Raw genomic sequence first — 71,511 nt, forward strand, 5'->3', positions numbered from 1 at the left:
CAGATGTGAGGATCCAGCATATCTGTTCACTGTTCAATCTCAACCACAATTTTTGTTAGCAACTAAGATGGCTTGAAAAAAGTTTCATGAAAAATATCAACTGGTAAAAACACATAGCTTTCAGTAGATACTGTGTCAACTATGAGAGGGATTTCTATGAAATATCAGGTGCAGAAAGCCATGGTGTTTGTATCTGGTTTTACATAACACAACAAAAACAGCTAATTTAGACTGTTTATCTGATAAAAGTTAATGGTAGGGCGTGGAACAATCACACATAAAAAGTGGATGTTTTTCTTGTTCTTCCCACTCTGATGATATTACATGAATCTAGCGTTAGTGCTACTGTGGAAATGCTAGCATGCTAACACTCTAAACCATTCTATGTGCTAAACGGATGGTAGAAATGGTGAATATAACATCTGCTAAGGATCAGCAAGTTAGCAACATCACTCTGAGCATGTTAGCATACTGAGATTAGCATTTAGCTCAAAACACCAGTGCCTGACAGAACTGCTAGCATTTTGCTGTGAACTGAAAAGTTTTGGTGCTGGAAATTCCCTTTATTTTATTTTGGGGTACTTCTCAAAGAGAAGGAGCATCAGCGTTAGTGTACAATTTCACTGACAAACTTTTCACGCAGATTATAGTATCTAAAATGTATATTTCCTTTTCAAAGTTGAAAATCAGTGTGAAGTCATGCTAAGCTGATATATAGGCTGTTTTTCTTTAGAGTATCACTCATGATGGTCATGGTAAACAAAAAAAACCCTAGCACATAAACTGCAGAAAACAGATTACTGCAGTGCATGTCTAACAGTATGCAATGTTTTTGTTTTGGCGGCCTGTCTCTTTAAAGACAGAGACAGGTACAGAGACAGAGACAGACGACATAAGGGACAGAGATAGAAGAAGGAAGAGGGAGATCATTAGTCCATCCCCAAATTATACATAGTCTTCACTTTAAACTGAAGGAGCTCCACATGGTGTTGTTTACACTGTGAAACTCCTTATTTAACTAATGACAGCTCCATGAATTCCAGGCAACAACACTCACTGCTATAAACTGCACATCATCACAACAGTCACCCAGCGCTGTAAATAACTGTTAAGAGCTGAGTAACATTGCCTATTTCTCATATTTGCTGGCAGCCATAGAAACAAAATCCCTCAAAGGTATTGCCCATTATGTTATCTTTATGAACACAGTACCAACAGCACCACACAGAGGCATGCCCCAACAAAGACTCTAAAGGTGTGTTTGAGGTGTCTTCCATTGCTCTAGTAACTTATCCCTTAAAGCCAAACCTCTTCTTGTCTCCCACAACGATGGCTAAAACTGATAATGTCTTATCTGATGTATTGACCAGCAGCACCTGCACAGCCAGAGACTAAATCAATAACTTCTTAAATTCCATTGTTCTGGCCTTGGACAAAATGTCCAAGTGCCCGGCACGCTGTCGTTGCATGTCCAGTCTCCGGTGAGGCAGTTATCATCAACACATCACTGATAGGGCTGGGAACAAGCTTTAATAGCTGACCTATTAGATCACAGCTTCCGGCATAAGATCTACCACACATCCATAACTAAGGTTGAATCTCCCTGCTTTTATATGCACAGCCTTCAGAGTTTTTCTCCGTCAGTTATAACAGCCCTACATGATTGAAAATGACTGATATCACTATGAATAAACTAAAATGACTAATGACTGATATATGCAGCTTAGTAATATTTTTATTGGACTTACACATTGCTTAACAGACACTTCACTCTTCTGCATAACAGACACTTAACTCTTCTTTCTTGGCACCTCATCCCCAAGACAATGGAAGCTGCTGTTTGGATTCAACACTAATTAAATGAACTGCATGATAATTATTTTATTTTCCACAAACAAAACATTTGAAAATGGTTACTAAGGAAACATTGTCAAAACTCTGATAAAGCAGCAAACTCTTGTCCTGATGAGCACTGCTCTCCTTCCTGTCTTAAAATGAGTCACATACCTCCGACACACAAATATGTCACATGAGTACTGCTTTAACTCATCTGCTAAATGTATGCTTTTACAGTATGTACTGTCTGGGGCTTTTACTGTGGCTATTGGATCACTCTGCTGGTATTGTATGTCATAGGAGATGATAGAGGAATGTGGTCCAGAAAGCAAACAGGCACACACCCGACAGTGTCACAGCCAAATCGCTGGTCTGCCTGAGCCACCGCTCGCCATTCAGTATAGTAAGCCATAGATTCCCTGCCACTCTGTAGGTTCGTCCCATGATGCCATCTTGCTGTCTATTCAAGTTGACAGCATCTTGGCTGACAAATGACGTCCTTGCCCTCACTTCAACCGCACGGCGTCTGGGAGCCCTTTGTTCTGTGTTCATTTGCAGATAAGAAGGATGGAAATAGGTAAGGACACTTTTCATGGTAAACAAACACAATTACATTATATATTTTCTTTTGATGCATAAGTCAGTACCAGAGGTAGGAAACCAATATGTGGGGAAATTGTACCATCTTGTGGCAAATACATGTATGTGGGTGCAGTTTTGAGAAGCACTCATTACTTACCAAGACAGCTCTGAAATGGCACAGTGACAATAAGGACACAGACAGAAAGAAGAGATGCATATACCTATAGAGAAATAAGAACCATGATTTAAATAATTTGTGTATTTTCCTTCTCAAAATAGCAGCCTATAGTGGCTTTAATGTCTTATTCATGATGAAAGTCCGATTTGCATTTTCAGATATTTCAATAATTAAAGGAAGATCAAATTATCAAAGGAGGACAATATATTGTAGGAGGACAGCTTGCAGTGTATTGAATTTTTCCCTTATACAGTAGGAGCTGATTGTCTTGTGCTTACCAAGAGGAGCTGTGCACCGTTCTGAGTCATCCTCCTCAAGGCTTTTCCCATCTGGACTCCGAGCAGAGCTAAAGAACAGGGTGTTACTGCGTCTTCAGACTCAGTCTCCACACATCTGAGGAGAAGAAATAATGGAAAAAATGAAAAATGTGTTGCATATGATGCTGAAATAACAGTGGAAGCATTTTACTGAGAGGTTAATGAGAAAGCGCAAGAGCAGACTTCAGGGTCCAGAATACATGTATTTAGCAATAAAAACAGCTAACGTTAGCTAGAACTGACGTTTCCTTGAAGGACTGTGACATTTTGAGTTGAAGACAAGACTTACATCATGTCTGTACCTACAGTAAATAAGAAGCTACAGCTAGCAGCCGGCTAGCTTAGCTTAGCAAAGAACAGGTAGCTGGCTCTCTCCAAAAGGTAACAAAGTACTGCTATCAGTATCTCTAAATCTCACAAATAACACATTATGTATTGGTTACTTGGTTTATTCTATACAAAGGCCAAAACAGCAGGCTAGCATTTTCCACCTTTCTAGTCTTTGTACAAAGCTAAGCTAACCAGCTGCTGGTTGTGCCTTAATGGATAACCATGAGAGTGGTATCAATCTTCTCATCTAACTCTCAGACAGAAAGCAAATAAGTGAAAGGATGATTTCAATGAGCAGACTTGGGCCTTGATGTATTTAGCAATAACATTAGCTAGAACTGACTGTCACTTGAAGGACTATGATATGATTTGCTTTCTTGCCAGGAGTTAGCAGAGAAGACTTACTTTGTAGTGTACTGTAAATATGAAGCTAGAGCCAGCAGCCAGTTAGCTTAGCTTAGGACAAAAACTGGAAACAGGGGCAAACAGGTAGCCTGGCTCTGCCCAAAACGCAAACAACGTCCAGCTACCAGCATTTGTAAATCTTTCAAATAACACATTTTGCCTTTTTTTCCCATTATGCCAGGCTAGCTTTTTCCACCTGCTAGTATTTTCCCAAAATGTCAAACTATTCCTTGAAAACAAAGCTTCCTAAAGCATCTACATTGTATCAAATATCAAACCATCACACTGTTAAAATAAAAGAAGCACATCATATGATATCATATGAAAGAGCCTTGGATTGCTGCATATGTTCCAACATTTATCACAAGTAATATTGTGGCAGTTTATGAACTTAACAAAGCACCTTTTTAGCATCTTCTCCACCACAGCGTCCTTCTGATCATGATGTGACACGTTAAACAGTCCACGGACACTCAGTGGAAGAACGTGCCCCTGTTGAACCAAAACGACCAGGTTGTACATTCCCTGTGGATCGGTGTGAAAATAAAATAATAACAGGAGGCTGGTGGGTTATTCACCGAGAAAGACTTAGAAATAATAACACTGTATTATTCTGTTTGTTGTTTTTATTGCGGTGGGCCTGAGCCTGTGGAAGTTTAATTAAGTTTATCATTGGGTGATGAGATTACAGCCCAAGTAAATCTGTCACCTGAGGACTGCCCGCTAGAGCTGCTCTGCTATACATCGATACAGCCTGACCAACCAAGGATAATGAGTCTTCTTGCATGCTGGAGGAATAGTAGTAGTAGTCTCCCATTTTCAGCAGAGCTATAAAAGAAGATAAATACTTTCTGTTTATTGATCAGAGTGACAGGGGGAGGAAGAGGTTAAAGTGAAATGAAATGAAGGGAACTCACCGGACTGATGGGGATCATAGTTTAATATAGAGTAGTTATGATATCTCCACTGACAATCATAACTGAGATTCAGCTCCTGCATTGGAAAATGATTGCAGTGTGTGAGAGAGAGCGCAGCAATGTTATGTTATCTGCTGCTAATAATTTCCCTGCGGCTTCGTTTTCTTCTTTTAGTGTGTGACTGGAATAATGCTCTTCAGACCTTCAATTATATGACATTGATTTCAGAGTTGTGCTTAAATTCCCAGTTGAAAGAACAGGCAGCATTTTTTGCTTAAGGGGAACACACAAAGGGTTAACACCAGAAAACAACATACATGTACTTCACACAGGTGCGCAGCATTGCTCTGGGCCAAACCCAGACCGGTTTCAGCTGCCAAAACATACTTCACAAACGCTTCCTGCCTGTTGGCAACACAATAAAACACGTGTGGACAAATAGTAAAGAGCAGTGAAAATGATTAAATGAGGACAATTGAAAAGTAATTGAAATTAATGTCCCTACCAAGAACCCTGGAGGTAGGCCTGGAGAGCCTCTCTGATCATAAATCCAAGGTGTCCGTTCTGTTCACAGACCTTTTTTAGCATTCTGCACGGAGGGTAAAGGATGGGTGATGAATTATAGAATATAATTTACACCACATAAACAGAAAATATTTCAATATGATCTAAAAATAGTTTCTGATTTGTTGAGGTCATTCTAAAAAAAGCCTCCACAGCTGCAGCAGGAGCTTCTTTAAATTCATAAGATACCAGGGGAGCACTGGTAAGCAGAATCACTCCATGCCAGACAATAACGTGGTGACAGTTGCTCTTATTTTTAGATATGCAAATACTAGGTGCTGACCTTGAATTAGCCACTGTCATTGAAATTAGTTGCCACTGAGCTGCAGGCTACAGTGCAACAGCCCATAACAAAGCTTTCTTCACCAAGCTAATGAAAGCCTCTTACATCACAGCCCTCTCCACATCCTGAGACACCCCTTTCAGGCTTCCTGTCGAAAGGTACCAGGCTGCCTCCACTGATGCAGCCACATGACCGAAGCGAGATGCGTTCAGAAACTGCTGGAATGCAGCCATCTGTGGGTCATATAGAAAATATATCAACTTATAGATCAATCAATCAAAACATATTAGACATGAAACTAGATTATGATAAGGTGTCAGACTCAGACCTCGTTCCGCTGTGGGTTGTGTGGGTTTTTCCCGCCGAGATGATAAACTCCCAGATTAAACATGCCATCATCGCTCCCATTTAGCGCAGCTTGCTCAAAGTATTTCACTGCATTTCTGTGGTCGTTCAGTACAATCCCATGGTACCAGCCCAAACCATTCAAGGCATTAATTGAGCCCTAAAGCGAGGAAAGAGACACTGGTATTCATAGTGAGGGCTCATCCTGTAAACACATAGATTGATTACTACACACGTACCATCGCTGCAGCTTTCTTCAGCAGCTGAAAACCTCGGGTGAAGTTTCTTTTCACTCCCTCACCCTGAAGGAATCAACATCAGTCAGTGAATCAATAACTGTCATAACACAGACACAGACACACACACAAACACACACACACACAAAGCCTTCAATCCAATCATAGAGTAAAATTTTATAATGTTATAGCACCTTCATCAGTAGGATGGAGTAGTCGTACATCGCTGAGGGATCCTTCATTTGCATAGCACTTCTCTCAAACCACTTCAGTGCACTCACTATGTCTTTTGAGACTCCATTTTGTCCCCAGTAAAGCATTAATCCCAGGCGTCTCTAAAGATAATAGAGTTTTTGTTCATCTTAAAACAGACACTGTCTACAGACCACAAAGGAGAAATAACAGTTGGCTTTCCTTGGTTTCTATACAAACACATTCATATACTCTTTATTTGTGTGTTTCATCTTTACAGAAAGTGAAAATATACCACACATACCTGAGATTCTGCGTCTCCCCTCTCTGCTTGGAGTTTCAGATAGTGAAAGACGTCACTGCTCTCATGTGTCAGGCTGTTTAAATCCTCCTGGTTGCTTAGATAGATGTGTTCAGGTGTGTATTGCTGCAGAAAAGACAAACAGAAGCACCGCTGCTGTTAAACTGTATGTAACACTGCTCCTTCTACTGCTCCACTAATACAACTGCTGCTGGTATCACTAGTGCTATTACAACCAAGCAACTGTTCCATCTCCAGCCTCTCTCTCCAGTCTCACAAAAACTTGCTTGACCCTTTCCATCTGTCACTGATGCAGAAACATTGTTTTCTTTAAACCCCTGAAAACTTGGTATACAGAGTTTCTCAATAAATATTCATGGCTTTAGAGAGTTAGGTTTTATCTATTCAAACTTTAAAACTCAAAATCTCAACTAACCCTGCTTCATCAGGACTGTGTGGGTGTGGTATGTAAACATCAACAACACCATGATTGTCATCAGACTGTGATTCAATTTAACTAAATCCTGTTATTTCAACTGAGTCCAGCCCAGATCAGACCAGCTCAGATACTCAACAGAGGCAGAAATCTCTCATGTGAAACAACCAAAACCGTTCTCACTTTGGCAGAACATTCTGTGGTCTTGTAGGACTCCGGTGCTTATAGAAAGAAGATGATAAAATGGCTTTTCAGGGCCTTAACTTCAGATTGGCTCCAGATGGATCGTTCTGCTGTCATCTACTCTAGCCGTCAGAAAGTTTCCAAGTTGGTCAAAATGCCACAGCGAGAATTTCCAGGAATAAACTTGACCACAACTGTTTTCTCGGTGCATTGGCTGCATATTGAAGCTGGAACAAAGAGGTCTGTCTGTTGTCCTCATGACCGGCTATTCATTAGGTGCAGCTTATTCGAATATTCTAAGAATAAATATGAAGTAGAATTTTTATAGCGGGGTTTTTATCTTTAGAGTGCTCTCCCTCTTTACATCAGGGCAGCTTCCTCATTCACATTTCTAAATTGAGATGTAAGACCCAATTATTCTCACTGTACGACTCTGATCCAACTGGCTAACAAACACTATTCATCACATTTTGGAGACGGCCACCTTTGTATCACTGTTGTAACGTGTGTGCAGTGTGTGTTTGTATGTGTGCCTATGTGCATCTTGAAGTCTATGTGTTACCCTTATGTCTGTTTATGCTGTTTGTGCTCTACACTAGTGTATATATTTTGACCATCTGATAAACAGGAAACTCACCTTCTAGACCAAGAATTAAAAGAGAGAATGTTTAATTCAACTACCAGCACCTTGAAAACTCAATAATTAACATACTGCATCCTGTTTCCTTTTACTGAACATGATTAATGCTGCATTCACTCGGATGGTCCCATTTCCCATCCCTGGTGTGTTCATGTGCTTTTAAGTCAGAAGGTGTGCTCTGTTTTATTGCTCAGAGCATTAAATCAACATGTTGACAGTTGTTTCCAGTATTTGTGTTGCTGCTAATAATTCTAACTGATGTAGCTCACTCTATGTGGACATCAACTAACAGGTACAACATGGAGATAGAGCTCCCAGAGCTAATCAGAAGGTCAGTGATTTGATTCCTATAGCTCCTCCAGTCCGCATGTTGGAGTGTCCTTGGGCAAGATACTCAACCCCAAATTGGCCCTCACATATTGTTAGTGTGTGAGTGTGTGTGATAGGAATGTAGAAAGTGTGCTGTGTGAATGTGGCTTTGACTGTAAAGCACTTTGAGTGGTCAACAAGGCTAGAAAAGCGCTTTATAAGTGCAGTCCACTTACCATTTTATTCATTTCTTTACAAATGAAATGTTAGCAAAACTTGATATGCAATACAAAAATTTGCACCATTAATCTAAAGTTTGTCATCATCAACCAAACATTTACTTTCATCTGCCATGTTTCTGCGTATATGACGTCAACAACGCTGCAAGTCGTCTACCAAAATTTTCAAGCTAGTTTTCCCGATTATTCCAATGCCGCATGAACACATCGTCAGTCTAACCATGCTAGCAGCTCTGTGAGGCTGCACTTTGACACAGCAGTAGAGCGAAGTGCTACTTTGGCATGCTAATGTACCCACACTGACAAAGCTAACATGCTAATGCTAATCTCAGTTTAGTGTGTTAGCATGGTATTTTGCTAATTAGCACAAAACACAAAGTACAGCTAAGGCCGATGATGATGATGTCATTAGTCTTGCAGGTATCTGGTTATAAACTACAGTATAGAGACAAACAGAATTTTTTTTTCTGTACAGACACTTGGACCACAGTGGTGGACTGACCATGCTGCTAGCATGGCTAAAAATCATAAAACATTTTTCAGTGAGTTCAGTCATTTAAACATACCTCAGTGTCATGTATGTTGGAACTGTCAGTGCTGCTCTGGGCCGCAGCATTAGAATAGTAGCTGTAAGCCATGTCCAGGTCTTTAGGGAAGCCATCAATTCCTTGTGTGTGTTTGTACCCTGCATGCATCAGGGCAAAACGGTCATCGCCTGATGCACCAATCAAACTATAGACATGGGCCTGAAGCACACAGGAGTCAGTATCATCAGCCGTGGTTACAGAAACAACATTCATGTAGAGACTGTAGAGATAAAGCAGCAGTTACGTTCAGAGGAAAGTGTTGACTACCTGCTGCTGATCGACTGTGTGTCCCAGGCCAGAGAGGAGGACAGAGGCCAGCAACAGAGACGCTTTGTGATTTCCAAAGCAGGAGGACACTTGTAGCAGAGACATTGATTGGGATGTGACTTTAATTTGCTCCTGATCCACAGGGAACATTGTAGCAACTGCCTCCTGAAACAAAGCAGTCCTGAGCTGCTTGATGCCCAAAGATCCTACAGAGAAGGAGATGTATCAATCATCCCTTGTACATACAGAAAGAGCTGATAAGCACGGCAAACTATTTAAAACACCTGCCTCCTACCTCCTTCCTCTTCTTTTTTTTGCAGGAGATGGAAGAGGGAGCTGTGTTTAAGTGGTGTCTCCCAGCTCCATGTTTGTGTGCAGATTTTTTCACCAAACTGACCCCACAGTCTTATGAAGTGAGGCTTACAGACATCTGGAATATATCACAACAGACAGTCTGTCAACATTGATCTTCCATACTGAATAAGTGTGCAGTCATTTTATTGACACCCCATATATTAGATCTATATGAGGTTGCTGCCTGTAGAGCAGGCTTTAAAGGACTTGTCAGAATAATGTTTCACCTTTGCTGATTGTTGACGAGAGGTGACGCTCAGTTACTTCTCTCAGAAAAGCTTTTGTAAACCTTTTTATTTCCTGACACTCGCGATGAGTCTTATCCAGTTCCTGTAATGTTGCCTCGGGGTTGAGGTGAGTTTTTATCTGTAATATGAATAACATTTCATTTCACACTGGGGTTGACAGCAATAAATCCAAACAATGGTGTCTGACCTGTGTCTTGTTAGAGAGCAGGAACTTCACCTCTTCAGTTCCTAAACGATAGTATTTGATAGGCCCATAATACCCGTGGATCCCTGGCATGTATTTGCTTCCTCCAATCACAAAGTATCCATCAGTGTCATCATAATAGATGCTGTCCTGAAATCTGTAAGATATTCATCATGACTCCGTGCACGTATCAGTCATCCCTGTTCTATTTGTGCTTTGTTTTGCTTATTTCACAGATAAATGGCATGAATCTTAAAACAGAATCCATGACATGTCTTACTCGTATTCATATCTGCGGGTTTCATCATCCCACGTTGTATACAACAGCACCTGAAAATCAGACATAATAATGCATGAGCGCTCCACGCTCAGAAAAAAACCTGCTCAGCTGTGAACCACTCCAAATTGCGGTACATGCCGAAATTGCCTGGAGTTTCCCAGCTGGAGAGGCACCACAGTTCAGGATCTTACAGCTGTTCAAAAAGGAAATCAAACACTGCAAAGCCACAGCACCAAATGAAACTCAGAAGAGAGAGGATGACTATAAGACGTTGCCCCGAGCCACATTTTAATTTCTGCTCCTTATCCCCCCACACAGAGGTGCACACTGAGGTTCCATACCTTTGAGTCTCGTATGTAGCAGTCTAATCTAATCCATTTCCACAGAGGCAACGCTACGCGGGCTTGGAAAGCTTCATCTTCTCCTGTTGTCACACGTGCCTGAATTATGACGTCCCCTACACAGGAGATATGACAGTCATATATTTCACCACAGGAGATCCAAAGCTCTTTATTAATACATAACAAGTCTGTTCCACCGTCTCACAAAACACACATCATCACTTACAATCACCCCGTGATACCTCAATCCAATCCCCTGAACCGGTATCAGGTGTGCTCACAAGCTGCTGTGACCCACCTGTGTCTGTGAGCTGCATCAGAACAGAGTCGAATGCATTTTTCCTATCGAGGTGATGGATGATCCCACAGAGCTTCCTCTGACAGCGTTCCAGTAGGTAGATCCACACAGATAAGGCGACGCTGAAAACACAGCAACCAAACACGATTTGACAAATCATTTCCTTGGTCACTGAAGCGTAGGGTTTGAGTTTAAAACGCTAAAAATGACTGACCTCACTGTTTTTCATTGACCGTAAATAAAAAGCTTATATGCTCTAGTGAAGAGGCTTCATGATGCTTGTCAAGCCATTTAAATTGACAGTGAAAGTTAAACTAAAAGTGGAGTGTGATGTGACAGCTGCCAGTGCTGGAAAGGAAACAATCGCTGACCTGTGGCCTTTCAATCTGCTGATACCAACACAAAGCACTGACATTATATACTGTACATTTCAGGCAGTAAAATCACATGTAACATCTAAAAATCCTGCTTTTCTGAACTATTTGACACATTTGGAAAACCCTGCCGGAGATTTTTGCATGCTGTGTGGTTGAAACTAAATGAGAAGTCAGTGTGTGAAGTGTGAAGTCCAACCTGGGCTGTGTCACAGCATGAAGACGGACTCTCTCCAGGCCTCTGTCCATGAAAGGCTGGAACCTGCGCACAACTCCAAAGTGCTCACCAGTACTTGCCAAAGGGAACTTCAGTACATCTATTACATCTGTGAACAAGCAAAACATTACACACACAAACATTTCCATGTTTCCTTCAAAAGTTTTGGTGATGAAAATAGACCAAATAAGAAAGATGTGATTAAAGGTCTGACCTGACTCATGTGGACACTGACTGATTCTGTCTTTGGATACCTGCCACACCAGGTGGGCAGACCATGAAGGGCACTCAGTGTGAGGCTTAGTTGGACGCTGTGAGGGTGGTGTTACCTGCAGCACTTTATAAATCTTCAACATGGAGCCATGGTATGTCCCGGGTTCGCGGATGTCTTTAAGATGGTGCAGCCAAGCACGAACTGTCACATTTTCAGCCTCCAAATCATTCCTGTTGAAAAAGTCGTGTTGATATAAAATGGACGGAGGCAATCTGAGCATCACCTGGTGGATCCTGAGGACTCGGGGTGTGCTGCTGATCCATTTCCTCCTGAAGACCAATAAATCTGTCTTCCTTAATGTGGATGCCACCACTTCCACTGCGAGCTGACATGGCCGGGAGCACTGATACCGCACACGGACCGCTGAGCCATCTACCACTTTGTCAGGGGCTGAGTCAAACCCTATGAAATTGTCATGCAGGCTCTCAGCACTCTGGGAGGAACTGGCTTGTAACACACACTCTCCCTGGGTGGAGTAAAAGATATGTGAATAAAATGAAGTGCATATATAAATAAACAGGCAGCAGTCTTTACATTGAAACTAATGAGAGAGGAAACATGAAGATGTTTGACAGAGAACAGATTTTTAATCTGATGTTCACTTGCTTAAACCTGCACGGGCCTGCTGGAGGACTGATGTGTGTTTGTTACAAATCCTATTAGCTGCTGCCATAAAATTAATTACAAGTAGGTGGTTGAAACCCGACTCTCCAACATACAACATTTGGATCCAAAAAGTATCTAACTGCTCAAGATGGAGGATATAACATATGCATTAAGGCTTAATAAAACATATAAAAGGATGGAGTCCTGTAATTCACTATTAATGCAGTGAAGTTATTCATTCTATGCTGTATTCTATGTAATCCATCAGTATCCTCTCCCCACTATACACCTGCCCTACCCCACCTTTCTTTTTTTGTTGTCTTATGCACACAACATTGACATTTCATCACCTTTTTTAATTGAAATTGTGAACGCCTTAGCAACGGTTGCCATTTTGTTGCAAATAAAGAACAATGTTAGCAACATTAGCCACCTCATACATTACTCTCCCCTATGCTCTCGTTGGTTTCCAGTATCCGTCTCTTTAGCAGCTAAACTCGAAACTCTTAACTCTGTGTTCACCAGCTAACTGCTAACTCTGTGTGTGTGCTGGTTGGTGCTGTGCAGGCAGTGTGCAATCGGTTTATAAGGCTTTCTTCACAATAAAGTTGCTGTGCGAGCAGCTTTATGAGCTGAAACCCACCATACAGCTCCATAGAGCTGGAAGCTGTAGATCCCAGTGATATCTGAGAGGGGCATGTGAGCCCCCTTTCACATTGTTGTAAAAATATAGATTATAGCTGCTTTAAACAATAAATAAGAATAATAATATAAATGAATGGGCAAGTTACACATTCAACAATGGACACAGTAAGTTAAGTTTTTCCTTTATTAGTCCCACAGTGGGGAAATTTGCAATGTCACAGCAGCAAAATGACAGTACAAAGAAAGAAAAACTGCAAAATGACAGTATCAAGTACTTCGAAAAGATAAATAATACAATAATATAACATGTACAATTAGATATTTAAATATAACAAAAAATTGCAGCAGATAAGTGATATCGCAGGTGTAATAGTAAGTGTAATAGAGTTCTCTTACCATTATAACAGCAGCAGTGAGGACATATCCAAAAATGATGGCGTGGGACACAGTCATTCTGAGATTTGAAACATAAAAACAAATGTGCAATCCCCAAGTTTACCTCTAATCCAGCAGATGAATAAATAAAGTTATGTGTGAAACAGTATTGGCTCTCTCAGTGTTGGACTCCTCGTAGCACCGTGTCAAAACAGGTGGCGGCTGTGTGAGCATACACCCTGTGAGACGCAGGATTACCTGATATTCCGGTGCTGCAGGTTAGACTATTTATTGCCATTAAAGGGCCACCTACGGCACAGCACCTGAACGGCTCGGTTAAATGTTCTCTGCTGTTTGACCAAAATGTTGTTTGAATCATTTTTATGTCTGATTTTGTTGGGGAACTTTCCATGGGAGTGATGCATCAAAGCGCAGAGTCTAACTTCATTTGATGTGCTCTACCCAAGGCTTTGCTGTTACCCTGCGTCCTCTTTGGCCTATGCCCACACAAGACTTTGAAGAAATCTGATCTGAAAAACAACCTGATAGCGCAGTCAAAATTAATTACCCAAGCGCTGCTGAAAGTTTATGCTTCAAAGTCATGGGAGTGAGGCATCAGTAAGTGATGCTGATGGGCTGTTTTAGATGACCACATGTAGATGAACGTGGTCTCCTCTATATAAAGGGTGACTGCTGCTTTAATACACATGAACTACAACTCCAGATGAGATACTAAGCTTTGGAAGATAATTAATAAGAATATTTTTGAACTTGAACTTGATTCAAGAGATTTTCTTTGGAAAAAATAATAATAATTTCAATGGCTTTACAAGACCTTTGCAATTTCCAGGACATCTGTCTGGATGATGTAACCACAGAAAGTTCTTCAGTGCCTTTTAAAAAAACGGGATGTAACTATGTGAGAGCTTTGCCCTTTAGAAATAGCACAAGTCTGTTTAATTTTTATGTACCTGTAGCAGAGTACCTTGATGAAAGTCCGATACAGTTTGGACAAATCAGCACCATCCAGAGCTCCAGCGCTCTCTCATTTGGGGACTCCTTCCTGCCATGCCTCTCTTTACCCATAAGTCCTCCTCACGCTTCCTCCCAGCCTGTCCCTCTACCTTTTCCCCTTTCTCATGGAACCACCACCCTGGCTTTCATGTTTCAGGGCGGCGTGTTGGCTGCAGCGGACACTCGCTCCAGTTGCTCCGGACTTGTGGCATGCCCAGCCTCCCAGAAGATCCTGCCCATTCACAGTCACCTGGTGGGCACCACCTCGGGTACCTCAGCCGACTGCGCCCTCTGGAAACGGATTCTGTCTCGAGAACTGCGGCTTTACCAGCTCCGCCACGGCCGAAGGTTGTCCACAAGTGGAGCCGCCAAACTGCTTTCACACATGCTTCACCCGTTTAAAGGCACTGAGCTGTGTGTGGCTGCCACCTTGTGCGGGTGGGATGGAGGAGAGGTAGATGGAGGCCGTGACGATGGAGGAACAAAGTCTGATCCTGGTGGTTGCACAGAAACAACAAAGAAACTGGGGAAATCCACTAGTGTTGAAAAGGTTCCTCTGACAAAGCCAAAGACTCAGAGCTCTGCCTCAACTCTTGGTCAACAGCGATCCACCAGGAAGAGAATCAGTCCGTGTGGACCCAGCCTGTTTTATGTGTGCAGTGACGGCACCCGCCTGCAGGGGACGCTCTTCTCCGTGGGCTCGGGATCCCCTTATGCTTACTCAATTTTGGACCAAGGAGTTAAATGGGAACTGACAGTGGATGAGGCCACATCAATAGCCAGAGAGGCAGTGTACAGAGCCACACGCAGGGACGCATACTCAGGAAACCATGTGGACGTCTATCACGTCTCCTCAAAGGGATGGACTCGCAGGAACAGAGAGGATCTGAAGGAGGAATATTACAGAGAGAAGGAAAGACAAGAGAGGAGGATGAGACAGGACGTGACTTAGACTGAGTAAAGACATGAAACAAACAGAAATGGCATGAGAAAAGAAAGGCAAACATCAGGGAGTATTTTGAAGAGACGTGATGGCATCTTTGCAGCAGATACTAAATTAATGAACAGGACAGGCAGTTGCATCCTCCAGGCTATTTCTCAAATGATTTGGGCATGCATCTCGTTCCCTCTAATAAACAGCTGATGTTTTGTTTGTGCTGATGATAAAATGTATTCTAACAACGCGCTTCTGGCTGGCATTTTGATTTAGACGTCAAAAACCTTATGAATCATTTCCAGTATAATAGACAGTGTCTAGCTGGTCCTGCTTGTGTTTGAACCACACAAGCAGAAGGGAGCAGTTAAAAAGGAGCACAGTGAGTAGTCCAGAAAATCTAACTGTCTTGAGGCTCAAGGTCATAATGTATTGCTGTATATAAGTGAACACATTTAGCCGCGGCAAACTGATTTGTGTCTGCTGTCAGGACACCTCTGAAGTTTCTCGGACACGTCAGTAAATTAATGAACACATGAAATTTTTGCTGAACTTGCTTGTTCATTCTGTTTGAGCGGTGAGGTCGTAAATTAAGCATACGAGTAATTATTCAAGTGACAATGACTCTGCAAAGGAATTTAGGGCGAAAGGTCCGGAGCTGCTCACCCTCATCCAGCTCTGCACCGTTCGGCCCTGACTTCTCATATCTGAGTGAAGGGGGACACAATTGTTGGTTAAAGGTTTCACACTCAATGCAGTCCATAATATGGGAGCAGTTAAATAGCATATGGATTATGCTACATGTCAAAATGTTGGAGCAGTGCTTAATGTTGTGTTTTTACATGCTGATTTAATGAGCTTATTTTTGCAGTATACTCTATGTGACTGAGTTTGTAATGGCTAATGTGTGGGTGTGTGCAGTGAGCTTGTCTATGTGTTAATAACTGCAAGAAATAAATTACAGGCAGGGTTGCATGACGACGCTCAGCACGTCTCCAGTGCAACATCAGAGTGTCTTCTCAAACCTAAACTAGTAGCTACTGTAGTGAGCTGAGTGTCTGCAGCCGGGAGAGGAAGAGGGGAAAGCCTCCCTCAATCCCCGACCTCATCCATAATTCCCATCGTCAGAAGTTCATTAATGACAGAATTACTGAGCGAGCGAAAAAACAAAAAGTGGAAACCAATTTACTGGTCCAGATTTTAAAGCTAGCAGGGCCAGAGTTCTGAGAGAAACAAGGACAGAATCGTAATCAAAGGTTTGAGCCTGCAAGACAAACTGTGACTCAAGATTTGAGCAAGCAGTGGGGCTTCGTTGCCCTTTTCAAAGCTTCTTGTTCAGTTTTGGCTGTTTCCACTCCTCACATGCAAACTGCAGCTGAGAACAGAGAGGACTCCACTGGGTTTGACCAAGAAGTGAAACGTCATACACCCTGGCTTCTAAGTTGCATCAGTACATCTGTTTTTCTTTTTCTTTCACATTCATCTCAAACAGCTTAAAGAACATCTGACCGTAGCAGCCAGAAATTTTTCCCAAAATTCTTTGACATCTCTGTGACACAGTCTGAGCTCAGAACGAGTTTTGCACTCAAAAATCTGCCCCTGTGTGCTCTCAAGTCCTGACTCACAGACTGATCACTGCTTGGCTTTGTGCTGTGCTTGCACAGTGGTTTTTGCATTAATAAACCTCCATACACAGCTGGGTACGAAGATCTGAGCTGTGACATTAGGGTTGCAAGTTTGCTTTCAAATCATAGGACTAACACTTTTACTTGTTTCTTGGTCAGAAATAGAACTCAAGAAAAATCCAGAGACACCAATCTGCAACAGCCAGGCTGCACTCCATATGAATGATCGCTTCTGACAGGACTGAGAGACTCAAAGCTCCTGTGTTACAGTCCTACTACCTGCCATCACTGTCTGTCAACACATTCAATATTCAACACATTCAGGTGAGAAAACAAACATATTACATATGGGATAAAATATGTCAAAGTGTAAAAATGCTCCAATATTGAGGGAAGAAATGGAGGGATTTTACATTTACATCTTGCACATCTATAAGATTTTGCAAATAGATGAAGTCAGTTTGTCCTGAAATCCTTGAAATGTGGAAACAAATGCAAAAAACTGACAGTATTCACAAATCTGAAGACTTAATGGGAGACTGAATTACAGCAATGGCATTTATGTAATTTATTTTTCAAAGAAAACACGTGATGAACAATCTTTTCAACTCACTGTACCAACAAATCACAGTCATTCTTAGACATGAAATTTCATCTTTTAACGCAGCACTGAGTGGAAATTTTGTGGTCGAGCTTCTGGGTGGAAGAATGCAAAGTTGAAGATGGTTGTGCAGCCTGGCTTCATTTAAGCAGATTACAAAACACTGCGTGACTTCAAGGAAACGATGAAAAAACCTAACCACAAAATAGAGAAGGGGCTTACACGGTTTAAATGTCATTGAGGGAACTATGATATTAAATATGATAGATCTCATTTATTAAAATGGGTGAGCACCACATATACTGGTTCACAATAATAGGCTTTTAGGGTGAGTAAACTAAAGGAGACAGGGAGGTAAACGGAGAGGGAGGAGGGGGAGAGAGAGCGAGATGTAGAGAGAGAGAGAGAGAGAGCGAGAGAGAGAGAGAGAGAGATGTAGAGAGAGCGAGACGGAGAGAGAGAGAAAGACTGGACTAAGTGGACAGACCTCACGTTGAGCTCAGATGAACCTCCATCCTTTCCCACGTTGGATCATTTCAGCTCCGTTAAACCACAGAGCCTCCGGAGCGGCGCGCGAGGACACACGGTAAGACCCATCCTCCGCCACTTTCCTCTCATCTGCACGGTTCACCCGTTTATTGAAGTCAAGCCTCTTTACACACACACACACACACACACACACAGAGACACAGACTCGACAAGTTCCTACTAGTCCTCCTTCCACTTTACCGCTCAGCTTTTCTATCCAACTGTGTCGCTGTCAGGTTGGCGCGGTTAGCGGCCGGTAGCTGCTGTGACCATGTGCGAGCTGTTGATGTGTCAGAGCGGCGGCTGAGCACGCGCTTCTCACGGGGCTGTAGGTGAGTGAACCGGGAGCCGAGCTCTGACAGATGGCGCGGATAACGCTGAGCTTCCTTGCTCATTTTCCGGAGAGGTAGCGTTTGTTTGTTTGTGTATGTTAGTGCGTGTGTGTATGTGTGTGTGTATGCTTACCTGCCGCGTGCACTTTCACGCGGGAGGGGGGGTTCTCGCATGCTAAAATGAGGGGGTCGCTGGACCTCGGTTACAAGCCCACAGCAGTATTTTGGGACGCTGCGTTCATTATAATAGTTAGGCCAAGTGTGTAAATCACATTAACATGCATCAACTAGGTCATTTTCCTGGCTGCCTCTAACAAGACAAGGTCACGCTCCGGGCTGTTTAGAGTATCTCTACTAGATATGCTAATAAGCGGGCCAGATGTGAGTGTGCGCGCGCGTGCGTGTCAGAGACAGAGAGGAAGCAACGAGCCTTCATTGCAATGGAGAAATGTTATATTGTCCTTTTGTGTTTACAATGTAATGTCAATGAAATGATCATGTACAACTCTCACACACTGACAGAAGCGTTCAACCACAGAGGCTTTTTGTCATGACACATGACTGCGAGGCTGAACACTTGCTCAGCAGCACACTGCTTTTGCAGTGGTGGGCCATCACTTAAGGTTAAGCTGTCTGAGTGTCAAAGCTTCACAATAATGAGGTGACTGATGTGCTGAGTACAGTGGGCCTCTCCTCTCCTCACCAGTGTGATTTGGAAAGACTTAAGAGATTTGTGTGTGTGTGTGTGTGTGTGCGCGCGTGTGTGTGCACTGAGCAGGAGAGAGGCAGCGAGGCAGGATGAGAGGTCTGTGTGTGAGCATTAAGACGAATGGCAGCAGCAGAGGAAGCCAGAGATGTTCAAATGGAACAGAATCTGTCCACGTCCTGGTCGTTTAAGCCTGGGCAGCCCCCCCCCCACCCCCTCCTTTCCTCTGCTCCTAGTGTACTTCCACCACCACCACCCACCCACCCCCACCTCCTTCTCCCATTTCTCCCTATGTAAAAGGCCTGACATGCACAGGCTATTTTTAATAAAAATGAAATAGCCTTGTTGCAGTGAAGCGACTCGATGCAGAGTGAAGTGAGACTGAAACAGCGATTTGCAATTTAGAGCTATGTCACCACTCATCATTCCATTCTGAGCCAGCAACAGCAAATCGTCCTCACGCTTTCATCCTCTATCCCTGCCTTACATTTCACACATATCTCATACGCACTTACACTCTTAAAGACTTCAAACAACAGTGAATGGCATGTACTGCTGGCAACGTGTTTTTGGAGCAAAGCTGGCAGAGGGAATGTAAGCCGTGAGCTCAGTCTATGCTAATACACAATAGCTGAGGAAGACAAAAGTGTTCTGGAGGAACCTCTTGTATTTTGCTAGATTTAAGATGATGGTAAACAGATGCAGATGCTGAACATGGAGTATTACACATGGATGACTTGATATAATTGGTGTGCAAAATGAGAAAAAAAAATCAAGGGGGAATTTTTTGAAGGAAAAAAAAAGATGTAAAGGAGGAGAAATGACTTAATGTTTTCTATGATCAAATTCTCAAATTGATTCTGTTCTCCGTCCTGCTTTTGAGAAACTAGGTCATTATCTGGAGTGAAGAAGAAAGTTGGTTTCATTTTCATGTGTCCGTCCTTTCATATGTAGCATATCAGAAAATGTTATGGTTCATATTATACATGGCCATCAAAGGCTTGTGCATTACTATAGGCCCTCTCTGTGCTTATTTGCATCTAAATGAATCAAAGCCTGTGTTTGACTGTACATTTATTTAGTCCAATAAGGGCCGGAGGATTTAGGTTTATCAGTGTGCACAATGTCATTTATGTTCACGGTATTGAGCATCTGCAGAGCGTAGCAGGTCGCGCAGAGATCTCCTTAGCTTTTTAACACGGAACTCTTTCACTGTAAATCTGTTTAACACAAGTGCATTCATGAAAACCACACAACCACGCACACCCATGACTCACAGTGTGTGTGTGTGTATGTGTATTCATGTGTGTGTGATATTGCACGCCTCCATGCGTGTATAAAAGTGAAAACAGACATCAGAAAATTTACATTCATTTGAGGAAATAGTGAAGCAGAGTGATGGTTGCAGGTGGACCACGGATGGAAAAACTGCAATTACACACTTTGAGTAGTTAAGCCGCCGACACTTCTCAGTACATCAAGTTTCAAAGATCAATGGCCGCGATCTGACTCAAATACTAACGAAACTCACATCATTAAACTTTTGGAAAATGAGGACGAGTCATTGATTAAATTATTTATGAGTCTAATTAATCTCTCGAGGGGAGCTTCTTTCTGTAGCGGGCACTGAGGCATGGGGTGACCATCTTTGGGGATGACATAAATCACCCCATGTCCAGGCAGTTGTGTGTGACAGGGAACAGTAAAGTACCTGAGCTCCACCTCATCTCCACAACCTCAGGCTGCAAATTAATTGAAATTTTTTAAGACCACACTTAACACTCTGAGAAGGCCTGAGTGATCAATAACAGGATTCAAACACAGCAGCAGAATAATGCGACCACCAGCATCTGGTCCGAAGTGAATTCTCCGTTTTAAATAATTTCTTATCAGACCGTAACGCTCAGTGTCTGTGTGAATCTCACTGCTATTTTTACAGCAGCTGGCAGAGAGCGCTCAGATTAGCAAACAGAGCTGCTCAACAAGCAGCAGCAAAACGTTTTACCACACACTTGTCTCAATATCTCCTCTTCTTTATAAGATAATGATTAAGATGTCGCATCTCTTTGTCTTTTCACTTGAGGGACTTGTTTCCCTTTTTAATTAAAACAGTGATGATCACACTAATTATGTGTCCTCTCAGGTGAACCTGTGCAGCATGTGCGCATCGTGGGAGAACGTGACAGAAGAGGGTGAAAGGAAGACATCATCATGACAACCTGCCTCCGGTCAGCCATTCGTCAGTTCCTCTCTGAAACAGACTGATCAGTGAACCTCAGCTATGGCAGCACACATTGTGCTTCTTCTGCTTTTATTCTGTAAAGGGGAAAGAAACTGCATCTCAGTGGCCGTCGGTCTTTCAGAGAAAGAGCAGGATTTGAAAGTGACATTAAGCAAAAGACAACAAGTTTCAGCACAACCAGAGTCCACGGAGAAGTTCTTTATGAGAATCAGAGACGAGGAAAACCAGCGTCAGAGTAAAACGGATGATATAAGACTGCTGCTAAACGTGGATTTTCAGCTGAATGACAGAGAACCTGAAGATTTTGACTTTAAGAACAACGCAGCGAGGAAAACAGTCACACTTACACATCCCGAATCTGCTGCCACATCCCTCATACCTAAACATAGCCCTGAACTCACCGTGAACCACAAGAAAAGGAGCAATTTGACTAATGGAGAGTTTGAAGGTGTAATTAATGATCAGAGTCTAGTGCCGAGTTCAGAGGAGAAGGACTCTCTCCAGCCCGAGCGCCATTTAGAGACAGGTGTCGGTGACGTTCCGCCTGAGAGGACGCGGGGCCGCTCTAACTGGGTCAGAGAGTCTGAGGGCGGCGGGTCGGGGCCTCGCTCTCGCCGCCGGAGGAGCTGGCTCTGGAACCAGTTCTTTGTGATCGAGGAGTATCGAGGGCCCGAGCCTGTGCTCATTGGACGGGTAAGCAGGAAGTCGTATCTGTGCTTCATTTCAGATTTTTTGCAAGAACATTAATTATATTTTATATTCTGTCCTCAATACATGTATTTACCTGTTTGCCATCACCATGTTTGCCAAAACAGCACAATTATGTGTGTGTGTCTGCTTTCCTCTTCCAGTTCCCTCTTTCCATAGTAACCAGTAACACTGCGAATCCAATTGGAGACAAACCAGCCATTTAAAAATGACCTACTCCAATTTGGCTCAGTGTCACAGTGTGTCAGGTTGAGTGAGCCAGTAAACAACCCTGAGAGTGTGCACGGCAGATATGTAAAGAGCAAGAGCGACGCTGTGGGTGAGCGTCCATGGGTCAGAGAAACCGGGAGGCCGAACCGAGGCCAAATGAGCAAACATTCATTTGAATATTAGCAAACACAAATAGATTCAATTAGGACAAGAACAGATTGTTATTTTCTCAAATTAAATATTTCCGTGTATGTAATAATGTGTCTACAAATTGTAATTAGTCTTTTTTTCTGTGCTTTAAATGCTCCGTCATGCGCTCAGGCATTAGGCACAAACACACCAGGGAATAATTGCAATGTTTGTGCACCACTTGTCGTGTCACATCCTTGAGCCTTACGTCGCCACACCAGCATCCCCTCGACCGCTGTCGGTGTCGCAACATGAGAAAGTGTCTGAGATGATTTAATCCACGGCAGCACACCTGAACCATTCAGATCCCAGGGGTTCACTTGTAGCATTTCACAGTCAGGTGCTCCTCACTAATGCAGCTGCTGGCAGCCACAGTATACTCAGAGTGGGATTATATCAGCTGTAACACTAACAGGGAATGTTGCCAGCCACTTTGCAGCCAGCAGTATACTTTATAGTGACAGTCTAGATTGGATTCTTACCAGTGCAGTATACACCTCATAAATGTTTAATCGCCCTCTCTGGTTGTTATTGATACAGTCAGGGAGGGGTGGTAAAGCAATCAGTAGACGCACGAAGCCACTCATTCCTCTGCAGGCACAGTCTTTATGTTGATATTCATGTAATAAAGTGCCCCTGCACTACAAGGGGATCATAGGCGCAGTGTTTTCTCTCAGACAAAAATAGAGGGGTGATTGCATCAAACCCGCTAATGGCGCGAGGTTTGATCAACAGTTCAAATCGCAGGTGACTCAACTCGTGCAAAAAGAGGGAGAGTTTGGCTGCCAGAGAAAGCAGCGTGAAGCAGATACAAAGCAGTGGGTGAATGAAGCGCATGAGTGAGAGGAGGGGAAAATTCAGATTACTGTGTGGGACAGAGAGCGACAAAGGAATTGGAAAAGAGAATTTCCTCTTTTTCCGGCTTTGTTTGTTTCAGGGCGGATACATTTCCTCCCCTCAGCGAGAGTGTTTTTCCACGCTGACTGAAGCACAGCGGGACTGAGCCAGCAATTAGACAGTGAGGAGAGGAGGGCCTGGTAGAAAGAGAGAGGATGGAGTAGGGGGGTGAGGCAAAGAGCAGGGGAGCGAGATAGGCACAGACTCTGACAAAGATGTCTCTGGCGGTGAAGTGTGGGATCAAAATCAAAGCTAGCTTTAAGGAAGAAAGAGTGAGTGGGATGTGGGTGTGTAGGGATGAATAAAAAAGCCTGAGTCCCTTATCTAGCAATTTGTAGGGTATGCTATCATGAGTTTCTATAATCCCTAACTTTATCCCCTCAGCACACACACACACACACACACACACACACACACACACACACACACACACACACACACACACACAGGATGTACACTAATCTTATATATTCTCCTGGACTGCCTGCATACTGTGCAGTGTGTGAGAATTGCACTAGCAGGAACATATGTTGGTAACATACATTATGTTGGAATGTAAAGACACTCTCAAGGGTGCAGCTCTCTGAAGCACATAAATGCACTAATTCAGCACGTGTCATTGTGTAGGCAATTAAATTCCTCAGTTTCTCCGTTGCACAAACATCTTTCACGTCACAGGATGAAAATGTCTCGCAAAAGATCATTTGAAATCGCTCTGCAAATTTTGCAAACAGTCATTGTTGTAGCTGAATTTTTAAATCCAAGGCTTTAGTTCTCATGAGTATCTACAGTCCACAGCAGAGGTTATGGGAAAGCCTTGTGGATTATGAACATGTGCAGATGCGCCTTAAGGGTGGAGGGATGTGAAGGCTCCTGGTCAGAAAGCTCAGTGTCATGAGGGCTGAATAATCTCTTTAGCTTTCTATTTCTGTGTGTTTGGACTTTTACCTATGAAGCTCACACTAATATCCTCTCTGCTATTAAATTCCCAACCAGCATTCTGCACCAGAGAGTCCAAGGGAGAGCGAGAGAGAGAGAGAGATTGAAATGAGAAATGTGAGCAGATGGGCATCCTGTGTAACTGAGGTAACTTGATGAAAAGAGAGAGACGCAAGAACTGGAAAAAGAGGTGGTTTAATAGGTGCAGGGAAGTGAGGCAGATGGATTTACAAGGAGAGGAAGAAAGGGACAGATGGATAGAAGAGACAGAGAGATTTACAGATGGATACTGCCTGTGTTAGCAGGATGCATCTGTGAACATACATGTGGGACATTTACACGGCCTCCGTCCACACTGATGTGATTTTGCCCCCAACAAGCCCCCAGTGGCGTGTTTGGTCCAATGAGCTGATTAGCTGCATGCATCAGTACTCATCCTGGTCCCATATGTATCTTCCACACCTGGTGCCGTTCATTTCAGATTCACTGAGCACATCCTGTCTGCACACAAATCACCCATTTTACACAGTCATGTTTGCAGCACTTGCAGTCGTGTTAATGAGTTATACCTGCATCAGCAGTCTGTGATGAGGGTGAGGCCTGGAGGTGTCACAGTAACTGACTCTGTGTGCTTTTGTTTTCCAGCTGCACACAGACATGGACAAAGGAGACGGCCTCACCAAGTACATGTTGGAGGGAGAGGGTGTGGGCTCTGTGTTTGTTATCGATAGCAACACAGGAAACATACATGTCACCAAGTCTCTGGACCGCGAGGAGAAGGACCAGTACCGCCTCATCGCGACAGCCACAGACCGTCAGACTGGCCGAGCCCTGGAGCCGTCGTCCGAGTTCATCATCAGAGTGCAGGACATCAATGACAACCCGCCCGTCTTCCCCGACGAAGCCTACGTCGCCATGGTGCCAGAGATGGCCAACATCGGTACGGCACAAAAACAACAATAATGGGATACTTCAACCAAAATCTAAAAATGTTAAAAGGGATGTCCTTCATGGAGAGCAGCCTCAGTGCTCAGGTTCCCGCTGCAAAACTGCGTCTGAAATCTGTTTGTTGTTCACTCATTCACCACCGATTCACTGCACTTGAAATTGGAGTGGCAATCCGTCTGATAGTTGAGGTATTTTAGTCATCTCTAAATAAAGAATAATATGACAAAGAAACATCTAAACCAACCCAAACGACTAATATCCGTATGTCTGACTTATGTCTGTAACATGTCAGTCACATCTCCCCAAAGCCCAGAGACGTGTGTTCAGTGTACAAATCCCAAAGGCTGTTGCGTACGATACAGCAAAGCATCACATCTTTGCTTTACACAATTAATCAATTATTAAAATATTTTCAGATGAATCTTCTTTCAATCAATTAATCTGCCAATCAGTGTACTTCCAAAGCTGCTACTTCATCATATACACTTCCCCACTGTCCAGAAAGATCTAGTATATTTTACACGATCATATTGTTGTCAGAATGTGGCTTAATTCACTCTCTCACAGCAGCAGAGCTTCAAGCAGGGTAACATATTTGTTTTTAAGATAATGTTTTGAACATGCGGATAGACAGCAGAGAACTGGATAATCCCTATAATCCCACAGATGTAAGTATTTGATATTCAGAAGATAGATTTTCAGTGGAGTATCACTTTAAAATGGTTTATGAACCATCCACCAGCTTTATGCTTTAACCTGTCACCTACATTCATTCAGTATCTATCTATCTATCTATCTATCTATCTATCTATCTATCTATCTATTTTTCTCTATCTATCTACATGTGCTGTCTCCTCTCTTTCACAGGCACTTCCATAATCCAAGTCACGGCCAGAGATGCCGACGACCCCACATATGGAAACAGTGCCCGGCTGGTGTATGCCATCACTCACGGTCAGGACTATTTCTCTGTGGATCCTCAGACAGGTCTGGTCACAGCCTCACATGTACCGCTCATCCCCTTAAAGCTGTTTACTGCTACACTTCACACATAAATCCCAGCAGCGCTGTTAGATGTCACATGTCTTTTGTACCGTACGTCCCGTCCCATGTGGATAAGAACATTTTAAGTAACGTTTCATATGATTGTTCAGAAACAGAAGCGGCCCAGAGTCACATGTTTTCCAATGTCCTGATTCTAAAATATATTCATCTGACTCGCTTTGATGCTGATTTCTGGAGACGCTGTGTCACTGTGAAATCTGTTGCTGTTGTGATTTTTGCTTCCATGTCCTGCCTCCCGCTCCCCGCTCCACCAGGCGTCCTGCGGACAGCTGTACCTGATATGGACAGAGAGACTCAGGATGAATATCTGGTCGTCCTCCAGGCCAAAGACATGGGGGGGCATCTGGGCGGATTATCAGGGACCACAACCGTCACTGTGAAGCTGAGCGATGTCAATGACAACCCTCCTCACTTCAGACGGAGTAAGCACTGCTGTTATCAGATCACCACTTAACTGTTGGTCGCTTTCAATCTCTATAGATTTAGAGCATTTGTGTGTGTTCTTGTGTGTGTGTGTGGATGTGTGTGCGTGTGTGTGTGTGCGTGTGTGTGAGTAAAGATTAAAATGATGAAACATGTTGTAATGGCATTTGTGACAGCAGTCTGGTATTTTTTGCCTCCTTCGTGTCCTGGCTGCCCCGACAGGTGCAGGATGATATATAAGCTCTTGTAGTAACTAGACAGCCTGTCAGTCCAGCGGCTTCCTCTTTTATTTCATCCACTCTTCCTAATCATTGTTTTTAACATCAGTTTCAATAACACAACCTTTGCCATGATGACTGGCATTAACATTCATATAAACACTCCGGCGTGGTCACTGAGGTTCAAATGGACTGTGGCTTGATGATGAAGAGTGAAAGATCATGTCCACTTTTTCTTATCCCAGCTTTTCCCTGTTCCATGCTATTAATATTTCATCTTAAAGTTCAGTGCTTTCTGCTTCAATAGACAGTAAAATCACTGCAGACTGTGTCTAACACTTTGAGACATATACTGCATTTCTCTATATACTACCCCTCCTCTGCTGCTTTTCCCCCTCTCCCCTACTTCTTCTTCCTGAAAGTCTCTGCTTACTGCTGCTCATCTTAATGTTTAAAGCCCCCTTTTCTCATGTTGATATATTGTTCCGCAACACAGCGCTTTATAAAAGCAATTTAATATTTCAAATACCAGCAGTGTGTTATTTATTTACTGATATCTGACTATATCTTCCCTCCCTCACCACCTCACCCTGGCTCATTATTTTCCATTTGACAATAATGCCACAATTTAAGCAAACAGCTCATTTACCATGCTCTTTGAGTGCGAGGGGTGTGATTTTCAAATGCTTTAAGGATTTGAATAATTAACAATCAGCAAGGTAGAGGCGCTCTGATTTGAAGGCGTTTCTCTGAATTTCCTGCTTGTTGCTCTGCAGCATCACAGTAGAGGTCATTTTGTTTCTCCAAAGAATGAATGACCTTCCACACACCACTGGCTTCATTTTCATGCTTGCTTTGTGGACAGACTGTAACAGTAGCAGCTCATATTCTCCGTTCAGTGAAGGCGACTGTTGATTCATAAATAACGCAATGGGACAAATTACTATCAATTAATTTGAAGTTTTACAAAGGTTTATTTAGTGTATGTTTTTAACATTAGTGAATGGATTATTAGACGACGCTACGGCCACAACTAACGATTGCTTTCATTACTTATCCAGTTTTTTTTTTTTTTTTTTTTAAATGAGCATCACAAGTTCCCAGAACTCAAAATAATTTCCAATTTCCAATTGCTTTATTTGTTCGGAAACCCAAGATATTCCATTTATGATGATGTAAAACAGACTGAATCAACAAATCTTCACGTTGTGAGCTGTATGAGCTAGAAAACATTTGATGTTGTTTAAGCACAAAAAATTGAAATTGTCTACAGTGCTAAGCCTTGTTTATCCATGCCAATGAAGAGTGTAAAGCCATGCTAGCAGCTGTGGGAGACAGTATTTACACACAGTGGTACTTTGAGCTAAATGCTAACATGCTAAAACCAGAATGGCACCATATACCCACACTGACAATGTTAACATGCCGATACTTAGCAGATATATTGTTAACCATGTCCACCATCTTAGGTTAGCATGCAGACACTTGGTAATTAGCATCAAACAAAAAGTACAGCTGAAATAAACAGCTAGATTAAGAAGTCATGGGATCATCAAAGCATTATTTATCCTGAGGGAAACGTGTGCACAAAATGTACAAAACTTTATTAATATTTATCTAATATTTTTAGATGTTTGGTGTTGTGGGCCAGCAGGCAAACATTGCCAGATGCTAGCTGAGAGCTATGATGTTAGTATGGCTAAAAACCAGTACTGCAACCAACATCTGTTTTCATTATCAGTTTCATTTTCAGTTGTAGCAAAGTGAATAGTGAATGAACATAACTTCCCACAGACCAAAGTGTCAGTTTCTAATAGCTTGGTTTGTCTGACAAACAGTTACAACAAAAGCCATGGATTTTCAGTTTACATAGAGGTGAAAGCTGACAACTACACTCTGCTCAAAATGTACACTTCTAAATGTACATTATGTGGTCAAAATATCACAAATTATGGCTTTAATATTGTACATGGGTTAGTACCATACAATTTAGTCATAGAGTGAGGCACTAAGGAAAAGTCTTAAAAGATGGATTCATATTTCTGAGTTAAAACATGCCCATGCCTACAGTGTGTACATTGAAAAGAGCACTAAAGAGATCCTTTCCTAACACAATTCAGATGTAAGAGATGGGAGACAAACACACAGTCCAGTCTGAACAAAAACACATTCAGAATTTCAAAGCTAATATGAGTTTGTGTTGCTGCAGCTCTGTAGAGAAAAACTGCATGGAAACAGAAGGAGAGGATTTCATTGTAAAATGACTTTGGATGATACCTTGTTGTTTGGACTAATTCAGTAATCTGAAGCCTCACATCAGCTTTAACGTCCCTACACAAACCAAGGACTGTGGATTATGATGCACATCATTTAGATTATATAGACAGGAGAAATTATTACTTACAAGGCACATATGGGCATGTGAGTACTGCATGACATATTCTTTAAACCTGGTCATGAAACTTTCCTATAATAAAAGCCAAAACACTGACAGGGATTATGTGAATAACCACTGTCTTTTGACTCATAATGTCCTGCTGTAACTTGTGTACTTACTTTACTTCCTAACATGGAGATGAATCATCATTCGGTGCCAGTCCTCCAAACCATTATATTCATTGTTTTCCTCTCTGCAGGTGCGTGGTCATTTTCTGTGTCTGAGCTGGCAGCACCAGGTGTGGAGGTGGGCCGTCTCACTGCCACTGATCCTGATCTGGGAGAAAATGCACAGCTGGAGTTTACCATTCTGGACGCAGAGGAGGCTGAAATATTCAATATAACTGGAAGAGACCAAGAGGCTGTCATTGTGCTGAACAAGGTGGGTGCACACACACAGTGACTGTTTGTAAAGCAACTTTATTTCAACAAAAGTTTTCATAATTGCAGAGGATTGAAGCTACATGCAGCTTAAATGGCCTCATAATGAGAACAATAATATGCAAGATTCCAGGAGAATTTACTCTGGTCTGGTATTGCAAATTCATTTTATTTATTCAATTAAACATTCAGTATTCCACTCAAACACCCTCTGCTGCTGACAGGTTCAGATTCCCAAGGCTCTACGCTCTACAGTGGGCAATTAATGAGTAACAATGAACCAATAAGCAGCTGGTTAAAAAACTGTAGCTCAATTCAAGTGAGTAGACCATGTTCAAGACAGGCTTTGTCTTTTTACTTTTGCAGGTTTTAACAGCGTGGGACATTCAAGGCTAATTATCGTGCAGTGAAATCTTAGGAGAGGAGAGAGCCTGTTGAGTAATTACCCAAAAAATTATTAGAGTAATCCAAATGGAAGCGAGATGAGGAAAAAAGAGAAAAGTATCTTACTGTATATTAATTATGAAGCACTAGTATATGAGAATATACAACACATATATTTATAAATCATAAATGAAAACCTTCAATAAAGTATAGCCCACAGACTGAGGCTGCCTTTTTCTTCACCCAACAGCTGCTGGATTATGAGACCCGCAATTCATACACTTTCACCGTGGAGGTTGCGAACCCCATAGTGGACGCCCGCTACCTAAGGAAAGGTCCCTTTAAGGACCAGGCAACAGTCCGGATCATGGTCCTCAATGCTGATGAGCCGCCACGATTCTCCCAAGCTCGGTACCACCTGGACGTGTCTGAGAACTGCCCCCCTGTCTGCTCTGTCGGCCGGGTATACGCCGTGGACCCAGACACAGGACAGAGCACCAACATCAGGTGGTTATCACACCATTGCACATTTAATCACTCACTCACTGACTCACTCACTCACTCCCTCACTCACTCACTCACTCAGGGCTCACTATCTTTTCCTTTCCTATTTTTGCCAATGCCCTATTTCTGTATCCCAGGTACTCCGTCGATCCCCAGTCAGACCCCGAGGCTCTGTTCCGCATCACCTCTGACACAGGCTTTATCAGCACAGTGATGGAGTTGGACCGAGAGCAGGAGCAGTGGCATAATATTACTGTCATCGCCACACAGAGGGGTATGTCAGCCCCTCTGCCCTCGGGCACCATTAGCAGCAGAGCTTACTAGAGTCATATTTCACCAAAAGCACCGCCTGGAGTTGGGAATACAAGTGTGGCGCATAAATGATAGACATTCAGTGATAATTTCAACATTAGTGTCGGTTCCCTTTTTCTTTCAGACAATCCCAATCTTGTGTCAAGGGTTGTGGTTGCCATAGAGACACTAGACCAGAATGACAATGCGCCGGAGTTGGACAGGCAGTACACAACGTCTGTATGTGACTCCAGTGCCCCCGGTCAGGTCCGTTCTTGTTTTTGTTTTTGCCTGATATTGAATTAAACTACAGACTGTGTTCTTGTTTTTATCCACTCTGTCTCAGCTTCTTGTGACTCTTTTAAAGCATGTGTGGCTTTTTTTTTCTCATTTTTTACTCAATTTTTTTTTCCTCCTTTTTTAAAAACAGTTGCGATAAACAGGTGAAGTGGAGGCAAAGTTACCTCCTGTTTATTTACTCAGCTATAGAATAGAAAGCTAATATAATCAGTCATGGTGGATATTAATAACATACTGTAAGGAGTCTTCAAAAATATAACTGAACTGAAATAAACTAGTCACTACTATTCATGTTACACTTATCCTTAAGATTTCAGTCCTGGCTGATTTGGTTACCTCGGTAACAGCAAGTGCGATTTAACAGTCATAGGCTGAGACAATGCAGCCAAACAAACTCAAATTGTCTTAACAAAGAAGTCAGACAGAAATAATTACAACCATGTTCTAATTTTACTGCTTCTTTTACTCTCTGCAAAACTAAATAATCCAAAGGCAAAAATGACGGTTTGCTCTTCTGATAAACAGACAGTCAGTGCCAAACCACGCTGTGTTTGACCAGGCTGAATGCTTTTATTGTGAAGCAGCAGCAGCACTACGAAATGTTGGGTTTGCATTAGCAACAATTAAATACAGCTGTGATCCAGTATTAGGAGAGTGAACCATAAACAGTGAAATTAAAAACAGTAACGCTGGTTTAAACCATTTATTGTTCCCTGCAAATCCACTGAAGTGGTCTCCATCCCTGACAGTGACAGCTGCTATACAGAGGTAATCATTACATGGCAATGCTTTGAATGATTGTCACAGAAAAAATATCACAACAGGGTTTGTAGACGCGTTTATGCCAACTTTGTCTCGTCACATGTTGCAGTTCTACCAGTTCTACCTTTCATTTTTATATGCTCCAAAAAAGTCAAATAGAGAGACAAGTTAAAAAATATCTGTAATTCATCACAAACCCTGAGATGTATCTTGAGGACCATTAAAACAACTTCCTGTTCTGTGTTCTGCAGGTAGTTCAGGTTCTGCGAGCCATCGACCGGGACCAGGGAGGGCAGGACACCCCGGTCCACTTCAGCATCCCTCCGGAGTCCAGCTCTGCACTCAACCTCACTATCAGGGAAACCGGAGGTAGCGCCGCTTTGACATTTAATACATGACACCAAGCAAAACTGGTGCATGTTTGTTGTGGCGTGACCGTGTCTGATGTGTGTTTCTTGCCACGGTGTTAGGTGTGACAGCCAGCCTGGTGCTCCAGTCTGCCTTGGAGCCCCTCCCTGGCTTCTCCTCATCCTTGTTCACCCTCTACGTGCCAGTTGTGCTACGTGACGGGGCCTCGGGTCTGACCAACACTGGCACGGTCACCGTGACCATTTGTCCCTGTCTGCGAGGAGGCATGCAGACGGAGGATAGAGGGAAGCAGAGGGACAGGAGGTGGGAAAGACACATGGTTTGTCTGCCCATGCCGTCCACCTCTCCGTCTCTCATATTCAGTTTGGTCACCTTACTGGCCATGCTGGCGTGTGTCACCACGCTGCTGGGTAGGTTTGGCCGGTTCTCCGAAGCCTCTGAAAGACTAAAAATATGTTGTTTGTGGCTTTTTGAGAGACGCTGAACGGTTGTGTCAGGTTGCTTCTGTAATGTCTAAAGAGTATGTGGTCATGTGTCTCTTTTTTGCCCTTTAGTGGTGTGTGCACTCTCGCTGTCATTGCGCCATCAGAAGCGAGACTCCCACTCACCCTTCGAGGAGGATGATGTCAGGGAGAACATCATATCCTATGATGATGAGGGGGGAGGGGAAGCAGACACCGCCGCTTTTGACATTACAGCGCTGCAGAGCATGCACAGAATACAGCACATGCACAACAGGAACATGTGAGCTGTGCCCAGAAATTAAAAGAGAAGTTCCTGGCCATGGTGGCTTATGGGAGCTTGTGCGTGTTTGTGTGTGACTGTGTGCTTCTCTGACATTTATCTCTTGGCACAGATGGTACACCCAGCAGAATCCGCCAAGGGCCAGGACGTACAGCTGGAGCCGTAACCTGCGCCCCGGCCTCGACCCCCAGCAGCGGCCAGGCTCCGCTCCGCTCTACGGACGCCTCTGCTACGGCATCCACACACTGCCTGTTCTCAGAGATTATCCAGCCGGGCCACTGGAGGCGGGTCTGCAGCTCACGCAGCTGACCCATGGACTAACTGGAGGTCATATTGGCAACTCCCTCGTCATCCAGAACCAGAGCACCTTTGAGCCTCTGCTGCACTCTCCTGAGATCAGCCCTTATAGTTACGAAGCTGAGCCCATGCTGGCGAAGAGTGAAACTACCAACAGAAATGAAGGCAGCGATGTAAACCCAGCAGACACCAAAGAGAATCAGGATCAGGCCAAGGTCAGAAACCAGCGCTGATGCCAACAAATAAAGACATGTAGCAATTTTATGGAGGCAAAGAAAGACTGTGAGGATCTTACTGTATAAACAATCTTACAAGCAAGTAGATCCCTAACTGAAACTGAATCACAACCAAACACTTCATGTTGAAAGATTTTACTTTTTCTCTGTGTTTATTTAAGTGGCTTGAATTTTTTCAGCTTTTTATGTCAAAAAATTGATTTCAAATATTATTGTATTTTTACAATTTCACAAAGTTAGATAGAAAGCTCGAGTGTCCCAATTATCAAAAAGCTATGCTCAAGTCCAGATGTAATTATTCAGTCCAGATCTAAAAAGTCGTTTGCTTAAAATTTGGTCAAAATCTAAATTTGTGAAAAATTTGGCTCCTTTTATTCAGTATGTCAGGAAGCAGCTGGGATGCGACTAAGCCCTGTGTGTTGATTAAAGCAGCTGCAGCTGTACTTACAATTTATCTGAACTACTTTAGCATCCTCATTGTGTACAGACATCTACAAATGATATCCGAGACTTATTTCCACTGCGGTCATTGATGTAAAGACAGCAGTGATGCCACATTGATGGAGTTCCGGTATCTAGGCAACAACATAGAACCCTCAAATCTATACAGTAAATACGGTATGGATCGGGATCAGAGTCAGAACCATTTATTGCTAAGTAGGTTTTCACATACGAGGAATTTGCTTCATAACAGTAAACATAGAAGAAGAAAAAATATAAAGAAAAATAAAGCAAAGCGAGTTAAGAACTGCAGGTTAGATAGCTTCAATATAAAAAGAAAAATTCAACAATAAAACATTTATGATAAAAATGTGAAAAAATATTATATATAAATATAATACAATAATAAAAATAATAACTTTGTAAAAATCACTCGAAATCAAAACATCAATATTCCAGTCACAGAATCTGAAGGACTCATTCTTGCATGAAGCTAAAATGGCATCAGACATCAGCATAAAAATAAATGTTCAGTACGAGCAGATCTTTCAGATCAGATCCTTTCCATCAGGCAGCTGTGGACATCAAAGATTCAGCATATCTGACCATGTATGGATAGTGTATTTGTCTATATATTTTTCAAAAATTTCAAAATAAAACAAAAGCATTTTTGAAATCTTAAATATCCTTTCTACCAAGGACATGAAATTGAGTAACAATCAGAACTCTTTCCAATCAGATTAGATGAGCGACTGGAAAAGCATTTGAATTATGTATCTGAATTTGTCATGTCCTCCAAAAAATAAAACTCTAAGGCAAAACTATGTGAATTCAGAAAAAAATTCCAATGCAGTTAATTCAGAGGTGTTCAAATTCAGTATTCAGGAGTGATTAGCAATTTTTTCAGTTGCTAAAAACATTAAAATAATTTTTTTTCTTCCATACCTTTATCCCTGCACATCTTTGTGAACTCTCTCTCTCTCTTCTCCTTTCACAGACAAACCCAACAGAAGCAGAGCCAGCACCGAGCAGCAACACTGAGAGTCTGACCTTCTGTGACCCAAATGAGTCTTCATGCCAAAGTCACACCAGCTCCTCATCAAACCAGCAAGAGGGGCGACCGGGGTCATCGCAGACTCAGATCAGCACGGGAGCCACCAGCTGCACAGTAGATGACATTGATACTGATTCCTCCATTCCCTCCGTTTCAGAGAGAAATTATTCAAATGGTAGTCAGACCAGTTGTGTAAACCCTCCTGTTTACCTGAAGGGAGACACGTACAGCATCGTGGGCTCGCTGAACCCAAACAGCAGAGGGACGTGTATGAACGGGACTAGTGGCAGCGGGTTGTACCCAGCGGGGGTGCAGCTACTGAACATTTGCAGACTCCAGAAAAAGGATTTGACCCCACAGCCTCTGCCCTTACCGGGGGGGATGTTTGGCAGCAATAGAGGCTGGCCATTGGGGGCGGAGCCCGCAAGAACAGAAGCGGCCAAAACGCAGCCCCTCCGGATGGAGGACCTCCTGAATTTCCGTCTGGATCAGGTCACCTTTGACCTGTCGCAGCCGCCCTATGACTCACTGCAGACTTATGAGTTTGAGGGCCGTGATTCAAGGGCTGAGTCACTGAGCTCATTGGAGAGCGATGGAGAGAAGGACAATGCCAGAGTGGTGGGAGGGATGGAGGAGTTAAACCAGAAATTTCAGAGGCTGGTGGAGATCATTCAAGAGAGGGAGAAGGAGAAGGGAGGAGAGGGAGGGGAGACACAAGCAGCTGAGGGAGGTGAGACAGCAGAGGCTGCTCTCTCTGAGACTCATAAACAAACAGAGGACAAAGACAAAGAACAGAAGAGATGGGATTTCTAGTTTGAAATAGAGGGGGACTCTCTCGACAGTGATGGATTTTAAACACAGCGGGGGGGGCAAATACACGGCCGCTGTCAGGAATCTTCTTGTCCCACCCCCTCTGCCACGAGGCTGACGGTATAGTGAAGATTTGTGTTGGAATCAGTGCACAGCGTATAGTTTTCACCTCCACTATGTTTAGAAAATGCATATGGAATCTGTCCCTTTTCACACTCTTGTAAGTGATATTAATAATGCACTCGGGCTTTCAAAGCTAAAGTTATGAAAAATTTACTTTTTTTTTTAAATATTGATTCCGAGCCCTGAAAGCTGCATTGTTAGAAAATAGGCCTCATGAAATATTGACTGGAATTGTGATATTTAATATTGATAGTTTAATAGGGGCACACTCACTAGGAATCCTTGGAATTTGAATGCAACATTTACATCTGATTTGGAGAGTTTTAACTACACTGACACGTGTCCACAGAGCCTCTCCAATCAGTCTAACTGTACACATTTATATTGTGTTGCTCTGTACAGCTCCAGGAAGTAGTCACCATTACAGTAGCAGTATCTGCTCACTATGCAATTTGCACACAGTTTGAAATGATTAGATTGTCACTGTTAAAGACTTGTGTCCTGTGGTGAAAGTACAGTGAATAATGTCCATATGTAGATACTTATCAACCTTGACTTCAGTGGTTTTTGCTCAAGAGTGGAAATGTTTTTGGGATGGGGGTATTTACTGGAAATTGAGCATCAAATCTGTAGTCATTAAACTGTTGCAGACATAATCTTACAACATACAATGTAAGCTTATGTTCCCCGTCATCCACAGATCCAAGATTATTTATAATTCACCATTGTGTTTGCTCATCAGTTATCTCCAAAGGCTTATTTATCTCTCACCTTTTGAAGAGACAAAATTAGGCAGAGGCCATTATGCAGCGCGGTACACACAGGCATTGTTCCTGTGATGAGCCCAGAACACAGAGGCAACAGCAAAACAGTCATTTACTTTAAGATTGTGTAATGTTATTTAGGCAATCTGCCATTTAACAGTGACTCATTTCTATAGCTATTTCAAAACTCATTTATTTTTCAGAAGGTATCAGGCTAAGTTATTAAAATAATGACATTATTTTTCAATTATATGATAAAATGTATTTGACTTTCTGCAGTTATTCCCACTTTCTTTCTTCCTCTGTAATGGGAGTGTTAGGTCTTAATCGACAGACGTTATTATAAGATTGTGATGCTCACAAACGAATGTTACAGCAAATCTTTGATTCAACAACATGAAAAATGAGGTGTAAAAAAGACTGGACTCCTCAGGCAAGATAATGCAATGCAGAGGAAGAGGAGTGGGATATTAGACGAAGAGCCAAATGATAACTAGTCATCACCACACAGTGAATAATCTCCAGCATAATGCTAACTGCTGCTGAAATAATGTGCAAATGTTACAGAAGACATATTCTCACCAAGAGATCAGGAGCAGATTTAATTTAACAATGAACTAAATATAGACTGTGGAATGTGAAGGACTCTCTGTTATCACTTCAAAAATAGTCAGACTAAAATAAAATAACAGTAAATTAAAATATGTTTGAAATTCAAATGTTCACACACTCTTTTTAAAGAGTGCCAAGAAGAGGACTGAGAGATAGGGGACAACAGTGTCTGTCCAGGCCAGTTTGTAACCACGGCAACTGGAAGTGTAATGGTGCCATCTAAAGGTAAATATGTGGACTGCATCTGTGCTGCAGCTTCAGCCGTGTATTTATTGTATGATCACAACAGCTGGAGAGGAATATATTTAAAGAAGCAATGAGGAGTGGTTCAGTCAAAACAAAAGACTGTGGCTGCTATAAATTCATAAAACAAATCTGACTCATTTTGATTTTCAAGAACCATCATTTGTGAAGATGCTGGCCTCAGGAGACTGTCACAGTTTATGGCTCATGTCCATGTAAACCTCTTTGTATGGAGCTTCAGAGGAGACGTGAAGGGACATTATGAACATTATGAGAGGAGGATTGGAAGTCAGGAAAGGGTTATGTATTTTCGGCTGGATCAGTACAGCAGGGCCAACGTCACTGACTGACTGAGTGAGTGAGTGATGAAGTTACACCATTTGTCAGTCAGATGAGTGTTGAAGTTTCCCCATTGGTCACTGCTCATCCAACATGAATTGGTGCAAACTATTTCTATCATGTCACCAGGGCTGTTCACAGGCAGTGCTGCCAACGTTGTGCATTTGTCACTAGATTTACATTTTTACAAAGACTTCTCAGATGTCTTTTGCTACATTTTTCTTCTTTTTTTTTTCAGAAAACCTACTTTCCGGACAAACTTCTACCTTATTTTGCATGTCGAGCAAATAGAGTCTTTAACTGATGTGTTTGGTGATGGTGATGTCATGGTTATAAAATCAGGATTTTAGCAGCAGCTCGTGACTGCTGGTTAACATGTAGTCTTAATGAGCCATTTTTCAGTCACTGTTTCAAACCTTGTTTCATTATCATCATAAAGAACAGAAACCAGCTGACACTAGGCTGGATGACAATTTGAATCGATGACATCATGAATATGCTAATTAGTGTATTGCCTCATTTAGAGACTTTTCAGGCAGCTTTAGCTACTTTCCATTGAAAGTATTTGTTTACAGGTTCCACAGCAGTTTTCAATACAACCCTTTGCATATTGACCACACATGGTCCAGAGTCTTGTTTGTACGTGCTAAAGGTACTTTGTTGGAAGAGTTTCAGTTAACGTTTCCTCATCCTTGGTTAGATTTAAAAGACAATCTCCCTCCTTTCACAAAAATGTTTGTACGGTCCCTAAATAGACATTCCTGTCGAGACTAGTTTCCTGCTGCATTAGTGGTTCAAATCAGAGGAGTTGCAAAATATATCTCAGATATCACAAGATCAGAGAGCGGGAAAAAAACATGCCCTTTTTTCTTATGAGTTTCTGGGTAATACCTATTCAGCTCTCTAAAAGCCTGAGCTTTGTTTAGAGTTGGACACGACCAGGAGACATGGTCAATGATGATGTTCTCTGGGATCACAAACCACTGGACTAACGCATACACAGACACAGGCAGTTTGTTTTTACTGAAACATCCAGTATCCATAGATGATGATTCACAAGATGTGAGGTTTTCCATGTGTGAACATATGCAAGTGAATCATTTTAGTATCTGGGGGGAAAAAATTACAGTTCAATGCAGAAAAAAAGAAAAAGATAATGAACCTATTCCTTTCCCCAAAGTGTCCAGCGGGAGGCAGTAAAGTCAAGTTTGAAACTGACAAACTTTTAGTTGCTGAACACAGATCATGTGAGCATGTTTCATCTGGAACAATGAAAGACATCGTGTTTCTAAGTGTGTTCAGTGGCCTAGAAGTGAGAAGTGAAGCTGTATGTTTTACTGCAGCGTAGTACAGAGGCCTTTCACTTTCAAACCACAGCACATGTCAGGGACTCGATTTTAAACAACACAGAGGACACGAAGTACAAAGGATGCTGCTCTGCTCTGACTGTCATGACAATATGTAAATTGTGTCTAGTAACATTTTTGCCAACCATGATGATAATGAGCTCGAGCACTGCTTGAAATACTGCAGCTAAACCCATCACTAAGTTCAGGGGGGGTTCACTGTCACTCTAGTCTGCTAAAAGACACATGATGACAAACAAATATAAAGCAAAAGGATCAAGTACATTTAGCAAAAAATGTGGTTAAATATAATAAGCAACTAGTCAATCGCCTTCAACTGTCTCCAATTAGAAAAATATAGATATACATCTATATATACATATATACTGTGTATCATATAATGTCTTACAAATATCAAGATTTCATTTTTTTTTCATAAATTCCAGCACTACACACACATGATTAGCATCTGTCTTAAAATCTTAAATGGGACCAGTTTCATGTCTTGTTTCCATCTCATTCTGTTTGCCCAAAAAATAAGTATATGGTACATGGTGATATATGATCCGTATAGAAGAGTTAGTTTCTTTCCAAAGAGCAGATCACAGATAGACTACTGCAAAATATTCACAAACAGATGTTTGATCCATCGACACAAAAAGTTTACATTCATGTGGAAAATGAAAACACTGTGCACGTGCTTGTTTCTTTGTATGACGGAGTACAAATATATAGATTTAAAAAAAATTTGAATCATTTAAATGAGAAACATCTATAATCACAAAACTATAAATCTATAATCTTCAAAAAGATCAGATTTTACAGTGCAACAACAGCAGCATCAATAACTTTTTCCCCATCTTATTGTTTACATGGAAGATTTTTTGTTTTACATCTGCGTTAATCGCTCATCATCTGAGAATGACATGTTGTAAACACCCTCATTTGTGCCGCCATTTTCCACCGGTTTCACCCGTGTTTCTTCTTCGATGTCATCGCCGCCGGTTTGCTTCTCCCCTTTGCTGGAATATGAAGCCAGAAACACCACACATCAATAGTCACATTTAAAAGATGATCACAATAATGGATCTGAAGTCACCGGCCTACCGTTTCTTCACCAGAGAGGACACCAGCAGAATAATGATGCCAGCACCCACGAGACCCATGACCACCCCAAACACAATGAGCCATGGAGGGGTGTCAGGGTTGACTGGTGCTGCCAGGGTGGGAGGGATGCCGAGAAACTCCAGGGTTTTATCAGTCAGCAGGAAGGCACTGTTGATCCGACCCCGGGACTTCCTAATGAGCATATGAAAAGTTTAGATTTAAAATGAACAGATACTTTCAGCAAGAAACCAAACAAAGATGTAAATTTTACACTTTTCCTGATACATTTGTGGTTTTAGGAAAAAAAAAACATCTCAGTGTAGTTTTACATCTCCTCTCTCAGGTTTCTCTCTGGAGCTCTATAACAACAGGTCGGTGAGCCAATCAGAAGAGAGGAGCCTCTGAGAGCAGTGACTGTTTTGTTGTGACATCACAAAGTTCCAGAAGTCCTTACGGCTGGTTTTAAGGCTCAGTGTCTGAATACAGGCTGTGTGCATTTCTCTGTGGACTGAGGCTTTGATACTTTCACAGTATTAATATAGAAGCTAGACCTGATCTATAATCACACTACACATGGTAATTTACATTTATACTATATGGAGCTTTAAGGGGTTTCCTTTCATGTTAGTATTTTTGGTTTTATTTTGTCCGCTACAACAGCCTTTAGTCAATATCCAAATAAATTAAAACGCAAAATTCAAAAAACAATGCACCCTTACTTAGTTCAGTGTAGTTTTGCTGTTTCAGTCTAATTTTGCCTGGTATGAGCTTATGGCTAATTTTAACTAATGATAGTAAAGTAAGATATTATTCATTGAATCCTCATCCAGCAGCCTTTAGTTTCGCTGCTACGTCCTCGGTCTGCATGAGCTGTAGTTTGTGGTGGTTTATGGTTTGCTAATATTGCTTCAGGTGGATATTACTGCGTAACGGACTGAGCTGGGTTGAGCCCTCTTTAAATATTACTCTGTGTTGTCATATTTAATATTATTCCACAAGTCACTTCATAGCTCAGCTGAAGTGAATCACTGACAGCTGAAGGAATCACATTATTGTTTACTGCTTATTTAGAAAACCAAAAGTCATAATCTGTCTGCTATTTCTGTGTAAACTGTGTAATCAATAAATGGTTACACTCACAGTACATATAGTAAAACATTTACAGCTAAAATCCTCACCTATACAGACAATATCACTGTTACACCGAAGAGAAAAATATAACATAGAAACTAAACATTTAAACAAATCATTACATGGAACATTGACGCTAAGGTCAGAGCTGGCTATGACCTTTGACCTCTCTGGAGAGGGGCTAAGGAAAAACTGAATGACTTCAAAAAGAACAACAGTATGACGGTGTCATGTGATTACCTGACGGCCTCCTCCACAACTTCTTTTTCAACAAGGCGTGAAGAGTTCAGAGGCAACGTCACCACAAACCAGAAGGACACTCTGGGAGTCTCATCGCACACAATGATGTTTGACACTCTGGTGAACAAGATAATAAAGACCACGTCAGTCTCCTGACATGTTCATAAATCATGACTCACTGACTTCATTACAGTAAAAAGAGATTACATTATAGTTTCATGCAAGTTTTCTTACCCAAACTCCTCCCCGCTGATGTGATTCCTCATGGCAAAAGCCAGAGTCGCTCGGAAAAGGAACATTTCATTTTCATTCCAGACGTACTGAAACAACAGATGCACTGTTTTCAGGAAACACCTTTAGGTTCATTGATCAGCAGGTGGACCTTGTCCTCATAGTAAAAAATTCATACACACTGCAAGTGAATTCTGGACAATGTTTAGCACATTATCACATTTTACACAGGAAACATGTTGACGTAAAACATTTCATAACTGTAAAATAATGATAATAATAATAATAAGCTTTTTTTGTATCGCACCTTTCATACAAAAAATGTAGCACAAAGAAATGACCTGCACCAAGTGCTTCACATGAAAAGAAAAGACATAAAATGAACATGAAACACTGTTAAAAGCACTGATCTAAAATGAAAAACATTAAAAACATTAATCTAGTTTACTAATCTAGTAAACCTTCAAATACGTACAGCTTGATCTCCCAGAGCAGTCCGGATGCTGAGTCGAACTTGGTATCCATCTGAAGCATCTATAAAGATAAAACATATTTAAATGTCCTCTACATCTTCTGAAGTTATGTCCTAGGTTTAAGATAAAAAAAAAAATAGTAACGCTCCAATGTGTCTGTGTGATAAAGCCTGTGTGTACACTATCAGTTCGGTTTGTGGTGACTTAAATCACAAACACTGTTGGAATCACTTCATTTAAGCTTCACTAGTAACTTGGTTATGGTGTTATAGTGTTTATAGTAATGTCTAATGAAAGCCATTGTCAGGTAAACATCTGAGTTATGTGTCTAATCCATCTTTGTTTTAGAAGCTGCATTCCACACTGACTGAAGAGGTAAACAAGGAAATACAACTAGACTAGATGATAGTTTCATAGTGTCTGTATTTGCTGATAGTCTATTAACATAAAATGTAAAGACACAAGATCTTGCCATACAGTTTAAGTTAAGTTTAAGTTTAACTATGAGAAAGTTTCCATCTGTGATCACTTACCTGGAGCACAGAGCTGTTCTGCCAACGCAGGCAACAAACAAAGCAGGAAAATGATCTTTTCCAACATTTCTCCAGAAAACAAGAGGCGAGATGATCAAATGCTGCCAGTGAAACTCTCAGTGTGGAGTGATCTGAGGAGGTCAGCAGAGGAACTTCCCTGGATAAGGTCTGTGTTTAATGGTTAAGCCAGGACACACCTGAACTGACCCGTCTGCTTTAGAAAATGGCTGTCAAAGGGGCAGCCAACCCCCCCCCCCCACACACACACACACCCACACACACACACACCACACACACACACACACACACACACACACACACACACACACCACCTCATAACATTCATAACATGGAGACTGTAAAGTGGGTGCTGCTGCGGGGAAAGTGCCACTGTTTGTTCAAGCCTCCAAGGAGCCAGATACGTTTGCTAATGTGAGGGAGGCAGACAGAAACACAACGGCTCAGTGTGTTTACTCAGCACAGCACAGTGTGTGACCGAGCCGCTCGCTGTGCCAGGCACCTTCACATTCATTAGCCGTGGTTCTCCCTTTTTTTGTTTCATGAAAACAGAAACACATGGATGGTATCAAATGAAACTGGCTGGAAAAGATATGCAGATAAGACCGCATGTGCTCACTGGTTAAGATCTGCACAGTAGAAATGCATTCCTTGAAGGCCAGAAGCCTGATTTGACCTTCTGGTAAGCTCATCATGTTCACTGCTGTCTGAACAATTTTCCCTCCCTCACCAGCAGACACTTACCTGGCACAGGTGATTAAACATTTAAAACAGAAAATCCCAGTACCATTGTTTTTTTAGTCCAGTCCAAGTTAATCTGCCCTTATAATGATGCTTAGTTAATTGTTCAACCATACACAGTGAGGGCAGTCTGACACAGCCATTAATGAGAAACTAAGTTGACACAGGAAACTCAAGGCAAAGTCTGTTTACCAAGTTTTCTTTTTGAGTCTGTCTCTCCTGATAGCAGACTGTATCTACCATTTAAACCCCACACACCAGCTCTGTGCACTTGGCCCACAATAAACGATCTTTTGCTCTCATAAAATCTCATAAGTGTTTTTCCATAAAACAGACAACACCCATGATAAAACTATATTAAAACATGTTCCTGAGATTTACAATACAGTATGAACCCATCCTCCTTTTAAGTCTTACTCATTAATCTTTATACGATCAGTTCCAGTAACAAAACAGTAACAGTTCTCTTCCATCCAGATTACAAGGAAATCTGACAATCTCCAAGAATTATGGAGGCGTTCATAATTTGAGGAAGAGATCAACAGAGATAAAACACAATAACTTTAGGTTTCTTTTTATTTTCGTAATTTTGGCAGGATTCTCAAAATTTGTTCCAGTAATTTCCTTCCCCTGTAGCTTTGTCTCTGGCTCAGTCTCTGCCAAACACCAATTTACATAAATTGCTTTTGGTGGAATACCACTGACTGCAGATCTCTTAACTGAACAGATGATGGCAGTAGAGCTCCTATAAGTGCACAAAGGACTTGTACATGACTTGTTTTTTTTCCCTTTTATTGTACAGCCGTTTATGGCAGTACAATATAACCATTCATCCTGGCACAACATAGACACTAGAAAACTGCAACATGGACACCCTGGTGGCTCACCTGCTAAAGTACGTACCACATAGGCTTAGTCCTAACCTGGGTTCGAATCTGACTTGCGGCCATTTGCTGCATGTCCTCCCCTCTCTCCCTTCCCCCAACCTCCTTGTCTTTCTCTTGCTGTCTGTATCACAATAAAGGCAAATGCCCAATAAATGCCCCCCCCCCCCAAAAAAAAAGAAAAAATAACTGCAACATGAAACTGATCAGAAAAGTGTAACAAACTGTAACATGTCCATCTCAGTCTCTTCAGGCCAAGGACACATTTCACTGAGAACAATGTGTCAAAACTTCTGAGTGGTAGTCGTCTGGTGTGCTGGATCCCATTTCCACAACCCACCTCCAAGCCATATCTCCCAGCATTGTACCAGCAGTCACACACATGATAATGGCTTGACCCTGCTCAAGTGGAGAACTGTCGACAGGTCTCACTACTTCCATTCTTATGTAAGTGTATAGAAACTGCAGTTTTAAGCTGTCTCAGAATTCCTATCATGAAATAACCTCCTTGAACCCTCCTTTAAGCGTGACCACTGCACTGAAATATCTCTATTGTCTGTGACAGAAGCCCTGAGGGCAGCTAGAGCTGCATCTCATCCTCACTTCTTATCTTGCTGAACCAATCAGCAGTCTTTGACAAGGTCAACCACAACATCCTGCTGTCCATCCTCTCAAAGTGCTCTCTTGGTTCGAATCCAATCTCACTGGTGCTCCTTTAGTGTGTCCTCATCCCATCCCCAAGGATCAGTAATGGGACCCCTTGTCTTTGCAAAATACACCACCTTCTTCAGTCCAATTATCTGGCTCTCTGGCTTGTCATATCACTGCTACTTAGACAACACCCAAATATGCCTGTAGTTCCCACCAGACGACCCCACTGTCTCTGCACAGATCTCATCTCCCACCCCAACCAAGGTCATGAGAAATCTGGGTGTCATGTTTGATGACCAGCTCTCCTTCTCTGACCACATTGCATCTGATCATCTCCCGGTCATGCCACTTTGCTATATACAACATCAGAAAAATCAGGCCTTACCTGACTCAGTACGCCACCCATCTTTTGGTCCAGGCCATGGTTTTCTGTCACCTCAATTACTGCAATGCTCTTCTGGCAGACACAGTGAAACCTTCATACTTAGTGAAACCCTTTGACAAGCTGGTCAAAAAGACTGGGTCTGTGCTTGGCAGGAGTCTGGACACACTCAGGTCTGTTGTGGAGAGACGCATACAATGTAAGATGGAGGCCATCTTGGACAATACCAACCATCCTCTCCACAACATTCTGGCAGGACAGAGAAGCAGCTACAGCTGCAGCAAACATCTCATTTCACTGCGCTGCAGAACAGAGAGGTTCAGGAGATCCTTTGTTCCCACTGCCATCAGCTATACACTATACACTAACTGCACAACACCTCAACCAAAGGAAGTGGACGCATTTAATTATTATTCTTATTTTATTATTAATATCAACAATGAGCTAATGGATGCATGAATTTCCCCTAGGGCATAAATAAAGTATCTATCAATCTACTGTATCTATCTATCTATATATCTATCTATATATCTATATATCGATATATCTATATACACTTACAGATGGTCCAAAATGCAGGTCTTCAATCAGCTCAAAAGGCCTAAATCAAATTCAAGTCACTAATGCTGCCTTCAGAGTGGATCTGCAGAATGTACTTGAACTCAGTCATTTAGCCTTATGCTCCTTCTCAGACACTGTGTTCCTCCAGAGCAGGAGCGTCCCTCTCTGTCCTCTGTCCTCTGTCTCCATCTCTGCAGAGAGCACCTCGTCTCCTCACACCTCTAACACCCTAACATGTCTAACAAGCTCTTACTATCACCTTTACCTGCACTTCTTTACCTGAGTACTTAGTACTTAGACCGAGGTCTGTACTGCTCTGAAGCTTTAGGGACGTCCCTCACTGTAAGTCGCTTTGGATAAAAGCATCTGCCAGATGATTAATGTAAATTAATAAATGTAAATGATCAATACAAACATAGCAACAAAATGTAGCAACATAGTAAGACATGTTTCCAAAAGCAAAAGAGATAAGGTTAAGTTCTTTAGATATCATGCAATTCACTCATCTAGAAAGAGCTATCTGAGAAAATAACCCTGATGATGTCATCAGGGTTAACTGGGCTTGGAGATTAAACATTTTTAAGAACAAGCATGGATTACAAACTAAAGCCATAGAGTTTGAAAGATATGTGCGTTTACCTGGCATGTGAAGTCTAATGAAGAACCTATTGAGATGCATTATGGGAAACGCAGGATCCAGTGTTTTTGGAGCTCAAGCCATAAAAAGGGATATTTCTGTCGCTACTGCTTCAATTTTACCATTTTATGTGTTTCTCATAAGGTTGACACCTTTATGGAAGTTCAATAGCAAATCACTTTAGTACCAATAAATATAATTAAATAAGAATCTACTGTAACAGCAACACAAGTAGAGAAGAGTCATAACATAAACTGTCTTAATTTGAGTTCTTAATCTGCTGAATAAAGTAGCAGTGTTTATGAATTCAACTTTTCATTTATTGATGAACAATGTGTTAGTTGTTTCTTTACATAAATGCATTATATGACATATATGTCACCTATATTATGATCACATATATACATCATCTGCATCTGAAGATTCAAGTTTATAACATATATGAAATACTCATGATTCAATTTGATTTAAATTAAATGTACATATATCAAAAATATCCATATGGTTAATTTTTATATGGTATATCATGTTCCACCCATATATGTTAACAATATAATAATATATACATATAATAATAATATAATAATAATATATATAATAATATGTTCAATTTATATATGCAAGTTTATTAAAACAACATACATAGCCTATATAAATTCTACGTGCTGTTTTTCTTATTAATTTCTCATTAATTTTAAACATGTCTCTTCCCATTCTGTGTAAGTGATCTCAGATGTTTGGAACCCACTGTATATAATGTCAACATATACTGAAAGGCTTTGGGATCAATATATATTTATGTACCATATGTCTATAATATATAGGCTACATAAACATACATATTTGTATGGGCTAGATACATATGTCAACATATGAAATTATTCCAATTTCTAATAGGTTTCATATATATTTTTTACATATGTGCTTTTATTTTATATGTGCATATACAGTATATGTCATATATGGAAATTCAATACATGTACATATAATACATTTGCAAATGAGTTAAATGTATTCTTTAAGGAGTAATATAGTGTGATTCTTTTATTTTAGCACGGTCCTGTCTGTGAAGTAAAAAGTACAATGAACTTCTGTCTGATCTGTGTCCCAGAGCCCAGAGAAGTGACTGGTGTCAGGGTTGCATGTTGGGTTAAAGTGCCCTGCTGCATTGTTGCATTAAAGGTGCAATGTGTAAGATTCTTATTTTCTGTATTTTCTTATTTTCTGATTCTGCCGTTGTGATGATGTCATCATCCCTTCCTCATGCTGCTGTAGCCTGACACCCATGTGTCATGCAGTATCCGTTTGCCTTCATATTTCTATAGGTAAATAAGAACATACTGTTTGTATTACAAGTATTACAAGTATTCAAAATTATAAGGGACATGGGGAAAACAACAATATATTTAACTGGATGAGGGCGAAGAGGTGAAATGCTGCCCCTATGAAAGTGGATCAAGTGGCACGATCTTACACATTACACCTTTAAAGAAGATGTTATGGTGAATAAACATTCACTGTACTTTATATGGCTAACCTTGTGAGAAAATCAGTGACTTCCAGAGTGTGTCCATGTGTTCATTCACCGATTTGAATGAATGAATGTATTTTAGTGCACAGTTGTAGTATGATGAAGCATAAACTGCACAATGAACAGTCAGAGAGTGGTCCCCTGGTGGAGAAAGAAAAATCAAGATGAAAGTTATCATTTCATTATGGTGTGTGAGAAATGAAGCAGACAATGGCCGCTTCTTCCTGTGCTCTGCCGCCCCCAGAAGGCGCAGGCCGGTACTGCTACAACCAGACATAATAGGCAGTAGGAGTGGATGAGCCTGAGCCGAGCAGGAGGTCTGTAATCACAGGGAAACACTCTCGTTGGAGGTGATACCGTCCTCCGCCCTCCGCCTGCCGATCCTCCACTTCCGACCTGAAACAGGAGCCGCTGTCCGGAGCAGGATGTATCGATCTGTTTGGTTGTAGTTCTTCCAGCGGATCCTCCATGCGTCAGTCCTGGGAATGGATCAGGAATCCGGTGTCGGTGTGGCGTCTGCGGGGAGTTTCATCTCCCTGAATGAACATGAGCAGAGGTGTTACTCAGGTCTCCACAGCCTGTGTCAGGCTGACACTTCAGGAAAACTGTCGTCCAGCAAAGTGGCAGAGCTGTTCAAGGCGTCTCAGCTACCTCCTGAATCCCTGCATAAAGTGAGTGTTGCCCGTGTCGCACAACTGCGCCTGCTTGGTCATCACATGTTATCAAGTGTGAAGGGCTGAGAGCTGCGGCTGCTGCTGCAGGAGCCACTGAGCCGGGTCTGGTCTCAAACATAGGATAATGAGGCGTGATATTTTCTTTGTGTACCGTCTCTCTGATGATGATGATGATGATGATGATGATGATGATGATGATGGTGTGTGTGTGCGTGTGTGTGTGTGTGTGTGTGTGTGTGTGTGTGTGTGTGTGTGTGTGTGTGTGTGTGTGTGTGTGTGTGTGTGTGTGTGTGTGTGTTAGAGAGAGAGGTTTCACACACCTCCTTTCTGTTACCGCTCTGTCACACAGGAAGCCAGTCCCTTTACATAGCCTGCTGCATTGGTTGTGCGTGTGTCTGCGTGTCTCACCATTGTTATGTGGCCTATGCTACATACATATTTTTTGGATTGCTGATATCTCTTGTGAGTGATTAATGAGTGAGTGTCCAAACTAGTGTAGAAGATTAGTCTTTGCTGGGAATAATATTTTGTCAGCAGTGATCTTGTTTACTTCTGTGGCTGAAGTATTTCTCATGCTTTAAACTTTGAAATCAACTCTCTCTTGGAGTAATACTCAGTTGTCAGTAAATTAGGTTTGTAAAATCATCTTCTCTCTTTCAGGGGCCTTGTCAGTGACCTTGTATTTTGAGCCCATTTACTACAGCACAAAACATGTAGGCTACTTTACATCACAGCTGAGGATTTTCTTCAGCTTTCAGTTATTTTCTCATTTGATCAATTTATTATTTAGTCTATAAATCAGAAAAATAGTCTAAAGGTCCATCACATTTTTCCAAAACCCAAGTTGTTATGTTATATGATACTTAGTTTTGTCTGACCCACAGTCCAAACCCCAAATAATCTGAATGTGCAATGATTTGAAAACAGAGATAAGCAACGGATCTCTTCTCTGCACTTGTCCTACTGCTCCATAGCTAATGGCTAATGTTAGCAAACATTTAGCAAGATATTGCTTTTTGAAGGACATTACTAAGTCCTTTTTTTGACTTTCCACTTTTACACAACATTTGAACATTTATCATTGCTACTGTTCAACATAGTCACAGAGTCACTTTATGTCTGCATACAGGCTATCTTTTTTATATGGTGCAGAGATGAATGGAAACCAATGGCTGCATGTTAAAGTGGTTAAAAAATCTAAATCTGAACAAAAATGCAGATAATCTGTAGTTAAGGAGTTAAAACTTGCAACTGGCATGGTCCTTGAAGGCTGTACACACTATTTTACTCACTGATGCGCATCATAGAAAGTCTCATTCAAACCTGCCAGAACCAGCATGCACACTAAAAAGTGTCACATTTTCTGTACTGTCACATGAAATATCTCTTTTCATACACGACACAGACCATATCAGTAATTCTAGACTGTTTTTCATTGCCTGCAACATGGAGCTACTACATTTTGCTGACCCATCACAGGAATATAAACATATTTTTCCAGCTCAGATGAGCACAGCAGGTCACTGCCTCCGTTCACGCCACTCTCTGTCCAGAGGGGTCGGCTCCCGGCGATTGCAGCCTATTGTGTGTCTGTGTGGGTGTCAGGAAGTTTGGCAGTGAGCTTCCTTCCTGTCTGGCCTGGACCGCAGCCACCACACAGGGTTGATTGACACACAGCCTTCTGAGCTGTGTTTGGCCCTGCTGCAGGATGCCTGCAGGATCACTCTTGGACTTGGTCCTGACTTCTGGGTCATTATGTCACACAGTATCAGGGAATCAGAAATGGTGCATTTCCTCCAGGATATATGATGACATAGGAGTTGCATTGTGATCGTGATTTTACTGTAACTCCACTCTCTGCTATTTGTCAAAACAAAGGGAATTTTCCGTCACAGAGCGTATGTAGAGGTGTGTTTGCTGATTCATCCGATACCCACGCTGACCAGATTTACATCTGAATGTGTGACCTGTGTTTACAGCAGATAAACAGTGAAAGCATGACATGTCTTCCTGCTGAGCTGTCACTGCTGTCTGTGAAGCCAGCAGTCACTCAGAGAAAGGCTCTCCTTCCCAGACATCACTCTGCAGTGAAATCAATTGTTACACTCATTACATGGACTCAGGGTACAGACTTTGGATCATCCTGTTATTGACTGAGATTATTTCCACTGACAGGTAAATGTTTCCCATAATGTTCAATCACATGACCACAATAAACAAGCACGGCAGACACTCTGACAGCTCAGTGGAAGGTGTGTTGTTGGATGATTTCCTCGTGATGCAGTAACACACAGAATTACCCATAAATGTGTGTGCTGCAGTTTGTTGTCAGGTTGTAGTTGAAGTATGTGGTATGTGTTTGTGCACAGTGTTGTGCTCAGGTGTACTGTAAGGTGTTGACAGATGTGGCTGCAGAACCTGTCTGCTTGAATAAGGTGTGGCCTGAACTCTGGTGGCACTCCAGGCTGATAATGCTGGTGCTGCTCACACTGGTGGAAGGAATACATCCTTTTCTTAGATAGAAGTAATTGTAAAAGCACTCCATTACAAAAGTAAAGGTACTCTGTGACTGATTGACTTTTCTGCACCTCAAATAATTATTTAAATGAAACCATCTGAGAAGTTTTTTGGTGAACTGCCAACACCTCGCAGACATCTAAACGGTAAACCAAAAACGTTGGAACCACTGGTTTAATTTTAATGAGCTTTCTTACTGATTGTTTTTTAATGTGAAATCTTATTCTGAGAGGTGTCTAGTAACTAGAAACTATATCTTCAGATGAATGTAGCTCAGTAAAAAGTTCAATATTTCCCTCGGAAATGTTGTGGCAACTAACGAATATTTTCATTATTGATTATTCTAGTAATTATGTCTCAATTAATCACTTAGTCTATGACATAATAACAAGATATTGAAGACGTGACATTCACAATTTTCCACAGGTCTCATGATGTCTTTAATTAATGTAGGTTGTTCTGTGTGACTGACGGTCTAAAAGCATAAGATTCAGTATTTAATTTACTCTCATACATGACAAAGATGACAACGATTGATCAACTTCCTGTTTCAGCCCTGTACTCAAGTAAAGTACAAGTAACTTAACAGGATTTAATTACAGCAGTTGAGTACAGACTTTCTTTCTTTCTTACAGCAGTTACTCAAAGTCACAACAGACACATTCTTTTATTTATTTTGGTATTTCAGCAATCATACTGAATATGTGCCGTGTCGTTACATATGTTCTGTGGTGTAATTCAAGTTCTATGTTGTTATTTTCATTCCTAAATAGAAGAATAGTTTCCGTGATTTTCTTATTCACATTGTCAACAAGGCATATGATTAATCAATGTCCAAAAAGTGACACCAGTGATAACATTATGTGCGCTGAAATGTTTTTGGCGTTTCTCCAGCTCCCTGTAATGACTCAGGCCAGAGATCTGACCGGGCTGTCTGGTTCCTCAAGGCCTTTACTGGTGCTCCTGAAATAATCTCATCATCAATCTCTCTCGGCTGACCTCAGGCACCATCTCCAACACTGCAGACCTGACCTGCTCTGTCTGTTCTCTTTCTGGATCATACTTGTTTTTGATTTCATGTCTCTTTGAAAGCTGTTAACAGTGCAGGTCAAGCAGAAATAATGTGTCATAAGGCGATATGAGCCACATGCGCTCCACACAGCCTCATTAGACAATGGGTATTAACAGCACCCCTGACATTCATATTTCATAAACACATAACAGAAAATGTGCTTGTTCCCCTCAGTAACAGAAAAACTGATCTGATTCACTTAAAACTTGAATCCTGGATCGCGTGTTTATGAATAAACGTAATTGTTAGTGTTAGATAACCAGTGTTAATCCGTTGTTGCCACAAGAAGATGGATGGTCTGGTGTCTGGTGTCTGTCAGTCATGGTGAAACCAAAACAATCCAGATGACCTTATGTTATTGAAGCGGCTTGATAAAGTTGTGTGTTGTCCTCCAGGTGTGTTAGGACTTTTTTGTAATGGTGACAGTTTCGCTTTTACTGAGATGCCAGAATCAAAAAGTTACAATGTGCAGGATGAAGAAATTCCTTCCCTTCAATTAACTTTTTTACAGTCAGGTGAGAAGATTTCAGACTTTTGTTGGAATTAAACACATATGATATAAGGGGGAAGTGTTAATTAGTCTTTTGCTAGGATAAGCTAACTGGCTGCTGGTGGCTAGCTTAAGTAGCATGGATATCACACTGTTCCTGTAATGTTAGTTAGTTAATTAACATGTTAGACCTAGTTTGTATAAAAGCTAAGGTGTAAAATCAGCTCACTGTGGTTTTACATGGAAGCTATGAAGGCTGGAGGAGCTGCTAGGTAAATTTTTGTTACCTTTGGTCAGAGCCAGGCTATCTGTTTCCCTCTATTCCAGTGTTTATGTGAAGCTAAGCTAACAGTCTGCAAATGTGCATATTTTCCAATATGTTGAACCCATTTCTCTTTGCATTTTCACCCAATAATCAGGCCTTGTGTTATCCAGTGTGGTGGTATCCTGTCCAGTTTTAATAATGCCTCTCACAGTTCATTTGATATCATGCTAACATGAAAATTGACGACAGCTTACTCTGTTCAACATAGATTGAGGGGAGTATATGTTTGTGTGTGGTGTACCAGAAACCATTAATACTTTTAGACTGTTACTCAGCGTCCTTTTTCAGCACTGTATTTCAGAGCCACATGCACTTTTAGACATCAGCGCAGCTCTAAACTCAGTTATAAACAAACGGTTTTACTTTTCAAGAACCTCTAACTGAATTTCAGTTATGTTTTGTGGAATTTTCTCTCCCAACTGACCCACATAAAGCTAATCTTCTTTGCTCCCCCAAAGCAGTCATTGTTCCTCTAATCAAAAGAGTACTGGATGAACAGATCCCACTGTGCTGCTTATCCTTCACATACTGTTTCTTCTATCTTTATTTTGTTAGTAGAGCCTGTAGTTTTGAACGACACGTTATCTTGATCAGGGTGTAAAATAATCACATGTTTAAGATTACTCTGTTCCAGACTATGTTTCTGAAAAGAGGAGGTCACAGCACTGCAGCAGCATAAAGATGATATGTATGAGGGTTATACATTGTTAAAATCTGAACTTTCTGTGTTTCCAGGTGACTGAGGTGTGTGGAGCAAAGCGTCTGGGTTACTTTGGTACACCTCAGTTCTATGTGGCCCTGAAGCTGCTCGCGGCCGCCCAGTCTGGTCTGCCCGTTCGCCTGGAGAGTGTAACGGCCAGTAAGTCTGCCGCTCAGAGTGGAGGCGTCTTATGAGAGCAAAAGGGGATCAGGAGATTATCTTAACATGGCAGGATTTGGTCTAATCTGGATGAAAGGGGAGTCGCGTGGAAAGGGCTAAGTGGGTTTGTCCTCATTACAGGAGCACAAAATCAGTCACACCCGGGCCAAGGAGGAAATCTGTTTTCTACACAGCAAACGATAGTTTGATGGATTAATAGGAAGAGTATGAGATTATCAAATTCACCATGGTGTGTAGTGGTAGCTCACCTCAGCAGGGTAAGATGTAGAGGCGCTCAAAGATCATCACACGTGTCATCATACTGCTGATGAGACAAAACTAAAGAAAAAAGTTCTTTAAATACTTTCAGTACTTTTTCAAAATGATTTCCAAAGAAGAGAAAAAAGAAAAACTCATAGTAAATAAGATAAAAATATGATAAAGTATTCTAATGTTCCGGCTCTAGATCTACCTCTGCCCAGATTTGTTGGGCTGAAGAATGAACCAGACATGCGATACCCGACCGCCCCTCCCAGCACAGAAGGTCAGGGGGCTCAGTCTGGGACTGCTCCTGGTTCTGTCTCATGGTCTCCAGCTGACAGGAGCACCTTCAGACACCTGGAGGCAGGTGTAGAGAGGAAGGTAAGCATGGGATGAAACCTCTGATGATGCAAGGCAGTTAACAGTTTATCAGAATGAACAGTTAAATCCCTGTTATGATCCACTCAGTATGTCCCCTGCTGAGGAAATGTTCGGTGCACTGAGCAGAGATATTCCAGTCAGCTATAATCATCAGAGTTGAAATGTCTTGTCGGTGAGAGATTAGAGAAGGATCACAAAGAAGTGATTCCCAGAACACAAACCTGATGAAAATGTGATGTGGGTGTCATTTCAAGTTGAGAACAAGAAGCTGGAACAGGAACATGATCACTAAAATAAGATGATTGAAGACTTCTCTGATCACAACTTTCCAATTGCAGCGAGGTCAAAATTTGGCTTATTAATGCCCATCTACTTTACTGTGTAGTCAATGTGGCATCGTGGTAGCTCAGGGTTAATGCACTGAATATAACCAGTACTTTGTGCTTCCCCATCTCTCTCCCCTTTGTTTCCTGTCCTCTAAAATGTATAAAATACACCACAAAAGAAAAAACACATCTTTGTCGTTGTTTACCAAGTATAACTGAAATATGAAGGAAACCATATAACCACAAAGCTCCCTGGTGTAAATGTAGCACATCAGAGACTTACCTTTTTCCCCACATTTACTGTCTGCATTTACACTCTTTTGAGTAAACACAAACTGTTCCAGGATTCAGTTTGTTTAATATACTGTAGTAATCCTTCCATATGAATGCACTGTAACATTTAGGAATCATTGGTCTAAGGATTGTTACAGACCCCGGACTATGCCTCAATCTTCAGGGCCCATTTTGGCATGAGATGAAACAGACTGATCATAACATTAAAATGTAACATAGGCCAAAACATACAACATATAGATATATATATATGTGTGTATGTACTGATTATGTATATGTACTGTATATGTACTGTGTATGTATATGTGTATATGTGAAGTAATAAATATTCTGTCCCTGTTTTTAAAGGAGTCTTGGTCTCCACCGCGTTCACCGTGCAGTTCACCCCCCTGCTCTCCACTTACCTACCGCAGCTACTCGTACACCACGCAGAGAAATGGAGCAGACTCACAGATGAGTAAGTTCCAGTCTTATAGCAGCACTGAGCGCTAATCATACTTTAAGTCACGTCTTTATTCTGAAGTTTTACTGTACAGGGCAGAAAAGTTTGCCTCAAATAAGAACCATCAGCATCAGCATTACAGGCTCCATGACCTTTTTATTTATTCATTTACATTTCTCAGTTTTCTTCAGTTTCCGAGTAGAAACAACTTAGTTGACTGAAACTGTCAGAAGTAGATGTCTTACAGTAGTCATGAATTATAAATCAGAGATGAATTGAAAGGAAAAAGCTGAGGTTTTACTGCATCTGTGACACCTGTTCATTCCTCCAAATGGAGCAGCTCTGATTCCTCTCACTTTGCTCTCTGCGGCTCCTTTGATCTGTGATTCTCTCATTCTGTCAGATCACATTTTTCAGGGGTGTAATCGGTAGGAAATCATTGCACGGCAGTCTCAGGTTTCTCCTCCACCAAAGCTGTGTTTTTCTCTCCTGTCTTTCAGCCTATGACAGCAAACAATCCTCACGGCCGACTGCTCAGCTGGAGCAGCACTCCTCGCCCAGTAACTACGGGACTAAACCCACTGTGGAGCACCCTGCTATGGCTCGGGTACGGCCAGATTTATACAGCTTATAATCATGTACATTCTCTTTAAGTCTATGTTATGACACTTTGTATGTCCTTCCCAGGCGTCTTCAGCAGAGCGGCTGGCCCAGCAGGATGTAGTGGACTATTCTGACGATGACCCCTGGAGGATCACAGAGGAACAGCTGGAGTATTATACAAATCAGTTCAAGACCCTGCAGCCTGACCTGGGGGCTCTCATCCTGGGTATGGACCCCTCCCCACCTGCTGCACCTATTTCACAGAAAAACTAAGCTTTCAAACTATCTTACCTCTTTGTCACTCTTTAATTTTTTCAGGAGCTGTTGCGAAAAACTTCTTCACAAAATCCAAGCTCCCAATACCAGAGCTCTCCCACATTTGGTAAGTGCTGACTCACTGTGTTGTCTGTCCTTGTTCTGTTCTGTTCTGGGGTCAGTTGGGTGTATATCAGCCAAGAGCCTCAGCAGGCCCACTGAGTCACACAAAAATGCAGACTTCAAAAGGGCATTTGAAACAATGTTTTTCATTTATTGCAACGCAGGAGTTGACTGTATAAAATACATTTTGTTGAAAATCTTAAATGCATAGTGTTACCAGGAGGAAACAGTCTGACCCAGTCCAAAGATTACAACATGCACCTACCACCACCACCACAGTGTGTCACTCCACCACTCTAATGTTTGTACAAAGTAAACAGCAGAGATATGACGTGTTAGTTACTGAGCTTTAGAGGTGCTGGTTGGTGGATTTTGTCAGAGCCAGACTGTTTCCCTTTGTTTCTAGGCTTTGTATAAAGCTAACTGGCTGCTTGATGTTAGCTTAGCTAAACACAAATGACAAACTACGTCTTTGACATCATATACAGTATATTTGACCATAGAGGAGGTGTCTGAATAAAAGAAATTGTTATTTGATTGTAAAATATAACATTGTGCTCTTTTATTTAGAAATATTGATTAGTTAATAGGCTGTTGAAGCACAATCTTAAAGTTAAAGATTGACATTTTATGAAATACACTTTGCTTTCTTACTGAGAGTCAGATGACAAGATACAACTCTCATGTCTGCAGGCTGAAAATGTAGCTACAGCCAAAAGCTTGTTAGCTTAGTTTAGCTTAGCATAAAGACTATGAACAAGAGAAAACAGCTAGCCTGGCTCTGTCCTGAGGTAAAAAGCTAAACTAACCAGCTTAGTTTAGTACATATGTCAAACTTCTCTTATATGTAATTGTATGTCAAGATTTAGCTTTCATTATTAATAAATATTTATCACCATATATACATTAGAATGCCTGCTGTAGTTAAAACCTTAAGTCAAGATGTTTTAATTTCAATTGTTGTAACATTTTAAGAGTCCGTAATTTCCTAATAATTTCCTCTTTATTTCCTATGAAGTTTTCCAGAATGAACCACGTATTTTGGCCTAAATTAGAAATAGAAAAGAAACTGTGTTCAACTGGTAAAATCCAGTTAATTTATATAATAAATTGATGGAGGGAGAGTCTTTTGATCAGCAGGTCACCTGAAACATCTTTCAAGCAAATTCCTATTTTTCCTATAAATTTGTACCAAATACCACAGTTTTTTTTTTGGAAACCTTTTTAAAAAAATTATTATGAAACCATATAGAATTACAGACCCCTCAAAAATAAAGTATTAGCAATACTTTCTGATGTAATTTCATTTAATTTAATGATCAGGATTGTTGTTTGAAACATAAATCTACAGCTCCACTCTCAGGTTTTCCAGATATTTTTCATCTTTTCAACTAATTTTTTAAGGGAGTTGAGTGATGTGGATAGAGATGGAGCTCTCACTTTCTTTGAGTTCTGCACAGCCTTTCACTTGATTGTGGCACGCAAAAATGGTTACCCTCTCCCAGAGAGCCTCCCTCCAACCCTGCGGCCAGGGTTCATGCAGCAGGAAGAGGACATACCGGACACTCCTGAGGTAAGGGACGTGTGCATAGATCTGTTTTCTGAAACATGCATACATTTTGTCATGTCTTTTCTTTGCTGTGGTGTTTTTACTTTTTATGTAAAAACTCAAACTATATTGTTGCAGAGTGCAGAGCCTCTAATTGTCTTTGAAGATGCTGAACCAAGGCCCAGTCAGATGGTAAACCGAACCCTCAGATACTCTGATTATTACTGATGAATAAAATATTTTTAAAATATGGAGTCCCTCTTTGGTGCCTGTAGGGGGCACTAACAAGCTGAACATGAGGCTGCCCCAAGTGCAGTCACCTTAACATGTTGAACTTAGAGCATAAACTTGTACTTCCTGTAATGTACTATACACTTTATGTTATTTCACAGGCAGTGATGTTGTATGTCTGAAAATGATTAGTTTCTTCTTCTTCTTTTTTTTTCAGGATCGAAGCATCATAGAGAGAATCCAGCCAAGTCTGGCAACAACAAAACAGGATTTGAAAGAGGAATCTTGTAAACAAGGTGAGATAAGATCATTTTTCTCAGTCATTAAAGTCATTAAACAGAGTCATTAAATACTGAAAAATTATTTTCAAAAGTCAGATGCAAGGCACATTCACTTCCTCTGAGTCAATTGGCTGCTTTGTTAAAGTCACTACAACATTAACTGGAACAATGACACAGTATTTTCCACTTTCTTTTTTATTTTGAAACAACAAAACAGAACATGTCAGGAAAACAACATAAAAATACAATCAAATTAAGTGTATAATTTCTTTATATACTGCTACCCCAGTATACTCACACACTGAACTTACAGAACAGGCACAAACACATTCTACCAGACCATTTCAAGAAAGCTAACAAGGGGGAGAAATGCTAAGATACTGTACATTTATATTTTTAAGCCTTAGAATAAAATGAAATGCCACTATCCCAATTTAGTCTCTACAAAAATATTATGTGGTTGGTACAATTTCTAATAAAAAAAAGACTCATCACTTCATTCTGCTGCTGATGTATTTATTACTGTGTCTATAGATGCAAGTTTGAAGAGGGCGACAACATCTCAAGAGAAACGGACTCTGCAACTCTGTGCTTTTCCTGAGCGGCCAGGTGAAACTACAACTCCTTTTGATGTGGGAATATAACACTGAACGCCTTGTTCCTGCACATAAAAACATCATGGGTCCCAGTTTTGAGATGTGGCCTTGTACCACAAATACGCCACCACCCTAAGTGTGTTCACTGTGTTGCTAGTCCTTCCTCTTTGGTCCTGTACGTTGGAAATGTCTGGTACACTGTCTGTGATGTAGTTGAAAGAGCGGCTTTGCAAACATATATACAGTATTCTGTAGGCACATGGTAAGATTCAGGCATTTCAGAGTGATGCAATATATTTTGGTTATGAAAGTAACTAGTAGCGGAAATACCACATGACACAAATGATATGATAAATATGTGTAGGTTCCAAAGGGAAGTAACTGCTTCTCATTTACAACAACTCACGCAAGACCAAAAAAGTCCGACCTGCCTTTAACGCATCCTTCCTCACAGAACCGCCTCAGGACCTGGACCCACAGATGAGGACAAAAACCAGGCCGAGGTGAAAATCCCCCTGTGACACCAGAGAAATCAGTTCAATAACATCCTGAACTGCTCATTAATCTCTTGGTATTTCTGTTACCTCATGGGCAGGTCCTACTCCAGCACCTCTGTTGATGATGCAATGAAGAAGGCAGAGGAGCCTCCGACTCCACCGCCTCGGCCCCAGAAAACCCACTCCAGAGCCTCCTCACTGGACCTCAACAAACTCTTCCAGCAGGGCGCTCCGGGTATGACTCACTCAACTCAGCTCCTCTCACAATATTAGCTTTGTAACCCAGATGCTGAGAGCATGAACTGCCTGCAGCTACGGTGCAACCGAGTTATTGTGTTTTGTTTGTGACAGTTCTCCTTCCATGAGAGGACTAAAGGGGGAAATGGAGATTTGTTGGTTTTTTTATTGTTGAGTCTGAAAGGGGAGAGGCTCACAAGAGAGAAAGTCAGTTTCTGATTATGAAAATAGGAATGGTATATTTGTGAAATGTGTCTCCTGGAAGCAAAGAATTATAACCACAGTAATTTATAGCTTAGTGAAACTTTTTCCGGATTTCAGGAGTAAAAGGTGGATGGTTACCACCTCCTCCCGCCCTCCCTCCAAGACCGATAACCTCACAGGTAAGCCCTGTTTGATTATGGAAGCACTCCAAGCTAATGTGTTCTTATTTCCAGTGAAGGGAGCCTTTGTTGTTCCTCTGAGCTCCAACTGTGCACATGTCCCATAAATTAATGATAAAAGAAAGCTTTGGTTAATCAGTACCTATTATCTCTCTCAGGTTCCTCATTTTATCAACACCTCAGAGAAAACTCCCCCGAATAAAGTGCAGCAGCCAAACTTTGCTGACTTCAGTCATTTTAGAGAAGAGGTGAGCATAAAATCTAATTTCTTACTTTGATATCCCTTGGTGTTTTTTCAAATGCCGCAAGCGGCAAAATTGTCTTTGTGAAAGGGGGGAAAAATCAGCAGGCAAACTCAAAATTCCATCACAGGTCGTCAGCGTTTTCCACTCCCGGATTTTCCACCTTCCACGTCAGATGTAGGACTATAAATGTGTCACCATGTTTGTCAAAAATACAAGCCTCTATTTAACAAGACTCAAATGAACTCAAAGGTTGTGATAGCGGTGTTCATCAAAGTCTGCTCTGCTGTGGGCTGCAAGCAGGCGAACACATCAGAGATTTATTTATGCCAGCAGTGGCAGGTCGTGCATTTAGTCTGAGCCTGTCTCAACCTCATTCTCTTTGTCCTTCGTTTGTCATTCCTGACACGTCTTATTATTTATATATGTGGGTAAGCACTTGTATCCTGTTACACTACATAACCAATCCAGTGCATGTTTAATATTGATGAGTTGTGAGGACGGGAATAGAAAGCTTAAATGAAAATTTCATGCACCTGCATACATTCAGAGAGAGGACGTCCTTATTCTCTAACTGTAACGTCTACACCACTGCAGACATAGACCTTTAACATTTCCTCTTCTCCCTGTGGGCCCTGGGTCTAATTTAGGAAGCATGGGCAACCGCCACATTAGGAAGTATCCTCACTTAGTTAATGCTCTTCACAACTTACATCATAGCCGCAACCTATTTTCTGGCTGCTTACCATTACCATATTATATTTCATATCAGGTGTCCATTCATGTCTTGGGTTAGCTTAACATTATACAAATGTATAGTTCCTCTTTACTAATAATCCATATCTAATTAAGATAGTAATCAGACTAAACTTAAAAAAAACACTCATTAGCGCATTTTGTTTGTGAGTCTGTTGATGTATGGAAAAATATAAAATGCACTTTAAAATGCTCTTTTTTTAAACTCAGTGTTTCTCCCAGCTTCTGAAATTGTATACCCAACAGGCATAATAAATTAATTGTCTAGATGCCAACATATTGTATTAATTGGGTTTCATTTTTCTGGAAATGCTTCGTATTTACACAGTTTTGTATTTATTTGTTCATCCTCCTGGGAGACAAAGTGATGGGTGGAGGGTTTCTGTCCGTAGTGGAGTCCACCCCTCTGACTTTAACTTGACAAATCAGATGTAGTTTTAAGCTCAAAGGGCACAGAAGCTATTCAATCCTCACGATATAATCCTACCCACCTCCTCTGAGTTACTCCCGTACTGTCTTTTTAGTGTAGTATCATACAGTATAATGATTAATGTGCCCTCTCAATACTATGTCTGCTCTTATATCTTTAACTTCTCTGTTGTAGCACGGTTGTTTTAGTAGTATCACCATTCTTCTGCCTTCCCACGGGATGTTTTACTCTTATTTCTTAAGTCTTAATTAAAACCAAGCAGACTGGACGCCCCCAAAGGTGGCTGTACCCTGTGTGCATATGTTTCACATAGTAAGACAAACTGAAACTCACACCAGCCCTGAGAGGGAGATTACACAGATGAGTGAACTATAGGCATAATTTAAAGTAGCTTCCTTAACATAAAATATCTCAATGTTAAGGGTGAACCTTTGATAGCGGCTGTTGCAGGAAGCCATTGGGAGCAGTTCAGTGTGCAGTTATAGTAAATGGAGAAACAGCTACACATCTGCAGGCATTTAACTTCACTCGGCTTCGCTTCACTTTGCTTCACTTTACCTCATTACTTCAACTTCACCTGTCCACACTTCACTTACCTTCATTTATCTTAACTTCACTTCACCTCACTTAATTCACTTACCTTCACTTTACTTTATTTCATTTCACCTCACTTTACTTCACTTACCTTCACTTTACTTTATTTCACTTCATTTCACTTCATTTCATTTACATTACCTTGCTTGCCTTCACATCACTTTTCTGTACCTCACTTTTCATTTACCTTCACTTCACTTTTCTTGATTTCATTTCACTTGATTTCACTTTCCTTCCCTTCACTTTTCTTTATTTCACTTTTCTTGATTTCACTTCACTTGATTTGACTTTCCTTCACATCACTTTTCTTTATTTCACATCACTTCGCTTGACTTCGTTGGCAAGTAGCCAGGACTGATGCTCCTGCAGTGTCACATCTTTGTATTTCTTCTAAAGCACAGTGGAGCTGAATATCTGATTGTCTGTCAGTCCAACTAACATCTACACTCTCCTCTGTCTCCTCCAAAGACTGGAGAGACTTATCACCGATCCATTACCACGTGCAGGTTTAGTGTCCTTAACTTCATTCCTCCTGGTTTTGATGTGTTTTTGCTGATCATTTAGATCATTAAAATGACCTCAAAAGGTCTGTGTGTCAATGACGGTACCTCTTCAGTCTTTACATGGAGTAAAACAGCCATGACCTACAGCTACTGTGACCACATGTACTGCTAATGGAGCTCCCGTGGTTTACTGCTGCTGTAGCAGCTACTACAGTAACTTTTAAATGTTTCCATGCTGTGGTTGTGTTTCACGTTCAATGGTGCAGTGAATCCTTGGGCCATTTATTTGTGTCTCCATGCGAGTCAGTCGCATTGCTCAGTGAAATGCACTTTTAGGTTTCTTGGGCATAATTTACAGCAGCAGCATTAGCCTGTTGAAACCATCAGGAAAACCCAGGAATTTCAACTGCCACCGCAATGGAGACAGTGGCCCATATAAAAATTAGTGGATCAAATTCACTAAATCCAACATTAACAGATGGGAAATGTTGTGGAGCAGAAACGTACCAAAGGTGCTTCCTGGTAAGAAATGCCTTCGACTCTCTAAACAACTGATCTATCAGTCTTGCTATGAGCTAAAAATGAAGAAATAAACATCTCACTCTTGCACTGTTAACCTCTCTGAATGAAAGCAGGTGATGATGTGTTATATATTATGTCTAAAAGAGAATAATGTGGAAGAAAGGAGATGCAATAAATGCAAGTGAATCCATCATGGCTGCCGCTGAGCAGCCGGGGCTGGAGAGCGCTACATCGTTGTCCCTGTAGGGAAGCTGCTGATTTATCTACAGTCAGGCGGACACATTTCAACCTGCCTCTATAGCATTCCTCATATCATCTCGCCTTATAATGATGTATGTTGGTCAAGACTTTTTTTTTTTTTTTTGTATAGCATACATGTATGTGTCATGTGTTTGGTTTTGTCTGTGTTGCAGGAGGAGAGCAGTGTAAAACCTGAGGAACAGGGTCTACAATCTAAATTTGGTCCAAGCACAGAAGACTTGACAAATGCTTCAAAACAGGTCTGAGCCCCTCACCCAGATATGTGAGGGTCCTGTCTGTGTCTCTGTTGCAGTGTGGAGGTTCATTTCATTTTCTTTACCATTCCTCCAGGACGTGGCTGGTGTTTGTCACAGTCAGGCTCCACAGAAACCAGTTCGCAGGAAATACCACACAGAGACCCAGAACCAGGAGACCGCACCTCCACCTGCCATGTCGTATCCTCCCCCTGCAAAGCCTGCTCAAAAGTCAGTCAAACATTTGACTCTTTACATCTCATTGAATCTGAGTTTTATTGATTAGCTACATTGATTGATTGATTGATTGATTGATTGATTGATTGATTGATTGATTGATTGTAATAATGTAGTTATAATATAATAATGTAGCAATGATGTAATAATAACATAGTAATAGTGTAGTAGTGGCTGATGTGATCTCATCACAGTTTTACGTAATGTCTCAGAGCGGACAGGAATGATTGGAACTGGTTTTACATTGATCCATGAATTACACCAGGGGTATAAAGTGGAGGGGGGCAATGGCCCCCTCCCTACTTTCTACCTCTCCATTTTCAGTGCCCTTGCTTGGACCACATCTATTTTTGTAGTCGGCATTCATTTTGATCTCAGCTACACACCTGTAAAGTTTTGTGTGATGCTGCCACATTGACAAACTATCCGCAGACAGACACTCGTCAAAGTCCTCAGAACAGCCTCTGCTAGTTCTGGTACAGGAAGTGTCTGTAGGACACTTTGCCATGATGACACACACAGACTCACAAGGTGAAAACAACCTGAGCCACGCTGTTGCAGCTGGTTTTTTCTTTTAGGTTTAGGTTTAAGCCATTAAGTCAGAAGGTACAGAAAGATGCATTTTAGTTGCTCTCAGTCTTATTTTAGGGCAATATGGACAGAATGTATATCCTCAAAATTGTAAGTGCGGTTTTCAATATTTCTAAGTAATTCAAAGCAGTTCAAAATCACATGGTAAAAAGTTTAACTAAGGAAACTGCAATAAATGAAATGGTCATTCAGGGTTATAATAGATACAGAATACCATATTTCCCATTATAGTTTGATTTCAGCATAAGGCTGCAACATGAGAAAATTTAAAAAGAAATTGGCAAAGTTGAAGGCATCTAAATACTGTCCAAATGTTTTGTAATTATTGTATTCACTTTTCTAGAATTGTTAATTGTTAATATTTTTTCAGACTTTGGGACCCCACCGTAGATTTAGTAGCTGTGCTGTAAAAGTCTGTGTGGGGATGGGGATTTTAAATCCTTAAAACCTCATCAGGAAAGGGGAATTCAGAAGACATTAAGGCACACGCTAACCACCATAATGACTGTAGCATATGTGCTGCTGTCTCCTTATTGAGCAGACAGCTCACTGAAACTGTCAGTCGGTGCAGTAGAAGGTGACCATCAATCACAGTGGTGACTGTTAGCAGTGGCTGGTTGATGTAAAGCTCAGTGTTCTGGTCTGATCCTTGTGGTCTCCTCTGTCTCTGACAGCAGCGACTCTGTTTCAGCGTTTGTTCATTTTAACTCCAGATATTTTCTTCCATCACTGAACAGCTTAAAGGCGAGATATTTTATTCAGAGTCAGTTATGTTAAATTATTTTATCTGGATACAAAATGAATGAAAAACATGATAAAGTGGATGAATGCTCTCTCAGACTGTCCAGACAGAAGAGGGAGATCCAGATGGCGATCCGTAAGAACAAAGAAACCAATGCAGTGCTGACACGCCTCAACAGCGAGCTCCAACAACAACTCAAGGTCAGCCCATCTTCTGTTTCTGTTTCTATGTAAACAGTGTTTTTGAAGGAATGCGTGTCGATCCATGTGAACTTTGTGACATTCCCTGACCTCCGGCTCCTCCGGGACACTGTGAAATGGGGAAAACCAGCCCTGCAAAGGATAGGGATTTCATACACAACATTTAGCCTCAGCCATGAGAGCGTAGTACTGTTCATGTTAATGCTGATTCAAAAGTTGTTGCTCGATTGTCACAAGTTGAATTCTACTCCTTTGAGCTGACGGGAAATGCTGGTGAAGAGCCCTGAGCTCATCTGTCTGCTCCCCTGCTCATCACTCATGGCTGAACTAATGGCACAGACCTAGATGTTTGCATTGGGGATCTGCCCGTGGCACACGCTCTCACAGTTGGAACACATGCAGCATGCCTGTCATTCTCCTCGTAAATGATCCAGTAGCGAAACCTGCACGCTCACATGCAGCACTTTCATAGCTGTAAAGAGTAAGAGTAACTAAAGAGCTACTGAAGAGTAAAAAGAGAAGAAATCCAGCAACACACAACCAGTTTCTTAAATATCACACAAACAGACAGGAAGAAGGATTTCTGAGCTTTCAGCTTTTATTCTGGTGTTGTCTTCCATTAGCAGTGAGTAATCTAGACTTATCTTTACTCACTCTAATTCAGCTTGCTCCTCAAAGCATCTGTGGAATTCAGCAGAGAAAGGCATATGTGTCTTTATATAGACTCGAGCCTTGTTGAAATACCAAACAGCCACTGGCATTCACAACTGTCCTCTTCAAAATAGAGCCCAGGCTGGTCAGGCATCCAGCTACAGCAGGGTGTGTGAGAAAAAGAAAGGAGGCTGGATGGAAAGGGATGACACCACCCTGACTTTTCCTCAGAGGAGGGAGTCAAATTTAAAATAAAGACATAGTTTGTGAAGTAACAAGAAAATCGAAAACTTGACAGATGTTATGTGAAGTTATGAACAGTTATGAGTTATTCGAAGAAGAAAGTATTCATCAATATTGTTCTGAACATAGAGGAGCCAAAGAAAGACCAATTAGAGACCAGCACATTTATGTTACTTTCCATTAGGATGGTGAAGTTTCTTAATATTTCCCATACTATGGTCAGAGAACATATACTGACTCCAGCTGAATTGATTCTCCTGAACTGGACACTTTGCCTTTTGGATATTGCACTCATGCCAAAATGTCATTTTTTCATACAAGATACCTGCCCAGGGCTCCCCAGAAAAATTTGGAGGAGTCACAAGATGAATAAAGAAATAAGATACCTTCACCCTTTCAGGCCCTAAGATTTCATCAAATGAAACAAGAAAAACTACAAGACAAAACAGGCTGGGGATGGACTGAGGAATCTTTGTATGATGCTCATTCTGTCCAACACTTTAATATGTTAAATATGTAATATGAATCTTGTTATTGACCACTGCGACCAAAACAAACAAACCAAATAAGCAGTCAACTTGAGTGTGTTGCTACACTCACACACACGACTCCTGTCACTACAATATATATCCAGTGCACCATTGTGATTATGGTGGTGTGATCATTGCCTTGCTCTGTTTTGCTGCCACATCACTCACCCGAATGACGCACTGCTGCCACCGTTACTGCCAGTGCTGCTGCTGCTGCTGCTCATATAGCATTTCATGAACCCCACCTCCACCCAGATATCAACACTGTATTGTTCATTCAATAATATTTATTTTCCTGTCAGTTGGCTGGCTGAACCATACCATTCATTCTGCCAAACACTTTGATTTTCGATGAACATATGGGGACGTTAATCGATACCACATTAAGACAACCCTTTATAAAGGATTTATGAATGGTTTATAACTAGTTTATTAATTAGCTTTTTAGTTAACACTTTATAAATACTTTATAAGCTGTTATAACACATTAAATTAAAAAGAGTAACCTGTTGCTCGCCAATTAGTGAGCCATCACATCAACATGTATCTGTACTGTTCAGCCTCTTCTCTCATTAGTTACTGAGCTTTCTTTGTTTTCTCAAACATCAGCATTTGGAGCTGCTGCTTCATCATGTTTTTTCAGTCACTATCAATGAACCAGCATCAGCATCTTAATGCTCAAACAGTTTCATCTGACAGATCAAATTATGGCAGATCACATGATCATATCAAATGAGCAGATTCATGGTCTAAGGCCGTGGCTGTGTTGTTTACCTTGACATGTATCAGCAGCCGTCCTCATTCTAATCACAGCTGTTGATCACATTGTTCTGCTCAGTGCAGATTAACATGGAGAAGCTTTCTGCTGGTTGCTCTCTTCTTTAGGACGTTAACATCCAGCTAGAACACAGGTGGTAACCCTCCTTTACCTGGTGAACTGCTCATCAATTCTTTGTCCCACTCTTCACATCTCTATGATTCTCCCTCCATCATCTTCATGTTTCTTCATCTTTAGCTTTATTGTAAAGTGTAAAACACATCAGCATTTATTAATAAGATTCTATTATTTGTAATTGGTAAAAATTTAACATGATCTTGGCAAATAGTGAGTCTGCATGAAAATTGTAAATTGTGTTATAACTTATAACTTAACTAATTGTTTATTGTTAACAACCAACTTAATAACCTCATTACAAACCATTTATATATCCTTTATAAGGGTAGTCTTATTGTAAAGTGGTACCCATTAATCTAGTTAAATAGCTCTGTGACCAGGACAAACAAACGCTCATTTGGAAAACTCATTTGGAGTCCACATTTCCCAAGGGATGAAGTTAGTATCCTCACTGCCCACTCCCTGCTGTGCTGATCTTTCTTGTAGGGGGTCAGAGCCTCTATATGTTCTACATGCACATGATAATCCATCCCATCTGAGTTGGCCAACTGAACTCACCTTGTAAGCTCTATTGACTTCAGAACAACTTCACATTTTTGTTTGTTTCATTTGTAACTTGTTCTCATTCATATTGTAATGAACATTAATAGTCAACTCGGTTCTTCAGCGGAACTCATATGGCATACCCTCCTCTTATGTTTCCCTCAGTGGGAGTTCCTTTTGTCTTTGTATGCTTTCATATTTTGGGATGAAATGAAAATTATAACATTTAGCTAGCAGGGATTTCTTCTTCTTCTTCTTCTAGACCATTGTTACCACGGCAAACAAAGCAAATAATGTAATTTACTGCCTGAGCTGGATCTTCAGATGACAGCACAGTGGTCAAAGGTCATGTTTTCTTTTGGTCGGTCTGCAGGTGGTTCACCAGGAGAGAGTCACCCTGGAGTCCCAGCTGGAGCTGCTGCGTCCTCTGGCCTCGACATGACGGAGCCTCAGGTCTGGTCAGAATCATGTCATCAGTATTTGACATACCTAAAGTTGTTGTTTTTTGTGATGAATACAGAGGAAATGTAAAAGGGCTGAGGATGGAAACAAAGTTGCATTGTTGACATAGTGGGATGTCCAAGTGTTACTTTGTATTACTTTTAATGCTGTTGGATTGAACCATGCATTTTTAATCACTGTATGATGTGCACATGTAAAAAATCCTGTTGTTCATTGTGACATTCTAACTTATTTTTTCTCTTTTGAGTTACTCTTAGTTTCTCCCATTAAACTTACTTTGCTTACAATTACATGTAACAATTTTGTGCACATATTGCCAACGACTCTGGTTATGTTCTGTGTTAATAATGGGAACTGTCTTTTTTTTTTTTTATAAACAGTGCATTTCATGAGTATCCACATGGTCTAAAGCGAGTGATGGTGCTACAGATTACTTTATGAATCTGGTTACTTTTTGCACTTGAAGTTTCCAAAATGCACATTTACATAGTTGAGTTTGATTTAGCTGCACGTTTTCAGTCTTCACACGTTTTGATTGTCTGTTGTCAGACTGTAGCACTGTCCTGTGTGACCATGAGGACACTGAGGAATGTTAACACTTCTGACATTGGATTTGTATGAAATATGTACATTTTACTTGAAAATGGGTTCCATATTTAATTTGAGCTCTGTCTAAACTTTTAAATTCCCTTACGTTTATTATCATATGAAGTTATTTCCAGGTTGCATCCATACTGTATTGCTCAAGTTTAAAAAAAAAAATGATCTCCAAAAACCAAAAGAAAAGAAACGAGCACAATTCCTGTCATGTTTTGCAAGATAAATTTCAATCTGTCCATATGAGCAGATGTGGTTTTAATTTGATCTATGCAAAGATGTGGTGCTACTGAAGCTTGCTTAAGATCATTTTTCCCCACAAATCTAGATTGTTAATGATGGTAAATGAAGTGGTTGAATTACATGATGGCATGCTTGATACTGCATGTTTTAAAATGATGTGAGCACTGGACTGTCAATTAGCCTGAAACCATGCACAACTGAGCTCTGGGCCGAAGACAATAATCAAATGAATCAATAAAGTTGTCTATTTTTATCTTTTGTTATTATTTTATTATAACTATCACCTTGTTGTCAATTACTGAAAGAAACAGTTGACGTTTTACTGGTGTGTAAAGATATAACTTGGGCTCGCACTGAACACCATGGATTAGTACATTTCGGAAAAATATACAAACTTCGTCTCACTTTTAGCACTCAAACGACTGTGACATTGATGTTCCGATACATAAACAGATGCAGCAGACGTCATTATCACCTCATATGAGAGATGAAGAGATCAAACAGGCTGCAGTCTCAACCCTCTGGCCCTCGCAGAGCAGCTGTGCTTTCTTCTGCACAGACACAACAAGCGAGGGTCAAGCAGGTCACCGCTGATGGCTGTATTCCCAGTGCCTCCGCCGCTGCCGTCCAAAAATATCCACTGACACACTTGGCTCCTGTTTAGACACCTCACACTCATAGGCCTATTTCTCTTCCAATTATGTTTCATTCAAGCTCACCACTCAACTCCAAGGTAACAAGCCACTCTGATGGTGATCAATGACTTTGATCTATCTGGACAATTTTCCAACATGTTGTTAGCCATGCTAGCTGGATTTTAGCATATATAGCATATGTGGTTTTGAGTGACATTACTAGACAACTACTGGATGAATGAAAAACTTGCTAAACTAATTATATTCCCATCAACCTTAGCTGCGTTTAGAGTTTACTGCTAATTAGCAAACGTTGTAATGCTACAACGCTAGTTGCTAGTTAATAAACATTACTCCTGCTTAAAGGAGCTATTTGTAAGTTTTGCTATTGCTACATAGCTAACATTAGCATTAATGGCTATTTACTCATCAGGCTTACCGAGAACATTAGTCATTAAGGTATTTAAAAGGTCCTCTGAGCAGCTACTTCTAAAAGGCAGACTGGATGCTAGTGACTCCGTGTCCAC

General features: G+C 41.3%; 5 protein-coding genes across 6 annotated transcripts; 3 read left to right on the forward strand and 2 right to left on the reverse strand.

Moving 5' to 3' along the window:
• Positions 1-1,725: 1,725 nt before the first annotated feature.
• LOC130171320 (protein sel-1 homolog 3) lies at positions 1,726-13,435 on the reverse strand. The gene is given in 24 exon segments (XM_056379266.1): positions 1,726-2,378; positions 2,576-2,639; positions 2,875-2,989; positions 4,052-4,173; positions 4,358-4,476; positions 4,566-4,641; positions 4,883-4,970; positions 5,071-5,154; positions 5,518-5,645; positions 5,741-5,917; positions 5,997-6,059; positions 6,188-6,328; positions 6,490-6,612; positions 8,860-9,039; positions 9,148-9,353; positions 9,443-9,577; positions 9,729-9,867; positions 9,967-10,090; positions 10,214-10,263; positions 10,555-10,670; positions 10,853-10,974; positions 11,426-11,552; positions 11,658-12,183; positions 13,365-13,435. Coding segments are annotated over 24 exon segments (3,351 nt in total). The 5' UTR covers positions 13,422-13,435; the 3' UTR covers positions 1,726-2,109.
• Positions 13,436-14,146: 711 nt separating this feature from the next.
• On the forward strand, positions 14,147-15,622 carry LOC130171317 (proteasome subunit beta type-11-like). The gene has a single exon (XM_056379264.1). It carries the CDS (start codon positions 14,164-14,166, stop codon positions 15,307-15,309), a length of 1,146 nt encoding a protein of 381 aa, XP_056235239.1. The 5' UTR covers positions 14,147-14,163; the 3' UTR covers positions 15,310-15,622.
• A 1,978-nt stretch (positions 15,623-17,600) lies between these two features.
• LOC130171316 (uncharacterized) lies at positions 17,601-37,092 on the forward strand. 2 transcript variants are annotated; one of them, XM_056379263.1, is made up of 14 exons: positions 17,601-18,377; positions 21,227-22,018; positions 24,914-25,208; positions 26,084-26,203; positions 26,536-26,703; positions 29,559-29,740; positions 30,374-30,630; positions 30,765-30,901; positions 31,064-31,185; positions 32,232-32,349; positions 32,451-32,759; positions 32,904-33,093; positions 33,206-33,605; positions 35,065-37,092. In XM_056379263.1, the coding sequence occupies exons 2-14, from the start codon at positions 21,365-21,367 to the stop codon at positions 35,932-35,934; spliced, it is 3,822 nt and encodes a 1,273-aa protein (XP_056235238.1). In that variant the 5' UTR covers positions 17,601-18,377; positions 21,227-21,364; the 3' UTR covers positions 35,935-37,092. The 2 variants fall into 2 exon arrangements, with proteins under 2 accessions (XP_056235238.1, XP_056235237.1); XM_056379262.1 differs by having other exon boundaries at positions 17,601-18,103.
• Positions 37,093-39,008: 1,916 nt separating this feature from the next.
• Positions 39,009-43,302, reverse strand: cltrn (collectrin, amino acid transport regulator). The gene is made up of 6 exons (XM_056379265.1): positions 43,074-43,302; positions 42,543-42,601; positions 42,071-42,156; positions 41,837-41,953; positions 40,466-40,657; positions 39,009-40,380 (listed from the first exon to the last, which is right to left on the reverse strand). Exons 1-6 carry the CDS (start codon positions 43,138-43,140, stop codon positions 40,248-40,250), a joined length of 654 nt encoding a protein of 217 aa, XP_056235240.1. The 5' UTR covers positions 43,141-43,302; the 3' UTR covers positions 39,009-40,247.
• Positions 43,303-47,328: 4,026 nt separating this feature from the next.
• reps2 (RALBP1 associated Eps domain containing 2) lies at positions 47,329-70,602 on the forward strand. The gene is made up of 19 exons (XM_056379430.1): positions 47,329-49,149; positions 54,292-54,415; positions 54,882-55,057; positions 56,026-56,134; positions 56,620-56,726; positions 56,807-56,948; positions 57,041-57,104; positions 58,505-58,673; positions 58,788-58,841; positions 59,098-59,176; positions 59,696-59,770; positions 60,212-60,260; positions 60,353-60,489; positions 60,813-60,874; positions 61,033-61,122; positions 64,335-64,421; positions 64,513-64,646; positions 66,083-66,185; positions 69,421-70,602. Exons 1-19 carry the CDS (start codon positions 48,964-48,966, stop codon positions 69,487-69,489), a joined length of 2,016 nt encoding a protein of 671 aa, XP_056235405.1. The 5' UTR covers positions 47,329-48,963; the 3' UTR covers positions 69,490-70,602.
• The last annotated feature ends 909 nt before the right edge of the window (positions 70,603-71,511 follow it).

The sequence above is a fragment of the Seriola aureovittata genome, chromosome 6 (genome assembly GCF_021018895.1).
Source record: "Seriola aureovittata isolate HTS-2021-v1 ecotype China chromosome 6, ASM2101889v1, whole genome shotgun sequence".
NCBI lineage: Eukaryota > Metazoa > Chordata > Actinopteri > Carangiformes > Carangidae > Seriola > Seriola aureovittata.

Excerpts from the sequence above, each read along its gene's own strand:
- LOC130171317 (XM_056379264.1), top strand. The coding sequence starts at position 14,164 with ATGGCTTTACAAGACCTTTGCAATTTCCAGGACATCTGTCTGGATGAT.
- LOC130171316 (XM_056379263.1), top strand. The coding sequence starts at position 21,365 with ATGGCAGCACACATTGTGCTTCTTCTGCTTTTATTCTGTAAAGGGGAA. Across the intron at positions 26,704-29,558 it reads CCCTCCTCACTTCAGACGGA|GTGCGTGGTCATTTTCTGTG; the intron begins GTAAGCACTGCT and ends TCCTCTCTGCAG. Across the intron at positions 31,186-32,231 it reads ACTCCAGTGCCCCCGGTCAG|GTAGTTCAGGTTCTGCGAGC; the intron begins GTCCGTTCTTGT and ends TGTGTTCTGCAG.
- cltrn (XM_056379265.1), bottom strand. The coding sequence starts at position 43,140 with ATGTTGGAAAAGATCATTTTCCTGCTTTGTTTGTTGCCTGCGTTGGCA. Across the intron at positions 42,602-43,073 it reads AGAACAGCTCTGTGCTCCAG|ATGCTTCAGATGGATACCAA; the intron begins GTAAGTGATCAC and ends TTATCTTTATAG. Across the intron at positions 42,157-42,542 it reads CTGCTCTGGGAGATCAAGCT|TACGTCTGGAATGAAAATGA; the intron begins GTACGTATTTGA and ends CTGTTGTTTCAG.
- reps2 (XM_056379430.1), top strand. The coding sequence starts at position 48,964 with ATGGATCAGGAATCCGGTGTCGGTGTGGCGTCTGCGGGGAGTTTCATC. Across the intron at positions 56,135-56,619 it reads TGGAGCAGACTCACAGATGA|CCTATGACAGCAAACAATCC; the intron begins GTAAGTTCCAGT and ends CCTGTCTTTCAG. Across the intron at positions 56,949-57,040 it reads CCTGGGGGCTCTCATCCTGG|GAGCTGTTGCGAAAAACTTC; the intron begins GTATGGACCCCT and ends TAATTTTTTCAG.